Raw genomic sequence first — 70,800 nt, forward strand, 5'->3', positions numbered from 1 at the left:
GGGATGGGCATGGTGGCTCCTGCTTATAATCTCAGCACTTTGGGAGGATTGCTTGAGCCCAGGAGTTCAAGACTAGGCTAGGCAACATAGCAAAATCCTGTCTCTTGTTTTTATAAATAAATAAATAAATAAAATAAAACAGGAATGAAGATTATTCCTTCTTCACATGGTGTGAATTAGAAAATGCACAGGAGGGCACACAGCATGCAGTAAATATTTACTGAAAGAATTCACAAGTGACCTTCGGCAAGTCACTTAATGGCTCTAAGCCCCATATTCCTTTCTGCTAATCAGGCATCATAATAACATCGTTCATGCCTTGGGATCAAAGGATTTGGTAGACATGAAAATGCTTCAAAGAGTATAGTGAGTTCTGGAAACACAAGAGGCTGTGTGTCTTAGTGTCTGTTTTGTAGATCTGGAAATATGGGCGTAGAGGATGGCCCACCTGGCAGGATCAGCCGCAGGTACCCGATGTAATATGACCATGCCAGCCCATGGGCCACATTGAAGTTCCCTTTTTCACAGACTGCAGAGATCTCAGCTGGGGCCAGGCCCTGTGAACAGCAGGATGGGGCTGGGGGGCCCCCATCAAGAACACCCAGAGAACTCCTCCTCCTCCAAGGCTTCCCAAACTGCCACTGACTTGATCCCTCCTTTGCCATTGCTGAACCCACTGTTCCAGGACATGATAGCTCTACTCCACCGACTCCAACCTTTAAACCGGTCCCACTCCCAGTACTGAGCTCAGGACAGGCCACACCCCGTTTCCACAGCCTCCACTTGGCCAGAGCTTCTGCCTCCCCCTGTGTCATACCTTGAGGCCCAGGAGGATGTTCAGTGCCTGCGAGAGGCCCAGGAGGGCAAGCGTCCAAGTGAAGGGCCGGCCAAGCTCATTTGGGAGGAGGCAGTAGAAATAGCTGGACAGCAACAACTGGGCCCCGAGGCGGATGGGGCAGCCTAGGCAGGCCCGCACAGCCCTCCAGTAGCTGCCCTGGTACCTGTGGGTGACAGCCAGGCCCCAGCCCCCAGCCCGGCTCAGCCAGAGAGGTTCAAGGAGGAGCAGGGGTAGGCATCAAGGGAGTGACACATGCTGGATACCCCATCCCCAAGGGTACTGCAGTGAGTCACCTGGAGCGGACGTGGCGCAGCTCCTCGGCCAGGCTGCAGAGCCTGTTCAACAGCAGTCCCAGCTGCAGGGAGGCTAGGTGGAGGACTAGGAACCGGAGAATGTCCTCTGGTGGCTCTCCTAGCCACCAAAGAGTCACTAGGCAGATACTCAGCAGAACCAAGGCTGCCTCCTGGGCCCTGTGACCCCGGGGATGTGGGATGGATGGATGTAGGCTGGAGTGGGGCATCTGTGGGCACCAAGAAATCCATGACCATGCTCCCCTCACCCTCCTGCCCTTCTAGAACTGAGGCTCTGGCTGGGTACCTCCTGCCAGCTCCCCTTTCCCTGGTGCCCAGCCACTCTCAGAGGCTGCTCGTAGAGACACCTCTAGGAGACAGGCTGGGAATGTCACCCCAAAGCTCCTGTCCCAGCGAGGTTTGCTGAAAGCAGAGCAGGGCCTGCACACACACACACCCACAAGCCCAGGGAGACCATGGGTGTAGTGAAGAAAGAAGGCAGCAACTATCCCAGACCCAGGCTTGAAGCTGTCCTGTGCAGCCTTACCCAACCAGGAACCCTTGGGGACCTGGGTTCCCCTGTCCCCGGAATCCACCTCAGGGAGGACCTTAGTCAACAAAACGGAAAACAGGGCTGGGCGTGATGGCTCACGCCTGTGGTCCCAGCACTATGAGAGGCTGAGGTGGGCAGATCACGAGGTCAGGCATTCGGGACCAGCCTGACCAACACGGTAAAATCCCGTCTCTACTAAAAATACAAAAATTAGGCCGGGTGTGGTGGCTCAAGCCTGTAATCCTAGTACTTTGGGAGACCGAGGTGGGTGGATCACCTGAGGTCAGGAGTTGAAAACCAGCCTGGCCATCATGGTGAAAACCCACTTAAAAAAAAAAATACAAAAATCAGCCAGACATGGTGGCGGGCGCCTGTAGTCCCAGCCACTCAGGAGGCTGAGGCAGGAGGATCACTTGAACCCGGGAGGTGGAGGCTGTAGTGAGCCCAGATCACGCCACTGCACTCCAGCCTTGGGGAGAGAGTGAGACTCGGTCTCAAAAAAAGAAAAAACCAAAGTGGAAAACAGAGCTCAGGGAGTGGGGACAGGGCAGCCAGCAGGCACCCCCTGGCCTCTGGGTGCCAGGGGCCCTAGGTTTGGCATTCCACTAGGCTGCTCTTGAGCCTACCTTCTGCCTCCAGGACATTGGCTGCTCCGGATGATGGCAGGGAGAGAAGGCCCAGCGCTACCAGCAGACAAGGGCAGCTTCTCTGAGTGCAGCCTGAAAATGAAATGTTACACGATTGCTTTCTCCACAACACCCCAGCCCTGGCGTCTCTCCAAACCGCAGCTTTAGTTGTGCTGGGAGGATGGGTGTTTCCTGCTCCTCAGGAAGGGAGGTAGAACCCTTCCCTCAAAGCCCTCATGAGCTGGGCATGAGTCTTGGGGTCAGGGGTGAGGTTTAAGAAAGCCCCCATTCCATTGCTCTTTGCAACCCCCAACCTGAGGGTGTTTAGAAACACACTCACCACAGTCGCAGCTCTGAACACCAGGTTCCCCTCAAGCCACCACGATCACTGTACCCAACACCTGTACCCAACACACTGGACCTAGCACCTAAGCAGGACTTCACAGGCTCAGCCAAAGGCAGCACATACATCACACGATGCTTCTCTGTCTCACATTTTTCTTATGGTTTCCAGGATGCAGATCCTCTTTTTCTAAAAAGCATGACCTAGGAGGGAGGAGTGGAAAATAAACAGTAATTTCCTGTAACAAGAGCCTTTTTTATAAAGCACTTGGAGGGAGAGGAGGGGCACAGAGGAAGGGGGGTTTGGCTCTTTGCAGGAAATGGCCACGCCTGTGACTTCTCTGAGACAGCCCACTAGTTTCTGCCCTGAAGGCCATTGTGGGGATGATATTAAGCCAGTGCACAAGTAATTATGGGCCTGGCACAGTGGCTCACGCCTGTAATCCCAACACTTTGGAAGACTGAGACGGGTGGATCACTTGAGGTCAGGAGTTAGAGACCATCCTGGTCCACATGGTAAAACCCCATCTCTACTAAAAATATAAAAGTTGGCTAGGCGTGGTGGTGGGTGCTTGTCATCTCAGCTACTCAGGAGGCTGAGGCAGGGAAATCACTGGAACCTGGGAGGCAGAGTTTGCAGTGAGCAGAGACTGAGCCATTGCACTCCAGCCTGGATGATAGAGTGAGACTCTATCTCAAAAAAAGAAAAAAAGAAAGAAAAGAAAGAAAGGAAGAAAGGAAGGAAGAAAGAAAGAAAGAAAGATGGATGGCCGGGCGCAGTGGCTCACGCCTGTAATCCCAGCACTTTGGGATGCCGAGGAGGGTGGATCACCTGAGGTTGGCAGTTCAAGACCAGCCTTGACCAACATGGAGAAACCCCGTCTTTACTAAAAAATACAAAATCAGCTGGGCGTGGTGGCGCATGCCTGTAATCCCAGCTACTCGGGAGGTTGAGGCAGGAGAATCGCTTGAACGTGGGAGGCGGAGGTTGCAGTGAGCTGAGATCAAGCCATTGCACTCCAGCCTGGGCAACAAGAGCAAAACTCCATCTCAAAAAAAAAAAAAAGAAAGAAAATAAAAGAAAAATGATCTGACCTACATTGAATGTAGGTTATAAAATCCCCATGCATCAACCTAATAATAATAGTAAAGTGTTTACCTTTTTCCAGACATTATGCCAAGTGTTACATGTCACTTCACTTGTATATCACTTCACCAGCCACTCTGTCAGATAGGTGTAATTCTAGCCCCATTTTATAAATGGATAATCTGAGGCTCAGAAAGGTGAAATAACTGGCCCAAGTAATTTAGAGTGGGGACTTGAAGCCTGCTGGGTTGCTCCAAAGCCCAGCTTATTCTGTGCCTTGATTTCATGCCAGTAATCCCAGCACTTTGGGAAGCCAAGGCAGGAGGATCACTTGAGCCCAGGAGTTTGAGACCAGCCTAGACAACATAGGAAGATCTCATCATTACAAAAAATGAAAAAATTATCCAGGCGTGGTGGCACAAGCCTATAGTCTCAGCCACTTGGGAGGCTGAGGTGGGAGAATCACTGAGCCCTGGAGGTGGAGGTTGCAGTGAGCTGTAATGGTGCCACCCCACTCCAGCCCAAGTGACAGAGTGAGATTCTGTCTAAAAAAAAAAAGAAAGAAAAGAAGGAGGGAAGGAAGGAAGGAAGGAAAAGAAAGAAATGATCTGACCTACATTGTTTGAGTGTAGGGTATAAAATCCCCATTCCAGAGAGGCCCTGCACCCCGCCTCCCAACTCAGAAAGAAGGAACACATGCTCAGAGAGGCCAAGAAGAATCTAGGCAGATGGGCGTGGCTGGGTTTCCCCACTCATTCTATTAGTATTAGAGCATACCCTTTCCATCCAATTATATTTCTTTCTTTCCTTTTTTTTTTTTAGACAGAGTTTCACTTTTATTGCCCATGCCCAGGCTAGAGGGCAAGGGCACAATCTCGGCTCACCGTAACCTCTGCCTCCCAGGTTCAAGTGATTCTCCTGCCTCAGCCTCCCGAGTAGCTGGGATTACAAGCATGTGCCACCACTCCCAGCTAATTTTGTAGTTTTAGTAGAGATGGGGTTTCTCCATGTTGGTCAGGCTGGTCTTGAACTCTCGACCTCAGGTAATCTGCCCGCCTCAGCCTCCTAAAGTCCTGGGATTACAGGTATGAGCCACTGCGCCTGGCCGTCCAGTTATATTTCAACAAGACTGTCCATACTTTGATGAATCTAAACATAAAAATAGACATTTTGCCCTCCGTCTTTGGGTCTTCATTCTGAAGGTCTCTGTGACACATAAAACTCTGATCAACTAAATTTTTATATTTTTTCTCCTGTTAATCTGCCTCTTGTCAGTGATTTTCAGCAAGCTTTCAGAGGGTGAAGGGGGAATTTTTCCTTGGCCTTGACGCAAGCTTGTAGTTCCTTTGGGGTGAGTAGTGTCTCTGGCTGCAGTAAGCTGCCCCAAAGACAGAGCAGGCCTGGAGAGTGGGGTTAGGATGGCACCCACAGAGCAGCAATAGTTCATTCCTGTCCAGGTCAGAGGGTTCTGGCCTGGACCCTTCCCAGCATCATGACTAGACACGAGAAGACACACATTCTTAGATTCCCTGGCCTCCGAGGAGCAATGAGGCTTCCTGGAAACTCTGGTTTTTGAAAATCATGTCCTAAGAATGGAGGGAATTCCCTACACTTTCTCTCCCCTACCTTTGGCTCACGTAATGACCTAGGAGAATATATGACAGAGTGCTAACAAAGGTTACTCTGTGCAGTTGGGATATGGGTGATTTTTATTCTATTGTCCTTTTTGGCTCATTATGTTTTCTAAGATTTGTTTTTCCTACATTGAACATGTATCATTTGTTTAATGTTTTAAATATGCTGTAAAGAGAGAAAATCCATTGGGATTGCTCACGCCTGCAATCCCAATGCTTTGGGAGCTCAAGGCAGGAGGATCGCTTGAGCCCAAGGAGTTAAAGGCTGCAGTGAGCTATGATCACACCACTGCACTCCAGCCTAGGTGACAGAGCAAGACCTAGTCTCAAAAGAGAGAGAGAGAGAGAATCTCAACGTTGTCTCAGTCTTAAGACATCCCTCCACTCCCTTCTGTCCCATCTCCCTCCCCTCTGACCTACCTGCTACTCTGGGCTCATTCCCTGAGTCTGAACCTGCTTTAATGCAGGCCTTGCAGGTGCAGAAGGCATGGAGGCCAGGTCATTCAGGTAAGGTAAGCCGTGGCTTGGCCAAGAGGAGTGGGAATGATGGGGGCCAGGGAAGCAGGGAGGCCACCCTAGCCTGGCCTGACTGGGGAGAAATGTCCTGTAGGGTGGGGGCGGGAGTGCAGGCTGCGATGGGAGCAGAGGCACCACGGCCTGGACCTTCCAACGCCAGGCCAGGATTTCCACACACCCTTTATCCATGCGGTCCTTCCCGGTGTGTACTGTGCTCTGCTGGCGCAGGCCAGGACTTGTTGTCATAGCAGCTACAGCTGGACAGGGGAAATGGGCAGAATATAACCGTATGAGTAATTAACTACAGATGTGGCAGGGCTACGAGGAATGTTCAGCCTGTTGCCGTGAGCGGAAACTGGAAAACCGCGGGCCAGGTTTCCCTGAAGGCGGCCATTTACGCTGAGTTTGGAAGGAGGATGGGAGTCATGGGGGAGCGAGTGGGTGTGGAACATTCTGAAAGGAGCAGTGTACACAAAGGCCCTGGGGTGGAAAGGAGCTGGGCTAGTGGAGGAACAAAGAAATGGCTGGAGCGGCTGGGGCTTGTAAGCATGTTGAGGGGTCTATATGGGTTTCCAAGAACTGCCATAAGAAGGTATCACAGATTTGGTGGCTAAAAACAACAAATGTTTACTGTGTCATAGTTCCAGAGGCTAGAAGTCCAAAATCAAGGTGTTAGTAGGGCCGGGCCACACTTCCTCTGAAATCTCTAGAGTAGCAGTCCCCAGCATTTTTGGCACCAGGGACTGGTTTCTTGGAAGATAATTTTTCCTCAGACCGGGAAGGGGATAATTTTGGGATGGAACTGTTCACCTCACATCCGAGCATTGGTTAGATTTTCCTAAGGAGCGCGCAACCTAGATCACTCGCATGCGCAGTTCGCAATTGAGTTCTCACTCCTAGAGAATCTAATGCCGATCCTTTTATAGTTCATGAGCGTGATGATTGGGTGTTCACATGCTTGTGTGAGATGTACCACCCTTTAACCTTGTTACGACATCGGCACATTACCCATCTGACCTGAAATTAAAAAAAAAAAAAAAAAAAGAGAGAGAATCTAGTGCCGCCACTGATCTGACAGGAGGCAGAGCTACGGCGGTAATGCTTGCTCTTCCACCGCGGCCCGGTTCCTAACAGGCCACAGAACAGTACTGGTCCAAGGACCAAGGATTGGGGACCCCTGCTCTAGAGGAGGATCTCTTCTTGCCACTTAAACCTTCTGGGAGTCCCAAGTGTGCCTGGACCAAATCTCCGCCTCCTTTGTCACATGGCATTCTCCCTTCTGTGTGTCTGTCTTCACATGGTCTTTCTTCTCATGAAGACACAGGTAAGGTGCAGTGGTTCATGTCTGTAATCCCAGCGCTTTGGGAGGCCAAGGCAGGAGGATTACTTGAGCCCAGAGTTCAAGGCCAGCCTTGGCAACATAGGGAAACCCCATCTCTTAAAAAAAAAAAAATGACTAGGGGTGGTGGCTCATGCCTATAATCCCAGCACTTTGGGAGGCCAAGGCAGGCAGCTCACCTGAGGTCAGGAGTTCAAGACCAGCCTGGCCAACATGGTGAAACCCCATCTCTACTAAAAATACAAAAAATTAGCTGGGCATGGTGGCAGGCACCTGTAATCCTAGCTACTCAGGAGGCTGAAGTAGAAGAATCGCTTGAACCCTGGAGGTGGAGGTTGCACTGAGCTGAGATTGCACCACTGCACTCCAGCCTGGGAGGCAGAGCGAGACTTCATCTCAAAAGATAAAAACAATTAAAATAATTAGCTAGGCATGGTGGCTCACACCTGTAATCCCAGCTTCTTGACAGGCTGAGGCAGGAGAATCATTTGAGCCTGGGAGGTGGAGGTTGCAGTGAGCTGAGATTGCACCACTGCACTCCAGCCTGGGGGACAGAATGAGACTCTGTCTCAAAAAAAAAAAAAAAAAAAAAAAAGCACTAGTCATTGGAGTAGGACCCACCTATCTGCAAAGGCCCTATTTCCAAGTAAGGTCACATTCACACCTACCCTAGGTTAGGACTTCAGCATTATCTTTTTGGAGACACAACTTGATCCATAACAGGGTCAGTGGTGTAAGAATGGGACTGGAGGGTGGGTGTGACCCCATGGGCTGTGGCCAGGGCCTCAGCGCCTAGGAAGTGTCACAACAGCTGCATGCATGGGATTGTCCTCAGCAGTCAGACACATCGGCTGTATTGACAGGCAGGGACGTTACAGCTCTTCCAGACTGACCATCTGGTCCTCCAAAGAGGAAGCCGAGGGCCATGAAGGGAAGTTAGGCCCAAGTTCCAGGTTGTCTGGTTTACTGGCTTTGACTGTCAGGCCGGTGGTTCTGAGTTCCCACACTCCGCTGACAGCCTGCTCCTGGGCCTCCTACTCACTTCCTGCTAGTTGCTTCTTCCCTCCAAACACCCCGGAAGTACTGGTCTGGGCCGGCTGTCATTTCTATTTCTAGGTGAGTTGCAGCTCTCACAGGTTTTCTCTGAAACTCATCATCAGTGTTCCCGATGAGAAATAAGCCCCCATGCTTTCATTCAGGGGATGCTGGGCCTTGAACAGAGTGTGAATGGGGTAGGGAGGCCTCTGGCCTCTACAGAGCCACTCTTTTGCCCACACAACCTCCATGCCCATTAATCCTGCCAGAACAGGGACGTTAGGGGCTTTTAATATCAGTTGATCACAGTAGACCTGGTTTCCAATCTGGCCTCTGCTTCTCCTGGCTGTGTGACCTTGGCCCCAGATAGGCAACCTCTTTAAACCTAAATTTCCTCATACTTAAAATGAAGATAGCAATATATTTTATCTGACAGAATTGTCTTGAGAATAAAAGAAATAATGCATGTGCAGACCTGACCTGTAAATGCTCAGTAATTTCTCCTTTTTTTTTTTTTTTTTTTTTGAGACAGAGTCTCGCGTCTTGCTCTGTCACCCTGGCTGGAATGCAGTGGCAGAATCTCTCACTGCAACCTCCGCCTCCCAGGTTCAAGCGATTCTCTTGCCTCAGCGTTCTGAGTAGCTGGTACCACAGGTACATGCCACCACATCCAACTAATTTTTGGGTTTTGTTTTTGTTTTTGTTTTTTGAGATGGAGCCTTGCTCTGTCGCCAGGCTGGAGTGCTGTGGCACAATCTCGGCTCACTGCAACCTCTGCCTCCTGGGTTCAAGCGATTCTTCCGCCTCAGCTTCCCGAGTAGCTGGGACCACAGGCACGTGCCACCACACCTGGCTAATTTTTGTATTTTTAGTAGAGACGGGGTTTCACCATGTTAGCCGGGATGGTCTCCATCTCTTGACCTCGTGATCCGCCTGCCTCAGCCTCCCAAAGTGCTGGGATTACAGGCGTGAGCCACTGTGCCTGGCCTAATTTTTGTATTTTTATTAGAGACGGGTTTCACCATGTTGGCCAGGCTGGTCTCAAACTCCTGACCTCAAGTGATCCACCTGTCTTGGCCTCCCAAAGTACTGGGATTACAGCCACGAGGCACCCTGCCCGGCCGTTTTTTTGTTGTTTTTGCTTGTTGCTTGTTTTGAGACAGGGTCTGTCTCCCAGGCTGCAGTGCAGTGCAGTGACAATCACAGCTCACTGGAGTCTCAACCTCCCAGACTCAGGCAATCCTGCCACCTCAGTCTCCCAAGTAGCAGAAACTATAGACTTGTGCCACCATGCCTAGCTAATTTTTGTATTTTTTTGTAGAGATGGGTTTCACCAGATTGCTCAGGCTGGCATAGAACTCCTAAGCTCAAGCAATTCACTCACCTTGGCCTCCCAAAGTGCTGGGCTTACAGGTGTGAGCCACTGCACCCTGCCAGTAATTGCTAACTCTTATGACCATCATTATCACCACTGACAATCACACTCTTGGAGTTGCCAGCCCCTGTCACTTTGGTTTCTATCTTGGGCTCAAATCACCTCTCCTGCAGACACAGAGATTTGATGTCTAATCCGGGAGTGGCTTCTGGGTCTGACTCCAGCTGCCCCTCTGTTATAATTCTATTGTCCCAACATGGAACTAATATTGTGTCACGGTCTTCCCTAGACAGGCTGCTATCCTAGTAGTCATGATGGGGAAAGAGGGGATAGATGATGGCGCAATTGGGGGCAGGGAAGCGCAGCTGGCTGGCAGAGCTACTGTATCTTCAGGAACTAAACGATGGACCCACATTTTCCTGGAAGGAGGTATCTAGCAGGATACAGAGATTTACCATTTGTTTATTCATTTTGGTAACAACTTTATTGAGACATAAGTCACATATCATATAGCTCACCAACTTAAAGCATACAATTCATTTCAGTGGTTTTAAGTATATTCACATAGTTGTGCAGTCATCACCACAGTTAATTTTAGAACATTTTTGTCACTCCCAAAAGAAACCTGTACCTTTAGCCATTGATATCGTTTGACTGTGTCCCCACTGAAAATCTCATCTTGAATTGTAATCCTCATAATCCCTACGTGTCAAGGGTGGGACCAGCTGGAGGTAATTGCGTCATGGGGTGGTTTCCCCCATGTAATTTTCTGGGTAATGAGTGAGTCTCATGAGATCTGATGGCTTTATAAGTGTCTGGCATTTCCCCTGCTTACACTCATTCCATCTTACCGCCCTGTGAAAAAGGTGCCTGCTTCTCCTTTGCCTTCTGCCATGATTGTAAGTTTCCTGAGGCCTACCCAGCCAGGCAGAACTGTGAGCCAATTAAACCTCTTCCCTTTGGCCAGGCACTGTGGCTCATGCCTGTAATCCTAACACTTTGGGAGGCCGAGACAGGCGGATCATCTGAGGTTGGGAGTTCAAGACCAGCCTGACCAACATGGAGAAACCCCATCTCTACTAAAAATACAAAAACTTAGCCAGGCGTAGTGGCACATGCCTGTAGTCCCACCTACTCAAGAGACTGAGGCAGGAGAATTGCCTGAACCCGGGAGGCAGAGGTTACAGTGAGCCAAGATCGCACCACTGCACTCCAGCCTAGGCAACAAGAGCGAAACTCTGTCTCAAAAAACAAAAAACAGGAAAACCTCTTCCCTTTATAAATTATTCGGTCTTGGTATTTCTTGATAGCAGTGTGAGAATGGAATACAGCTATCAACCACCAACACCGATACCTCATCCCAGACAACTGCTAATCTGCTTTCTCTATCTATAGATTTGCTTATAGTGGACACAATTTAAATGGAATCATGCAATATGTCATTGTGTCTGACTTCTTAGAATCATGTTTTTTTTGTTTGTTTGTTTTTGTGTGTGTGTTTGAGACAAAGTCTCACTTTGTCACCCAGGCTGGAGTACAATGGTGTGATCTCGGCTCACTACAACCTCTACCTCCTGGGTTCAAGCAAATCTTCTGCCTCAGCCTCCTGAGTAGCTGGGATTACAAGCAGGAGTCATCATGCCTAGATAATTTTTTTTGTATTTTTAATAGAGATAGGGTTACACCATGTTGGCCAGGCTGGTCTCGAACTCCTGACCTCAAATGATCCGCCCGCCTTGGCCCCCCAAAGTGCTGGAATTACAGGCCTGAGCCACTGTGCCTGGTCCTTAGCATCGTGTTTTATAGGTTTACTCATGTCGTAGCATGTATCAGTACTTCATTCCTTTTTATCCTTTTTAATGCCAAAAATATTCCATTGTGCATAATATTCTGTTGATGAAGTGATATGTTTTTATTAAAAAAAAATTTTGGCTGGGCACAGTGGCTCATGCCTGTAATCCCAACACTTTGGGAGGCTGAAGCGGGCAGATCACGAGATCCGGAGATGGAGACTATCCTGGCTAACACAGTGAAACCCCATCTCTATGAAAAATACAAAAAATTAGCTGGGAGTGGTGGCACACATCTGTAGTCCCGGCTACTCAGGAGGCTGAAGCAGGAGAATCGCTTGAACTCAAGAGGCGGAGGTTGCAGTGAGCCGAGATCTCACCACAGTACTCCAGCCTGGTGACAGAGCAAGACTCCATCTCAAAAAAAAAAAAAAAATTGGGGGGCCAGGTGCAGTGGCTCACGCTTGTAATCCCAGCAGTTTGGGAGGCCAAGGTGGGCAGATCACCTGAGGTCAGGAGCTCAAGAACAGCCTGGCCAACAGGGTGAAACCCTGTCTCTACTAAAAATACAAAAATTAGCCAGGCCTGGTGGTGCATGTGTGTAATCCCAGCTGCTTAGGAGGCTGAGGCAGGAGAATCACTTGAACCTGGAAAGTGAAAGTTGCAGCGAGCCGAGGTCGTGCCACTGTACTCCAGCCTGGGCAAGAGAGTGAGACTCCATCTCAAAAAAAAAAAATTGGAAGGGCCTGTTATACAGGGTGAGCAGGGCCTGAATTGCCACCCTGACCCAGACCTGACCTGAATTGCAACCCCAACCTGGACTGCTACCTGACCATGACCCCAGTGGATTTTATACACAGGAAGTCAGACAGGGAGGGAGAATAGGATTTGATGTCGTCACATTGTCTGGCATCCAGGGGCCTTTATTTAGAGTTGGGTAAGAGCCTCCACCTGGAAAATGTGGACAGCAAGTTGTGCATTATGTGGTTAACCTGACTTACTTTGAGAAGTTGGTGCTCCTCATCTTGAGGAATGCAGATTCCAGCAGTGGCCCAGGGCAAAGAGTGTGCGTCATTGATGAGAGTGGGAAAATGAAACTCTTTAGTCAGCCTTTCATCCAAGCTGTTTGTCAGATGCTGGCACAATCCCAGTCCCTAAAGGAAAGCCACTGGCCCTTGTAGAAGAAATCAGAAACTGAAATGATGTGAAGGTGTTTAATGTCTCCAAGGAAGACAGAAACCACCTTCTGCCGCATACTGTGCCATGTGTGCAGGGCAGCAGGAATTGAAAACGTGTGTGTTCCTGCTTTTCTACCCATGAAGAAGTGCCCAGTTCAAGAGGAGCCCAGCGGAGCCATGCCTGTCAAGGCTGTGTGCCTTTGGGGTTGTGAAAGTTTGTGGGCTTTTCCAGTGAAAACTTAACAGTTGTTTTCCATAAAATGTTTAAAAGATCAACTTAGCCTTGATGCTGGATTGTCTGTACAAGATTAACAATCCATTGTGGCTTATGTATGCTTTAAGATTCTGTTTATGGCCGGGCGCGGTGGCTCACGCCTATAATCCCAGCACTTTGGGAGGCCGAGGCGGGTGGATCATGAGGTCAAGAGATTGAGACCATCCTGGTCAACATGGTGAAACCCCGTCTCTACTAAAAATACAAAAATTAGCTGGGCATGGTGGCGTGCGCCTGTAGTCCCAGCTACTCGGGAGGCTGAGGCAGGAGAATTGCTTGAACCCAGGAGGCGGAGGTTGCGGTGCACCGAGATCGCGCCATTGCACTCTAGCCTGGGTAACAAGAGTGAAACTCCGTCTCAAAAAAAAAAAAAATTAGCTGGGCACGGTGGTGCGTGCCTGTAATCCCAGCTATTCAGGAGGAGGCTGAGGCAGGAGAATTGCCTGAACCCAGGAGGCGGAGGTTGCAGTGAGCTGAGATCGCGCCATTGCACTCCAGCCTGGGTAACAAGAGCGAAACTCCGTCTCAAAACAAACAAACAAAAAAATTCTGTTTATTTCCTCTTGCAGTCGTGCACATGATTTGGATAAATTATGAGATGAGAAGTGGTTTTCAGAGTATTAGATGGAATTTGCCCCCATTGAAGTTTATAAATGTATTCGGGGGAGGAGGGGAAAGAGCTCATTGCCTAATCAGTTTTGTAGGTCATGAAAATGAAATTCCTCTCCAGGTGCAGTTTCAGTCTCATGCAACTCAATAACAGTTATTTGATTTAAAAAAAATTATTCCGGCTGGGCGTGGTGGCAGGCGCCTGTAATCCCAGCTACTCAGGAGGCTGAGGCAGGAATATAACTTGAACTCGGGAGGTGGAGGTTGCAGTGAGCCGAGATCACGCCACTGCACTCCACTCCAGACTGGGTGACAGAGCGAGACTCTGACTCAAAAAAATAAAAATTATTCCAAAAGAAAACCATTTTAGGTTATCTCCCCAATTCTTCCTGTTTGTTTGCTTATTCCTTAATAAATATAAAAATAGGCCGGGCACGGTGGCTCAAACCTATAATCCCAGCATTTTGGGAGGCCGAGGTGGGCAAATCACGAGGTCAAGAGTTCGAGACCAGCCTGACCAACATGGTGAAACCCCCATCTTTACTACAAATATAAAAATTAGCTGGGCATGGTGGTGCATGCCTGTAATCCCAGCTACTCAGGAGACTAAGAGGAGAATTGCTTGAACCCCAGGTGTGGAGGTTTCAGTGAGCCGAGATCGAGCCACTGCACTCCAGCCTGGGCGACAGAGCAAGACTCTGCTTCAAAAATAAATAAATAAATAATTCTAATGGTTACAGACAAAATAAATTTTTTTCTTTCTTCTTTTTTTTTCCCTTTTTTTCTACAGGCGTGCATCACCATGCCCAGGTAACTTTTGTATTATTAATAGAGACAGAGTTTCACCATATTGACCAGGCTGTTCTTGAACTTCTGACCTTGTGATCAGCCCTCCTCGGCCTCCCAAAGTGCTAGAATTACAGGAGCAAGCCACCGTGCCTGGCCAAAAAAAATTGTTTCAGGCCAGGAGAGTGGCTCACGCCTGTCCTCCCAGCACTTTCGGAGGCCGAAGCCAACAGATCACTTGAGGCCAGGAGTTCAAGACTAGCCTGGCCAACATGGCAAAACCCCATCCCTACTAAAAATACAAAAAATTGCTTTTGGTCCTAGGTTTGTGTGGGGCCGTGTCTCAAACCACCCAAGGTCCCCTCAGATCGCCCGGAGAGGCACTCGGACCTGGAGCAGTGAGTAAAATGAATACCTTCTAAGACCAGAGTGGCAGCTCCAATAATAGAGAACCTCTCTTGAGGTGTAGTGATGCATGGAGGGACTTAGAGTTTGCTATTGGTGGAGTTCTCTGGGCTGAACATAAAATTGAAGATAACCTGCAAGAGGTCAAAGCTCAGATTCACAGTTGCATAAGCTGTCACCTGAAATGTCTTAGAAGCTGTGAGGTGTGGCTATATGAACAGGTGGACTTCATCTATCAGCTTAAAGAGGAGACACTTCTCAGCAGGCTTAGCAGTTCTACTGGTTATTGGGCCAGTTCAATTGTCTTACTCATCAACTGGAGTGTACCCAAAACACAGATCTCAGATCTAGCCAATTGAGTCTCTGTGTGCCTGAAGAGACTGGGCAGTTTGACCCTTAAGCCTGAAGATTCAACTGTCCTGCTCTTTGAAGCTGACACAACTGCTCCGTGCCAGACCATCACCACATTTGGGTCTCTCAAAACCATTCAGACTGGGCACGGTGGCTCTCGCCTGTAATCCCAGCACTTTGGGAGGCCAAGGTGGGTGGATCACGAGGTCAAGAGATCGAGACTATCCTGGCCAACATTATGAAACCCTGTCTCTACTAAAAGTATAAAAAATTAGCCGGGAATGGTGGCACATGCCTGTAATCCCAGCTACTCAGGAAGCTGAGGCAGAAGAATCGCTTGAACCCAAGAGGCAGAGGTTGCGGTGAGCCAAGATTGTGCCATTGCACTCCAGCCTGGGCAACAAGAGCAAAACTCCGTCTCAAAAAACAAACAAACAAACAAAAGTCTTCATCACCCCCAAACGAAAACACTGTACCATGAGCAATAACTACCTATCCTTTCTCTCCTATTAGCACCTGGTATCCTCTAACCCACTTTCTATCTCTATACATTTGCCTATTGTAGGTATTTTACTTAAGTAGAATCATAGAATAATATTCCTTTGTATGATGCACCACAGTTTATCTACTCATCTGTTGATGAACACTTGGGTTGTTTTCACCTGATGGCTGTCATAAATCATGCTGCTATGAATATTCACATGCAAGTATCTGTTTGAGTCCCGGTTTTCAATTATTTCTATACCAGCAATAGAATTATGAGAATGTTATGTTTAATTGTTTGAGGAGCCACCAAACTTTTCTATTTCCTTTTTTTTTTTTTTTTTGAGACAGAGTTTTGCTCTTGTTGCCCAGGCTAGAGTGCAGTGGCAGAATCTTGGCTCACTGCAAGCTTTGCCTCCCAGGTTCAAGCGATTCTCCTGCTTCAGCCTCCCGAGTAGTTTGAGTAGCATGTACCACCACTCCCGGCTAATTTTGCATTTTTAGTAGAGACAGGGTTTCTCCATGTTGATCAGGCTGGTCTCAAACTCCTGACCTCAGGTGATCCACCTGCCTTGGCCTCCTAGGATTTCAGGCATTAGCCACTGCGCCCGGCCCTTCATTCCTTTTAATGTTATTTGCTCTGTTGTCTGTCGCCAGGCTGCAGTGCAGTGGCGCGATCTCAGCTCACTGCAACCTCCACCTCCTGGGTTCAAGTGATTCTCCCTCCTCAGTCTCCTGAATAGCTGGGACTATAGGCATGTGCCACCATGCCCAGCTATTGTTTGTATTTTTAGTAGAGATGGGGTTTCACCATGTTGGTCAGGCTAATTTTTGTATTTTCAGTAGAGACAGGGTGTATCACGTTGGCCAGGCTGGTCTCAAACTCCTGATCTCAGGTGATCCACCTGCCTCAGCCTCCCAAAGTGCTGGGATTACAGGAGTGAGCCACCACACCCAGCCCTGCAACTTTTAATTTTTATATTATGTACATAATTACCTATTCTAATACTAAATAAATAATAAACCATTGTATATATATTATGATCCCATTTTATTTTTTAAGGTAGATGTATATATTTGCATGAGAAAAATTCCGGTTATAAATATTCTAAAATATTTAGAATAATGCTTATATTGGAAGAAGACATGGGGAGAGTGGAGGTTTAAAAAGATGTCTAGGTCGGGGCCGGGCGCGGTGGCTCACGCCTATAATCCCAGCACTTTGGGAGGCCAAGGGGGGTGGATCACGAGGTCAAGAGATCCAGACCATCCTGGTCAACAAGGTGAAACCCCGTCTCTACTAAAAAATACAAAAATTAGCTGGGCATGGTGACGCATGCCTGTAGTCCCAGCTACTCGGGAGGCTGAGGCAGGAGAATTGCTTGAGCCCAGGAGGCGGAGGTTGCGGTGAGCCGAGATCATGCCATTGCACTCCAGCCTGGGTAACAAGAGCGAAACTCCGTCTCAAAAAAAAAAAAAAAAAAAAAAAAGATGTCTAGGTTAGCCGGGTGCAGTGGCTCACACCTGTAATTCCAGCACTTTGGGAGGCAGAGGTGGGAGGATCACGAGTTCAGGAGTTAGAGACCATCCTGACCAACATGGTGAAACTCCGTCTCTACTAAAAATACAAAAATTAGCTGGGTGTGGTGGTACACACCTGTAATCCCAGCTACCCAGGAGGCTGAGGCAGGAGAATTGCTTGAACCTGGGAGGCGGAGGTTGCAGTGAGCCAAGATGATGCCACTGCATTCCAGCCTGGGCGACAGAGCAAGACTACATCTGAAAAAAAAAAAAAAAAAAGATGTCTATGCCAGGTGCGGTGGCTCACGCCTGTAATCCCAGCACTTTGGGAGGCCAAGGTAGGTGGATCACAAGGTCAGGAAATTGAGACCATCCTGGCTAACACGGTGAAACCCCATCTCTACTAAAAATACAAAAAAAAAGTTAAGCAGGTGTGGTGGTGGGTGCCTGTAGTCCCAGCTTGGGAGGCTGAGGCAGGAGAATTGCTTGAACCAGGGAGGCAGAGGTTGCAGTGAGTTGAGATTACGCCACTGCACTCCAGCCTGGGTGACAGAGTGAGACTCCATTTAAAAAAAAAAATGGGGGCCGGGCGCGGTGGCTCACGCCTGTAATCCCAGAACTTTGGGAGGCCGAGGCGGGTGGATCACGAGGTCAAGAGATCGAGACCATCCTGGTCAACATGGTGAAACCCCGTCTCTACTAATACAAAAAAAAATTAGCTGGGCATGGTGGCGCGTGCCTGTAATCCCAGCTACTCAGGAGGCTGAGGCAGGAGAATTGCCTGAACCCAGGAGGCGGAGGTTGCGGTGAGCCGAGATCGCGCCATTGCACTCCAGCCTGGGTAACAAGAGCGAAACTCCGTCTCAAAAAAAAAAAAAGGGAAGCCTAATTCCCTTCCTATAGAACTAAGTATGTCCAAAGCAGCTGTGGACATACTTAGTTCTATAGGAAGGGAACTAGGCTTCCTCCTTGTTCTCTTTCTTGGATCACTTGCTCTGGTGAAAGTCGTCTGCCATGCCATGAAAACACTCAAGCAGCGCCATGAAGAGGTCCAAGTGGTAGAGCTACAAGGCCTCTACCAACAATCAGCAATATCTTGCCAGGTCATGAACCAGCCAGCCTGGCAGTGAGCCCCCCACCCCTAGTCAAGCCTCCAGATGATTGCATCCCTGGCTGACATCCTGATTGCAATCTCATGAGAAACCCGGAGCCAGAACTACCTGGGTAAGTCACTCCCAAATTCCTGAATCTCAGAAACTATAAGATAATAAACAAGGGCTGGGCACGGTGGCTCACGCCTGTAATCCAAGCACTTTGGAGGCCAAGGCAGGCGGATCACCTGAGGTCGGGAGTTCAAGACCAGCCTGACCAACATGGTGAAACCCCGTCTTTAAAAAAAAAAAAGGATAATAAACATTGCATTTAAAAATTTTTATTAAAATGAATGTGTATTGTTTGTACAATCAAAACAGGTAAAAGAAAATGAGTAAGAGGAAAATGGAAATAAAGCTCGGTCTTAGGTTCATTAACATAGCTGAGTGATCCCCAGATGGGGGTGTCTTGGCCTCTCAGCAGTTTGAGTGAAGAATTCTTGAGGGCTTTGAAGAGCCACAGGTGCGCTGTGAGTCATGATCAAAAGGCTGATGCTGGCCGGACACGGTAGCTCATGTCTATAATCCCAGCACTTTGGGAGGCTGAGGTGGGTGGATCTCTTGAGATCAAGAGTTCAAGATCTGCTTAGCCAACACGGTGAAACCCCGTCTCTACTAAAAATACAAAAATTAGCTGGGCATGGCGGCACACACCTGTAATCCCAGCTACTTGGGAGGCTGAGACAGGAGAATCGCTTGAACCTGGGAGGCAGACATTGCAGTGAGCCAAAATTGCACCACTGCAATCCAGCCTGGGCAACAGAGAGAGACTCTGTCTCAAAAAAAAGGAAAAGGGCCGGGCGCGGTGGCTCATGCCTGTAATCCCAACACTTTGGGAGGCTGAGGTAGGTGGATCACAAGGTCAAGAGATCGAGACCATCCTGGTCAACATGGTGAAACCCCGTCTCTACTAAAAATACAAAAAAGTAGCTGGGCACGGTGGCGCGTGCCTGTAATCCCAGCTACTCAGGAGGCTGAGGCAGGAGAATTGCCTGAACCCAGGAGGCGGAGGTTGCGGTGAGCCGAGATCGCACCATTGCACTCCAGCCTAGGTAACAAGAGTGAAACTCCGTCTCAAAAAAAAAAAAAAAAAGGAAAAAAAGGCTGATGTTTTCTTGGGCCACGTTAGTGGAAATGCAGTGCCTGCAAGAGAGGTGACCCACATCAGGCTAGATAGGGGCCTTGAACACTGTCATTCAGATGGCATTCAGGGGCCCAAAGGCGCTTCTTCCTTCATCTTGGGCCTGTTGCCCCATCATTCCTTCCTCCCTTGTGTGCTCCCACAAGACTGGGCCTTGTCTACCTCCCAGACATCCCAGACAATCTGTACTCTCTCTCACTGCTTAGGTGGCTCTTCCCATCCCCTCTTCCGTCTTCCAAACACCACATCCCTCCCCATGATGCTGCATTTTCTGGTGAGCAGACTAAGCTCAGAGCATCAGCAAAACCCTCCCTGTTTTTCTTTGAAACTTTGAACTGCATGGAAGTTGCTCACCCTTTGCCTAACCACAGGGAGATGGCCCCAGGAAGTCTTCCCAGTCCCAACGTCGGTGAGGGCCTTGCCTCCTGTTCCAAGTCCGCCCACATCTTTCCTATTTGGCAGTGTCCATGCGTTATTATTGCTGTTGGTTTGGTTGTTGTCTTCTTGGACAGACTATAAACCACAAGAGGACATACCTCAACCTTGCTTATTCTCTGCTATGGCCCCAAGGCCTAGCACACAGCAAATGCTCTGTGTAGAGTCATGAATGAGTGAACAAACAAATAAACGAACAAACTCAGGGCACCAGAACAATCTCTTCAAGTGTCTGCAGAGCCAGGTTTGGCAGGAGAGTCTTCCTCTTTGTAAACACAGATGGCAGAAGTAGGACAAGTCAAAGTAAATGTCAGATTTTGGTTCTAAATCAGGATGAATCTTCTAATAACATAGACTGCATTTTGAAGTAGTGAGCTGTGGTCACCAAAGGGGATTACAAGAAGGCTGGTTGGCTGTCTGTGAAGAATAGGCTGCAGAAAGAATTTCGGACTGGACAGAGGTTGTGAATTCCCAAGATCCCAGGCCCGCTGCGCTGTTGAGGAAGCCATGACTATCTTTATGGTGAGGGAGAATTGTAGAGGTAGATTTTTTTTTCCACTTGAGAAACTTGCTTTTTTGGTTTATTTTTGTTTTTTTCAGTTTTTTGAGACAAAGTCTCACTCTGTCACCCAGGCTGGGAGGCAGTGGCCAGATCTCGGCTCACTGCAACCTCCACCTACCAGGTTCAAGCAATTCTTGTGCCTCAGCTTCCCGAGTAGCTGGGACTACAGGCACATGCCTCCATGCCTGGCTAATTTTGTATTTTTAATAGAGACAGGGTTTCACCATGTTGACCAGGCTGGTGTCAAACTCCTGACCTCAAGTGATCCACCTGCCTTGGCCTGCCAGAGTGCTGAGATTACAGGCATGAGCCACCATGCCCAACTGGAACTTGCTTTTAAATCAGTCTGGCTGAGCAGAGCTGGCCAGGTTCACTTATCCACTCTTCCCCATCTCAGCCCATCTTTTCTCAGGCCTGCAAGAGGCCATGTGACTGGCACTGGTGACACCTGGTGGCCAGTTGGACGAGGACAGAGACAGCTGTCCATCTGGTTCATGGCTGTATCCCAGGGCCTAGAACAATGCCTGCCAAAGAGAAGGCCCTCCCCTTTGAGGGATAAATGAATGAATACAGACTAGAAAAAGGAAAAGGAGGAACAGATACTGTCTCTTTAGCCTGGAGACCCACCAGGGGAGCAAACCAAGACTGCAGGAGGAGGGCAGAAATTCATCTACTCAGGGATGTACAGACAGAAGGACCTCTGCTCTCTCTTACCTCCCTCTTTGTGCCTGTCCTGTGTTCTAGGGCACCTGTGAGCCAGGGGAGGGGTTATTTCGGGAAAAGGCTGATGTTAATTAAAGCTGCTTCTGCATCTGAGCTTAATCATGCTCTGGAGCTATGAATAGAGAGACCCATGGGCTGGATTGGAAGTGCCTGAGCAACACTCCTTTCAGAGAGAGGACACTGAGGCCAAGAGAGGGCAGGGACCTGCCTAAGGTTCCAGAGCCAGGACTTCCAGCTCCAGTTCATTAAGCCACAGCACTGGCCACCTAAGATAGAAACACAGAGGAAGCAGGTGGTGTGGAGCCTGGAGGAGCAAGCACAAACACCCCAGCCTGGCGGGCAGGGAGCCTTACCATCACTGCTAACTCCACCCAGCACGCACCTTTACCTTCCAACCAAAAAGCCAAGGCTCTGTCAGCTGCACCAAGTGTATATCCCTCCCAACTCCCCAAGCCCCCTCCTCTCAACCACTCTGCTTTACACCCATCCCTTCAAATGGCTTAACCTCTCTGGGCTTCCATTTCCTAACCTGCAGAGGGATTGTCTGAAGTGTGAAAGAGATGATGTGTCAAGTGTGTAGAACAGTGTTTGGCACATGGTAAGTATCCAGTAAGAACTACAGCTGCAGCCGGGCACTGTGGCTCATGCCTGTAATCCCAACACTTTAGGAGGCCAAGGTGGGCGGATCACCTGAGGTTGGGAGTTCCATACCAGCCTGACCAACATGGTGAAATCCCATCTCTACTAAAAATACAAAAAAACTAGCTGGGTGTGATGGCATGTGCTTGTAATCCCACTACTTGGGAGGCTGAGGCAGGAGAATCACTTGAAACCAGGAGGTGAAGGTTGCAGTGAGCCGAGATCATGCCATTGCACTCCAGCCTGGGCAACAAGAGTGAAACTCCGTCTCAAAAAAAAAAAAAAAAAAAAGGAGAAAGAACCACAGCTGTGATGACCATGGTTATTCTAATTAAGGTCCAATTTAAATCCTTCCCACAATTTCCAACTAAATGGTGAGAGATGTCCTTGAGGAGAGGGCCAGAGTTCCTCGACTCTGTATCCAGAGAAGTGCAGGACACAGGGCTCTAGGGGGCACTGGCTGGCTGGTTTCCCTACGGGCTGGGCAGGGACTGGCCCTGCTGTCTGAGCCTGGCTTTCTTGAGGCTGTAATGGCTTATTTATCTAGACTAGGCGTAGGATTTCTCTGATGGGTCAAAAATTGGAGAGACAAGGTACCACTGGAGTATAAAGATGCCATCCGCCAGCTGCCCTGGATGGTCCAAGTAGGACTCAACCTGCCAATAGAGGGGTAGAGACCACAGAGGTCCACAGAGAAGAAAGCTGACGTATCACACTGGTTCTCCTCGGCATCCTTGGGAGGAGGTATGTCCTTATACCAGACCCCTGTGGGTGACAGCTGGAGGGAGATGGGAAAGCCTGATACTCCCCAGTCACTCCCTCTCCTCCATCCCCAGGGCTGGCTTATTCTAGTCCCTTCTTTTCTCTTACCATATGCCAGGTCCTAGAATTGTCTCAATCTTGCAATATGCCCAGATATTCTTTAATTCAATACTTAACAAACATTTATTGATCCCCTTTTCTGTGCCAGGCACATTGCTCTGTGAAATAAGACAGACACAACCCTTGCCATAGGAGCTTCTGTTCTGACTGGGGGACAAAGAAGCAGACAGGCAAAACTCCACATAATCACTGTTTTAGGAGTAAGCCCAGGGCTTCAGGAGAGCAGGAGAGGGATGACCTGTAACGTCAATGTGAAGAAGGAAGCAGACGAGGTGTGCTGTCTAGGTAAGGAGAAACTACACCTCCTCTGCTGTGTACAGGCTAGGAGGAAAGAGAATCCTGTTTTTGGATTTTTGTTTTTTTTTTTTTTTTGAGATGGAGTCTCACTCACTCTGTCACCCGGGATGGAGTGCAGTGACATGATCTCAGCTCCCTGCAACCTCTGCCTCCCAGATTCAAGAGATTCTCCTGCCTCCGCCTCCTGAGTAGCTGGAATTACAGGTGTCTGCCACCACACCCGGCTAATTTTTGTATTTTTAGTAGAGACGGGGTTTGGCCATGTTGGCCAGGCTGGTCTCAAACTCCTGACTTCAAGTGATCCACCCGGCTCTGCCTCCCAAAGTGCTGGGATTACAATAACCCTGTTTTTTTTGTTTGTTTGGTTTTTTTTTTTTTTGAGATGGAGTTTCGCTCTTGTCACCCAGGCTGGAGTGCAATGGCGCGACCTCAGCTCACCGCAACCTCTGCCTCCCGGGTTCCGGCAATTCTCCTGCCTCAGCCTCCTGAGTAGCTGGGATTACAGGCACACGCCACCATGCCCAGCTAATTTTTTGTATTTTTAGTAGAGACGGGGTTTCACCATGTTGACCAGGATGGTCTCGATCTCTTGACCTCGTGATCCACCCGCCTCGGCCTCCCAAAGTGCTGGGATTACAGGAGTGAGCCACCGCACCCGGCCAAGTAACCCTGTTATTTTTGAGGAGTTGCAAGAAACGGGTCTCAACTAAGGAACAGTTGTGAAAATGTGTGGAAAATCCCAGTCCCAGGGTTTCTGATCTGATGGGTCTGGCGCAGTGACCCAGAATCTGTGTATTAAACAAGCTCCACCAGTGATGTTGACGCAGGTGACTATGGATCGACCCAGAGGAAGGCTGTGTGAAAGATGGGCTGGAGGGTGCAGGGTCCAGGCCTCAAAGGCTGGTGGGTCAGGCGAAGTTTGATTTTATTTATTTTTTTATTATTTTTTTATGAGACGGAGTTTCCCTCTTGTTGCCCAGGCTGGAGTGCAATGGCGCGATCTCGACTCACCACAACCTGTAAGTTTGATCTTTATACGAAAGGAAAGCCGCTGGAGATCATCAATCCTAGGAACGACATTATCTTTACAAATATCCTTCTTCAGAATCTCTTGAACCCAGGAGGCGAATGTTGCGGTGAGCCGAGATGGCGCCACTGCACTCCAGCCTGGTCGACAGAGCGGAGTCGACCAAAAAAAAAAAAAAAAAACAAAAAAAAAACAGAAACAAAAAACAAATGTCCTTCCGCCCGCTGCAGGGCAGAAAATGGGTTGAAGAGCCAGACTGTGGTGGCTAGCGTGGCATTCTAGCCTGGAGTGGATGTTGGCATGAAGAAACAGGGAGTTGGGACAGAGAGAAGCGGGTGGGATGTGGAGGGGACCCGGTGAAATGCTGGCACGGAGATGGGAAGCATGAGGGGAGGAGCGCTAGGGTGGCGAAGGGCCAAAAACGTGGTAAGAGAAGCCAGAGGAGGGAGAGGATGGGAGAAAGGGACCGAATGTGGAATCTGAGGGGTCTGAGACCACCGTGGCCGCGGGAAGCAGGGGAAGGTACCGCAGGGCTTTCGGTGACGTGTCGGGAGGCCCTACACTCGCGCGTGCACTAGCTGGCAATTTGGACAGAGACCATAAGGGCCAAGCCACAACTGCGCCCAGACCTACCCCCGCGGGTGGGGACGGCCGCGCTGCTCCCTTCCCAGCATGCCTCCGGGTGGTGACCTCATCCGGCCCGGGGCCAAGGCCCGGCCTCCGCTAGAGGGCGCTGCTCTCAGCAGTCGCGCTACCCGGCTGGGCTCGCACCGGGGCCGAACCCGGGAGGCCGGTGGCGGCTGCTCGCTGCGGCTCCCAGGCTTCTCCGGCGGCAGGTTCCGCCTCGGAGCTGGGGCCACTGGCTGGCGCCTGACGATCACATCTCCGCGCCTTTGCCCGCTTCTCCCAGGCGCCCGAGTCAGAAACCTGGGCTTCACCCTCGAGAGCGCTGCCATCCTCGCCCCCAGCCAGACCGGCATGGCGTCTGATTGTCCGTCCTGTCCCCAGATCATCTCAGAGCCCTTCCCTGACCCCTACCTTCTCAGACCAGCAGGAAGACGAGTGGAAGAGGATCCAGGGCCAACTCCTGGCAGTGAGCTTGAGAAAACAATCTCATACCCCAGTTTTCCCTTACAAACGCGATGGAAATAATACTAACCACCCTGGAGGAATGTTGGAAGGACTAAAGGAAATAATCTTTTTCATTACAAAGCAGATGCTCGAGGAGCATCAGCATTTTTTATTTTTATTTTTTATTTTAGTTTAAGTTCTGGGGGTACATATGCAGATCTTGCAGGATTGTTACATAGGTATACACATGCCATGGTGGTTTGCTGCCTCTATCCACCTGTCACCTACATTAGGTATTTCTCCTAATGTTAACCCTCCCCAACCTCCCTACCCACTGCTATTCCTCCCCTAGCCTCCCACCCCCCAACAGACCCCAGTGTGTGATGTTTCCCTCCCTGTGAGCATCAGCATTTTATTTATTTATTTATTTTTGAAGCAGGGTCTCACTTTGTTGCCCAGTCTGGAGTGCAGTGGCATGACCTTGGCCCACTTGAGCCTTAACTACCCATTCTCCCACCTCAGCCTCTGGAGTAGCTGGGACTATAGTTGCATACTATCAAGACCGGCTAATTTTATTTTTTGTAGAGATGGGATCTCTCTGAGTTGTCTGGCTGGTCTTTAACTCCTGGACTCAAGCAATCCTCCCACCTTGGCCTCCCAAAGCGCTGGGATTATAGGCGTGAACCACTGTGCCCAGCCACTCCCAAAGTTTTAAGACGCCCAGAACATCTTTGCTTCTTATACCAGTAACAAAATGGAAAGACTAAGGGACAATATGTCATGATTATAAATATTCTTGAGCATCTATGCTTACTCTTAAGGACAACATAGTCCTACTTCTGGGTAGGGTGCGTTGGTGGTAGATGGCTGGGGAGGTGAATGAGCTGGGATTTTGGATGGGAAGGGGATGAGGAAGGAGAAAAGGAAGGGAGCTCCCAGCAAAATGTGGTGGCTCACTCCTGTCATCTCAGCACTTCGAGCTAAGGTGGGAGGATCACTTGAGCCCAGAAGTTTGAGACCAGTCTGGACAACATAGTGAGACGCTGCCTCTACAAAAATAGTAGCGGTATGCGCCTGTAGTTTCAGCTACTTGTACTTCAGCTACGCTTGAGCCCAGGGAGGTTGAGGCTGCAGTGACATATGATCGAACCACTGCACTCCAGCTGGGTGACAGACTAAGACTCATTGTTTATTTTTAAGTAAAAATAAAAAAAGAGAACTCCCCCCAACCTCCCTAAGATGTCCAAGCCTTGAGGAGGCCACCTCCCCAGGAACCAGGTCAAGTATCCAGATAGAACTGATTTATAAGTTCTTGGCCAGGTATGGTAGCTCCCACCTGTAATCCCAGCACTTTGGGAGGCCAAGGTGGGTAGATCACAAGGTCAGGAGTTCGGGATCAACCTGGCCAACATGGCAAGACCCCATCTCTACTAGAAATACAAAAATTAGCCAGGTGTGGTGGCTCACACTTGTAATCCCAGCTACTCAGGAAGATAAGGCACGAGAATCACTTGAACCCGGGAGGCAGAGGTTGTTATGCCAATGCACTCCAACCTCAGAGACAGAGTGAGAATTTGCCAAAAAAAAAAAAAAAAAAAGAACTGGTTTATAGGTTCTTGGAGGCAAGCACTGTGCACACTCATTTGGGCAGTATTTTCAGCTGTGGGAAGGGATGCCCCTTAATCACCTGCCCTCTGGCATCGGGTACCCTGAAAACCAAAGGCAGGTATATGTGAGGAGGCCAGTCAAATAGGGGCAATGCAGGCTGCTGGAGGGTCTGAGGTGGCAGCCTCTGTGGGGACTAAATGTAGATTCCAGCAGACCCTGTATATTACCTATGCCTAAAGACCTTCAACCTCCCACTCAGGTCATCCAAAGCCTCTGTTCACCTGGGCCAACCTCAGAGAGGTGAGGGACATAGAATAGAAAACCCCTTCCCAACCATCTCAATCCAAGTGCTTAGCAACATGTGTGCCAGACCTTGGGCTAAGCAATGCCAGAAATACGGGGCAGATAGAGTAAAGCCATTCTCTTTCTCTCTCTCTTTCTCCTTTTTTTTTTTTTTTTGTGAGATGGAGTCTTACTCTGTCACCCAGGCTGGCGTGCAGTAGTGTGATCTTGGCTCATTGCAACCTCTGCCTCCCAGATTCAGGCAATTCTCCTGCCTCAGCCTCCCAAGTAGCTGAGATTACAGGCACGTGCCACCACACTCAGCTAATCTTTTTTTTTTTTGTATTTTTGTATTTTAGTAGAGATGGGGTTTTACCGTGTTAGACAGGATGGTCTCGATCTCCTGACCTCGTGATCCACCTGCCTTGGCCTCCCAAAGTGCTGAGATTACTGTGTGAGCCACCGTGCATGGCTAATTTTGGTATTTTTAGTGGAGACAAGGTTTCAGGCTGGTCTCCAACTCCTGACCTCAGGTGATCTGCCCACCTTGGCCTCCCAAAGTGCTGGGATTACAAGTGTGAGCCACCTCGCCCAGCCCGCCATCCTTTCTCTCTTGGGACTCACAGTCTAATGTGGGGAGACAAGTAAACCATGAGGTAAAGGCATGAGACATGCTGTGACAGGGTTAAGTGAACTAGCAGCAGGCAATGTAGTGCAGTGGTTGGAAGCCTGGACTGGCATCAGATGATGCTGCAAGAGTGCTTATGTGTCATGCATGACCTGTAGGGAGTGATCAATAAACATTTACCTAATGCTATTTACCCAAGATGCTATCGAAGTTGCAAAGCTCATCTTCTAAGCCATCTGCAATCTCCCCAACAAATGTGAACTATCCCTATTAAACGTCTGTTCATAGACCCCTTGAACCTAAATGAGCACCTTTCCCCTCTCATAGATAGCCAGAGTCCATCACCTGAACAGAAGACAATGGAGCGGGGAGCACAGGGGAAATGGCTGGGAGGACAATAGGAGAAAGGAAGACTGGAGGAGGAGCTGGCACCTCCAGAGGAGGTAGCTTAGGCCCCTGGGGTGCCAGAGAATACCAAGGGGGGGCCATCTGGTGGAAAAGGGTCCCTGGAGGACTTGTCTTGGAAGTGCATTTGCATAAGAATAAAAAAACATCTAGCTAGGCACGGTGGCTCGCACCTGTAATCCCAGTACTTTAGGAGGCTGAGGCGGGCAGATCACTTGAGGTTGGGAGTTCAAGACCAGCCTGGCCAACATGGTGAAACCCCATCGCTACTAAAAATACAAAAATTACTGCCGGGCGCTGTGGCTCACGCCTGTAATCTCAGCACTATGGGAGGCCAAGGCAGGTGGATCACGAGGTCAAGAGATCGAGACCATCCTGGTCAACATGGTGAAACCCCGTCTCTACTAAAAATACAAAAAATTAGCTGGGCATGGTGGCGTGTGCCTGTAATCCCAGCTACTCAGGAGGCTGAGGCAGGAGAATTGCCTGAACCCAGGAGGTGGAGGTTGCGGTGAGCCGAGATCATGCCATTGCACTCCAGCCTGGGTAACAAGAGCAAAACTCCGTCTCAAAAAAAAAAAAAAATACAAAAATTAGGCTGAGTGCAGTGGCTCATACCTGTAATCCCAGGACTTTGGGAGGCCCAGGTGGGTGGATCACCTGAGTTCAGGAGTTTGAGACTAGCGTGGTCAACATGGTGAAACCCCATCTCTACTAAAAAAGTACAAAAAATTAGCTGGGCATGGTGGCACATACCTGTAGTCCTAGTTACTTGGGAGGCTGAGGCAGGAGAATCGCTTGAACTTGGGAGGCAGAGGTTGCAGTGAGCTGAGATCATGCCATTGCACTCCAGCCTGGGCAACAAGAGTGAAACTCTATCTAAAAAAAATTAGCTGGGTGTGGTAAATGCCTGTAATCCCAGCTACTTGGGAGGGTGAGGCATGAGAATTGCTGGAAGCAGGGAGGTGGGGTTGCAGTCAGCTGAGATTGCACCACTGCACTCCAGCATGGACAAATAGAACGAGACTCAGTCTCAAAAAATAAAAAAATAAAAAATAAGAAAGCATTAATTCTGCATAGCAAAAAAAGAGAAAGGGACTCCCAGCCCCCTTGGCACTGCCAAAATCATGTCCCCAACTCTCCAGATCATCAAACTCATAACTGGGGATGCCAAAGAGTGTCGTAAAGGGACCACAGAAGTGCCCATGTCTCTTTCTTAGTGTTCTTTTGACCCTAACTTTGAGATGTGCTGGGGCTTCTTACTCTGGAGTTCGTTGGTCTACCAAGAGACAAGAATCTCTCCAGGGGCTAAATACAAAGCCAGTCAAAGACCTTCAACCCCTATCTGTACCCAATATTTGCCAAATATGGGCTTTCCTTCTTCATTACAGGAGTAATACATGCTCATTTGGAAATAAATTAGACACATTAACAACACGAAGAAATATATACGCTTGTATCATTTTCCTAAAAAATATGACAAGTTAAATAAAGTATGTTCGGAACATTTGCTCCTGTCATTGAAACCTTTTTCTGCTGTACAATTTGTAATGGCTGTAGACTGTGTTGGAGATATGTATCTCCAGTCTCCTATCATTAGACATGGAGGTTGTTTCTGTTTATAAATAACATCGATAGGACCATTCTTATAACAAAATCCTTGCTAGGCGTTTTAGTTATTTCAGGCTACATTTCTAGATGTGGACTTGCTGAGTCAAAGGGAACAGACTTTTTTTTTTTTTTTTTTTTTTTTTGAGACGGAGTTTCACTCTTGTTACCCAGGCTGGAGTGCAATGGCGCGATCTCGGCTCACCGCAACCTCCGCCTCCTGGGTTCAGGCAATTCTCCTGCCTCAGCCTCCTGAGTAGCTGGGATTACAGGCACGCGCCACCGTGCCCAGCTAATTTTTTTGTATTTTTAGTAGAGACGGGGTTTCACCATGTTGACCAGGATGGTCTTGATCTCTTGACCTCGTGATCCACCCGCCTCAGCCTCCCAAAGTGCTGGGATTACAGGCTTGAGCCACCGCGCCCGGCGGGAACAGACTTTTGACTGTATTGCCAAAATACAGATGGGCCTATTTAGAGTTAGATTTTAGGAGTCAAGTTAGGAGATAAAGTTGATGGGAGGTTGAGAGGGGTAGGCAGGAGGAAAAGAAGTCAGTCTGGGTTTGCAGCTATTCCAAGGAGCTCTGGGAGATAAAACTAGAAAATAATCACAGGGCCGGGTGAGGTGGCTCATGCCTGTAATCTGAGCACTTTGGGAGGTTGAGTCCGGTGGATCACCTGAGGCCAGGAGTTTGAAACTAGCCTAGCCAACATGGCAAAACCCCGTCTCTACTCAAAATACAAAAATTAGCCGGGCGCGGTGGCTCACGCCTGTAATCCCAGCACTTTGGGAGGCTGAGGCGGGTGGATCACGAGGTCAAGAGATCGAGACCATCCTGGTCAACATGGTGAAACTCTGTCTCTACTAATACAAAAAATTAGCTGGGCGTGGTGGCGCGTGCCTGTAATCCCAGCTACTCAGGAGGCTGAGGCAGGAGAATTGCCTGAACCCAGGAGGCGGAGGTTGCGGTGAGCCGAGATCGTGCCATTGCACTCCAGCCTGGGTAACAAGAGCGAAACTCCGTCTCAAAAAAAAAAACAAACAACAACAACAAAAAAAACAAAAATTAGCCAGGTGGCCAGGCACGGTGGCTCACTCCTGTAATCCCAGCACTCTGGGAGGCTGAGGCAGGCGGATCTCTTGAGGTCAGGAGTTCGAGACCAGCCTGGCCAACCTGGTGAAACCTCATCTCTACTAAAAATACAAAAATTAGCTGGGCATGGTGGTGGGCACCTATAATCCCAGCTACTCAAGAGGCTGAGGGAGAAGAATTGCTTGAACCTGGGAGGCGAAGATTTCAGTGAGCCAAGATCATGCCACTGCACTCCAGCCTTGGCGACAGAGCGAGACTCCATCTCAAAAAAAAAAAATTAGCCAGGTGTGGTGGCAGGCGCTTGTAATCCCAGCTACTCAGGAGGCTGAGGCAAGAGAATCGCTTGAACCCGGGAGGCAGAGGTTGCAGTGAGGTGAGATCTCACCACTGCACTCCAGCCTGGGTGACAAGAGTGAAACTCCTTCTCAAAAAAAAAAAAAGAATCATGGAATCAGATAGCCACCTCACTCTAGTTTCCCTGCATGTGGTTCCAGTCCCCTACCACTCAGGGTCCCCCCAAGGGAATATTTAGCAGAGAAGGGAAACTTTTATCCCTGGGGACTGGGGAGTAAGCTTGTCTTTACTGGGACCAGTGGTGCTAAACTAATGACCTAAACCATTCCATTCTGCTCTTCCCCAACATTTAGTTTCAGGAATTGTGTTAATGATTGATGCGTATTATCTAATTTAATTCTCACCAAAGCCTGAGAGAGAAGGTGTCATGTTCGGTCTTAATTTATGGATAAGGAAACTGAAGCGAAAGAAGATAAGTGATGCAGCTAGCCAGTGGCAGAGCCAGAGCTTTTTGTTCCACCCTCAGCCCCATTGGTTGGGTTGCCTGGGTCCACCACACCTGGCTATCCTCGGGAGAAATTGACAAAATGGGGCTGAAGCTTCAGCCTAGGCCGTTTCCCAACCCTCTCGAAGAGCCGCATTCTGGCAGAGCCAGCAGCTGACTCTGGGATGAGGAAGGTGTGGACAGAGCCCCTTCTCAGCACTAGTAACCTTTGATCTCTAGGTAGGTTGGCTAGCAGCGGCACCCGAAAGGATAGCAGGGTGGCTGGACTGGGAGGACCTGGGGATCTAGTGCCTTTATGAAATCAGGGGTGTCTTGGAGGGACAATGATTGATGGTGGTGGGTACTGAAAATCCAGTTCTGTTGGGGGAGGGTGGAGATGAGGTGAGAGGGGGTCTGGAGAAAAGTCTAGATACAGAAGAATGGGGTGGGGGGCCAAAGTGCCAGCAGGAGAGAGAGAATGGGTAGGTAGGGAGCACTGGTTTTGGAGTTCCAGCACCAGCATTTTGTTGAATTATCATTTTGAGCAATTAAGGACCTTCAGCTTTTTTTTTCCCTTGTCTGTAACAGTATCTTCCTTCCAGAATAGTTGTGAGGAGTTTGGTACCTAATAAACACTCAATAAATGAAAGCTATTATTATTACAAAGTGCTTAAGATATGGCCCTGAGAGTGGTGAGTGCTTAGTCCCAGGGGGCCATTGTTATGCACTGCTTGGCCGCCTGTGGAGGCCCAGCCTAGACCAGCGCCTCCCCTCCCACATCCCCCACATCCCCCCACCCTCCGCCTCAGGGTGGGGTGAGGGATCAAACAAGGCCTGAAGATCCTGAATGTGAAAGCCCCTCAGGAGGCTCCAAGGATCCTGGGAGCCTAGCCAGGAAGGCCTTTCTGATGATTATTAGGCCCTAGGCAGGGGTCCACTTCCAAGCTTGGCCAAATCATTCCTTCTCTAGAAAGGCTCAATGGTCCCCCTGGGTCTCTGGCTGGAGGCGTGTGAAAATCCCCAGTGGAAACAGGGAAAGCCACACACCAAAGCTGGGCCAGGTGAGCCGGTCGTCCACCCCACCCCCTGCCTGTTGCCCCTCTCCCCAACCCCCACCATGGACAGATAGCATCTGAGTCTCCAGCCATAGGTTCACAGCAAAGAAAGAGTGGAAGGTGCCCCCAAGAGCACCCTCCTCATGCTGCCCTCCCTTCCCACAGAGTTTGACAGACCATTCCTGGAACCAGGGAGAAAAGAGAAAAAGCAACAGGGAGCTTTAAAAATGACCTCCCCTCACTACAGAACTCAAGTGAATAACCTGAAATGGCAATAGGAGGGATTGCAATTAGACTGCCAGAGGGAATTTACTGATTGACAGCAATGTTAGGTGAATTACTTACAGAGAGGTTATAAAACCATGTGTTGAAGTATAATAGCTACCTGGTTAGGTACCTAGTGTTCTTCATACATTTGCTCATCAATGCCTACCTACAAGAATCCTATTGGGTAAATGCCATTATTATTTCCATTTTACAAATACAGACACTGGGCACACTGGGCTCAGAGATGGGGAAGCCACTTGCCCAAGATGTATCAGGAAAATAAGTAGCAGTGCTGGGGCCTCCACCCAGTAGGCAACCCTGCATCTTAAACATACATCTTTAGGGAGGAGGTAGATGGATCCAATTTAGAGCCTCCCACAATACCTCTCACTAGTTCTTGTTTTTATGTTTTTGTTTTTGTTTTTACTTTTTTCTGAGATGGAGTCTCACTTTGTTGCCCAGGCTGGAGTGCAGTGGTGCAATCTCGGCTCACTGCAACCTCCGCCTCCCGGGTTCAAGAGATTCTCCTACCTCAGCCTCCTGAGTAGCTGGGATTACAGGCGCTTGCCACTATGCCCAGGTAATTTTTGTATTTTTAGTAGAGACAGGGTTTCATCATGCTGACCAGGCTGATCTGGAACTCCTGACCTTGTGATCCACCCACCTCAGCCTCCCAAAGTGCTGGGATTACAGGCGTCAGCCACCACACCCGGCAATAATTCTCTTTTTTTCTGGAGACGGAGTTTCGCTCTTGTTACCCAGGCTGGAGTGCAATGGCATGATCTCGGCTCACCGCAACCTCCGCCTCCTGGGTTCAGGCAATTCTCCTGCCTCAGCCTCCTGAGTAGCTGGGATTACAGGCACGCGCCACCATGCCCAGCTAATTTTTCGTATTTTCAGTAGAGACGGAGTTTCACCATGTTGACCAGGATGGTCTCGATCTCTTGACCTCGTGATCCACCCTCCTCGGCCTCCCAAAGTGCTGGGATTACAGGTGTGAGCCACCGCGCCCGGCCTAATTCTCATTTTTAATTTGCAGAATCTCTGGCCATCCCTATAAAGCTGTGACCTACGAGTACAGGCAAATGGGTATGATGTTTATCACTGCTACCATTGGTTGGGGGCTTCCAATAAGTTTCCAAAAAGGCCCAAAGACCACTCAGAGCAGAAGCTCCTAGTATCCCCCCTCCAGAGTCAGATGCCTTCTTCAAAAAAGAATGCTTGAGGCCGGGCATGGTGGCTCACGCCTGTAATCCAAGCACTTTGGAGGCCAAGGCGGGTGGATCACCTGAGGTCGGGAGTTCAAGACCACCCTGACTAACATGGTGAAACCCCGTCTTTATTAAAAAAAAAAAAAAGGAATGCTTGAGACTATCACTCACAAGGCTAGGAGAAAAGCAGGCAGGAACTGCACAAGCTTTGAAATTAATTCTTGACCTTCTAATTCTCATGCTTAAGATTCCCAGGAGTCTACATTCCCATTTTTACAAATGAAGAAACCAAAGTTCAGATTTAGGCACGCAAGTATCTGAAAAAGAAATACAAGTGACCAATAAACCTATGAAAATTATGCCTGAGGGTGGGGCAAGGTAGCTCATACCCATAATCCCAGGATTTTGGGAAGTGGGGGTGGGTGGATCACCTGAGGTCAGGAGTTCAAGACCAGCCTGAACAACATGGAGAAACCCTGTCTATACTAAAAATACAAAATTAGCCATACATAGTTGTGCATGGGCCTATAATCCCAGCTACTTGGGAGGCTGAGGCAGAAGAATAGCTTGAACCTGGGAGGGAGAGGTTTCGGTAAGCCGAGATCATGCCAACAAAAGTGAAACTCCATCTCGAAAAAAAATAAAATTATGCCTGGGGCCTGGTATGGTGGCTCATGCCTATAATCCCAGCACTTTGGGAGGCCGAAGTGGGAGGATCTCTTGAGCCCAGGATTTTTAGAACAGCCTGGGCAACAGTGTGAGACCTTGTCTCTACAAAAAATACAAAAAAACAAAAAACAAAACAAACAAAACAACTATCTGGGTGTAATGGAATGCACCTGCAATCCCAGCTACTCAGGAGGTTGAGGTGGGAGGTTTGCTTGAGTCCAGGAGGTCGAAGCTTCAGTGAGCCATGATCATGCCACTGCACTCCAGCCTGGGCAACAGAGCAAGATCCTGTTTTTTTTTTTTTTTTTTAAATTATGACTGACTTCATTTATGATAAGGGATGTTCTGAGGATGTGGGGAAACACTGTTGGTGGGTGATGTAATCAGTACAGCTTCCTTAGCAAACAGTCTGTCAATAGCTATCAAAAATTTGTTTGCATATTCTTTTTTAAAAATGTTTACTTATTTATTTATTATAATTTTTTTTTTTTTTTTTTTTTTGAGACGGAGTTTCGCTCATTACCCAGGCTGGAGTGCAATGGTGCGATCTCGGCTCACCGTAGCCTCTGCCTCCCAGGTTCAGGCAATTCTCCTGCCTCAGCCTCCTGAGTAGCTGGGATTACAGGCACGCGCCACCACGCCCAGCTAATTTTTTTTTTGTATTAGTAGAGACGGGGTTTCACCATGTTGACCAGGATGGTCTCGATCTCTTGACCTCGTGATCCACCCTCCTCGGCCTCCCAAAGTGCTGGGATTACAGGCTTGAGCCACCGTGCCCGGCCAATTTTTTTTTTTTTTTTTTTTTTTTATAGAGATGGGGTGTCACCATGTTGGCCAGGCTGGTCTCGAACTCCTGACCTCAGGTGATCCACCCATCTCAGCCTCCCAAAGTGCTGGGATTACAGGCATAAGCCAGCGAGCCAGGCCTATTTATTTATTTTTTAAGACGGGGTTTCACCATGTTGGTCAGGCTGGTCTTGAACTCCTGACCTCAGGTGGTCTGCCCGCCTCAGCCTCCCAAAGTGCTGGGATTACAGGCATGAGCCATCACACTCGGCTCAGTTTGCATATTCTTTGACACAGCAATATTACCTCTAGGAATTTATTCTACTAGTTCTTTTTCTTTGGGGCAGAGTCTTGCTCTGTCACCCAGGCTGGAGTGCAGTGGCACGATCTTGGCTCACTGCAACCTCCACCTTCTGGGTTCAAGCGATTCTCTGCTTCAGCCTCCCAAGTAGTTGAGATTACAGGCACCAGCTGTTGAAAAAAACACACACTTTGAATGAAGAGACCTTCCAAACAGGTTTTGTGTCAGCAACATGGCTGTTTATTCACCTGCGTGCAGGTGGGCTAAGGCCAAAAAGGGGCATTAGCAAAGGGCAGTGGCATAGGAGTTGGTTTTATAGCTTTGGGTAGTTTTTTGGGGGGTGGGGGATGTTGCAGAGTAAATTCAGTTACAATGGCAGGGTTGGGTGAGAGGTATTTATATTATCATAGGAACAGTTAAGATGGCAGTTGGGTGAGGGGCTTGTCCGGGGAAGCTTCCCTGGGTGATTAGGGACAATGGCGAACACAGGCCGTGGGTGGGAGATATCAGCCGAGGCAAGCAGGACTTCAGACTTTCAGGCTCCAGGCTTGCATATGGAGATGGGACACCTGCCACAATGCCCAGCTAATTTTTGTATTTTCACTAGAGACAGGGTTTCACCATGTTGGCCAAGCTGGTCTTGAAATCCTAACTTCATGAGATCTGCCTGCCTCAGTCTCCCAGAGTGCTGGGATTACAGGCATGAACCACCACACCTGGCCCTATTCTACTACTTTTTTTCTTTTCTTTTCTTTCTTTTTTTTTTTTGATATGGAGTCTTGCTCTGTCACCCAGGCAGGAGTGCAGTGGCACAATCTTGGCTCACTACAACCTCTACCTCCCGGGTTCAAGCAATTCTTTGCCTCAGCCTCTAGAGTAGCTGGGATTACAGGTGCCTGCCACCACGCCTGGCTAATTATTTTTAGTAGAAAAGGGTTTCATTGGGCCGGTCACGGTGGCTCTTGCCTGTAATCCCAACACTTTGGGAGGCCGAGGTGGGCGGATCACAAAGTCAAGAGATCAAAATCATCCTGGCCAACATAGTGAAACCCTGTCTTTACTTAAAAAAAAAAAAAAGAAATTGGGTTTCATCATCTTGGCCAGGCTGGTCTTGAACTCCTGACCTCGAGATCCACCTGCCTGGGCCTCCCAAAGTGCTGGGATTACAGGCAAGAGCCATTGTGCCTGGCTATTCTACTTTTTTTTTTTTTTTTACAGATGCCTAAACTTTTTATTTCACACAGCTATGCAAGTTGTGAGGCCAAGGACATGACTGCAAACAAGGTTTAATTTAAATGAACAGCCAGGCATGATGGCTCATACCTGTAATCCCAGCACTTTGGGAGGCCTAAGGGGTAAATTATCTGAGGTCAGGAGTTCCAGACCAGCCTGGCCAATATAGTAAAACCCCATCTCTACTAAAAATACAAAAAATTAGCTGGGTGTGGTGGCACACGTCTCTAATCCTAGCTACTTGGAAAGCCGAGGCAGGAGAATCGCTTGAACCCAGGAGGCAGAGGTTGCAATGAGCTGAGATAGCGCCATTGCACTCCAGCCTGGGCAACAGAGCAAGAATTCATCTCCCACCCCTCCCCTCACAACAACAAAAAAATTGATTACATAAATAAGCTTTCTTCCCCATGAAAATACTACTTGTTATTTCACACTTGGTCTAAAACACACAAAATCCCCACCCTATCTGGCACAGATACACTTACTAGGCAATATCAAGTACAATTTCTATTTTATTTTTCTCCAGAGAATAGTTGTCTTCAATCTTTTACTCAGCTCCTCACATGGGTTTTGGTGGGGGTCGTGGGGCAGCACCCACAGGTCTAAATCGGGATGTGGGTGTTCGGTCCTTGCGGGCTTCACGAGATCGATTCCTGACTACTTTGCTGTGAATTGCACAACTCACACAGTAATGTAGCTTCACATACCGCTTGGGAAGTACATAGGCATCAAAGACGCTCGCTTCAGAAATATCCCTGACAGCTGCGGCCTCCATTATGTTTCGAATGACGAATTTCTTAATGGCCTCGTCCTTGGGCACGCATCAGGCACAGTTCATGCAGCGAATAGGCTGAACATGGCTGCGGCCCTTTTTGGCACGACCATTGTTCCTTCTTTTCTTTATCATCTTGGAAGCTCGCAGCGGAGAAAGAACTTTTTTTTTATTTTTTAAGATGGGGTTTTACCATGTTGGTCAGGCTGGTCTTGAACTCCCAACCTCAGGTGATCTGCCTGCCTTGGCCTCCAAAGTGCTTGGATTACAGGCGTGAGCCACCACGCCTGGCCTCTACTTCTTTTAATGTGCTAAAAAAGGAACCTCGGCCGGCGCTGTGGCTCACGCTTGTAATGCTAGCACTTTGGGAGGCCGAGGTGGGTGGATCACCTGAGGTCAGGAGTTCAAGACCATCCTGGTCAACATGGTGAAACCCCGTCTCTACTAAAAATACAAAAAATTAGCTGGGCATAGTGGCGCGTGCCTGTAATCCCAGCTACTCAGGAGGCTGAAGCAGGTGAATTGCCTGAACCCAGGAGGCGGAGGTTGCGGTGAGCCGAGATCGCGCCATTGCACTCCAGCCTGGGTAACAAGAGCGAAACTCCGTCTCAAAAAATAAATAAATAAATAAATAAATAAATAAAATAAAAATAAATAAATAAAAATAAAAAGTATGAGTCAACAGATTTTAGTATATTCACAGAGTTGTGTGTCCATCGCCACAATCACTTTTATTAATTTTGCTTTGAGACAGTCTCAATCTCTCACCCAGGCTGTAGTGCAGTGGGTCTCACTATGTCTCACCATGTTGGCCAGGCTGGTCTTGAACTCCTGACCTCAGGTGATCCACCTGCCTTGGCCTCCCAAAGTGCTGGGAATACAGGCATGAGTGGTGGAAGAATTCTATAAAGAGAAACTTTCCCTAACCTATTATTTTGTTAACCCATGGCATGATACAGTTGTTTTTTGTTTTTGATTTTGTTTATTTTTTCTGGAGACAGAGTCTTACTGTTTGACCCAGGCTGGAGTACAGTGGCACGATCTTGGCTCACTGCAATCTCGGCCTCCTGGGTTCAAGCAAGCACATCCAGTTAATTTTTGTATTTTTAGTGGCGATAGGGTTTTGTCATATTTGCTAGGCTTCTCAAACTCCTGACCTCAAGTGATCAGCCCTCCTTGGCCTCCCAAACCGCTGGGATTACAGGCGTGAGCCACCATGCCTGGCATGGCATGATATAGTTTTGACAAATAAAAGTATTGTCAACACCCAGGTTCATAGCATCATTATTCACAATAGCCAAAAGGTGGAAGTAACCCAAGTGTCCATCAGCAGATGAATGGATAGACACAATATATATCCATACAATGAAATATTATTCAGACTTAAAAAGGAAAGAAATTCTACACATGCTATAACACAGATGAACCTAGAAGACATCATGCTAAGTAAAATAAGCCAGTATTCAAAAAGACAAATACTGAGAGATTCTACCACTGTAGGTGGAATCCCTTAGTAATATAGATATATAAAACAAAAATGTAGCATTTTCATTATATTACTACAATTTTTTTTTTCAAGACAGAGTTTCACTCTTGTTGCCCAGTATGGAGTGCAATGGCACGATCTTGGCTCACTGCAACCTCTACCTCCCAGGTTCAAGCAATTCCCCTGCCTCAGTCTCCCAAGTAGCTGGGATTACAGGCATATGCCACCATGCCCAGCTAATTTTGTATTTTTAGTAGAGACAGGGTTTCTCCAGGTTGGTCAGGCTGCTCTCCAAGTCCTGACCTCAGGTGATCTGCTCGTCCTGGCCTCCCAAAGTGCTGGGATTGTAGGCATGAGCCACCTCGCCCGGCCTAAAATAATTCTTTTTTCTTTTTTTTTTGAGGTGGAGTTTCGCTCTTGTTACCCAGGCTGGAGTGCAATGGCACGATCTCGGCGCACCGCAACCTCCGCCTCCTGGGTTCAGGCAATTCTCCTGCCTCAGCCTCCTGAGTAGCTGGGATTACAGGCACGTGCCACCATGCCCAGCTAATTTTTTGTATTTTCAGTAGAGACGGGGTTTCACCATGTTGACCAGGATGGTCTCGATCTCTTGACCTCGTGATCCACCCTCCTCAGCCTCCCAAAGTGCTGGGATTACAGGCGTAAGCCACCGCACCCAGCCAATTTTTTTTTTCTTTTGAGACAGAATGTCACTCTGTTGCCCAGGCTGGAGTGCAATGGTATGATAGCTCAATGCAACCTCCGCCTCCTTGGTTCAAGCAATTCTCTGCCTCAGCTTCCCAAGTAGCTGGGATTACAGGCGCCCACCACCGCACCTGGCTAATTTTTGTATTTTTAGTAGAAACAAGGTTTCACTATCTTGGCCAGGCTGGTCTTGAACTCCTGATCTCGAGATCCACCTGCCTCGGCCTCCCAAAGTGCTGGGATTACAAGCATGAGCCACCACGCCCAGCAACAAAATTATATTTTATTTATTTTTTTTTTTCATGGAGTTTCACTCTGTTACCCAGGCTGGAGGGCTGGGTAACACTCAACAGAGTGAAACCTCCGCCTCCTGGGTTCAGGCAATTCTCCTGCCTCCGCCTCCTGAGTAGCTGGGATTACAGGCACGCGCCACCGTGCCCAGCTAATTTTTTGTATTTTTAGTAGAGACGGGGTTTCACCATGTTGACCAGGATGGTCTGGATCTCTTGACCTCGTGATCCACCCGCCTCAGCCTCCCAAAGTGCTGGGATTACAGGCGTGAGCCACCGCGCCTGGCCCCTAATTTTTTTTTTTGAGACGAAGCCTCACTCTGTCACCCAGTCTGCAATGCAGTGGTGCAATCTCAGCTCACTGCAACCTCTACCTCCCAGGTTCAAGCTATTCTTCTGCCTCAGCCTCCCAAGTACCTGGGACAACAGGTGGGCACCCCCACACTTGGCTATTTTTTTTTTTTTTTTCGTATTTTTAGTAGATAGAGGATTGGGTTTCACTGCTGGGCAGGCTGGTTTCGAACTCCTGACCTCAAGTGATCCACCTGACTCAGCTTCCCAAAGTGCTGGTATTACAGGTATGAGCCACTGTGTCTGGTCAATTTCCTGGTTTTGACATCGTACTATAATTACATAAGATGTAACCATTGGGGGAAAATGGATGAAGGGAACACTGGAACTCTCTACGATTTTTGCTACTTCCAGTGAACCTATAAGTATTTCCAAAAATAACATTTAAATAGTACATCAACATAACTTTCTGTGACATAAGCCCACCTTTGTTTAAAAAAAAAGCTAAGGCTCAGTGGCTGACGCCAGTAATCCCAGCATTTTGGGAGGCCAAGGCGGGCGGATCACGAGGTCAGGAGATCAAGACCATCCTGGCCAGCACCATGTTGGTCAGAGGCTAAGGTGGTGAAACTCCTCTACTAAAAATACAAAAAAATTAGCTGGGTGTGGTGGCACACGCCTGTAGTCCCAGTTACTTGGGAGGCTGAGGCAGGAGGATCACTTGAACCCAGAAGGTGGAGGTTGCAGTGAGCTGATATTGTGCCACTGCACTCCAGCCTGGGCGACAGAGCTCAAAAAAAAAAAAAAGAGGGCCAGGTACGGTGGCTCACACCTGTAATCCCAGCACTTTGGGAGGCCGAGGCGGGTGGATCACGAGGTCAAGAGATTGAGACCATCCTGGTCAACGTGGTGAAACCCTGTCTCTACTAAAAATACAAAAAATTAGCTGGGCATGGTGGCGCATGCCTGTAATCCCAGCTACTCAGGAGGCTGAGGTAGGAGAATTGCCTGAACCCAGGAGGCGGAGGTTGCGGTGAGCCCAGATGGCGCCATTGCACTCCAGCCTGGGTAACAAGAGCGAAACTCCGTCTCAAAAAAAAAAAAAAAAAAAAAAAGAAAAGAAAAGAAAAAAGAAAAAAGCTAACTAAAATAATAGTTATCTAGTTATCTATTACTATCCCATTATACCTTAGAGGAAACCAATGTGCAGGTTTGATTCTTAGCCTGTGCTTTTAACCACTATGACATACAGTGTGTATATTTGTATATACAATATATACATTAAAAAGTTTGGACATAACTGGGCATGGTGGCTCATGCCTGTAATCCCGACACTTTCGAGGCTGAGGCTGGGGATCACTTGAGGTCAGGAGTTCGAGAGCAGCCTGGCCAACATCGTGAATCCCTATCTCTATTAAAAATACAAAAATTGGGCCGGGCGTGGTGGCTCACACCTGTAATCCCAGAACTTTGGGAGGCCAAGGCGGCCGGATCACCTGAGGTCAGGAGTTTAAGACCAGCCTGACCAACATGGAGAAATACTGTCTCTGCTGAAAATACAAAATTAGCTAGGCATGGTGACGCATGCCTGTAATCCCAGCTATTCGGGAGGCTGAGGCAGGAGAATCGCTTGAACCTGGGAGGCAGAGGTTTCAGTGAGCCGCGATCGGGCTCTTGCATGCCAGCCTGGGCAACAAGAGTGAAACTCGGTCTCAAAAAAAAAAACTGAAAATTAGCCAGTCTTGGTAGCACGAGCCTGTAATCCCAGCTACTCAGGAGGCTGAGGCAGGAGAATCGCTTGAACCTGGGAGGCGGACTGCACTCTAGCCTCCACCACAAAGAGAGACTCCGTCTCGAAGGAAAAAAAAAAGTGTAGGTAGGGCTCAATGCTGGTACACGTAGTGCCAGCTACTCAATAGCTGAGGCGGGAGAATCATTTGACTTCAGGAGTTGGAGTCCAGCCTGAGAAACACAGCCAGACCCATACCTTAAAAAAAAAAAAAAAAAAAAAAGTGGCTGGCACAGTGGCTCACGCCTGTAATCCCAGTACTGGGAGGCTGAGGTGGTCGGATCACCTGAGGTCAGGAGTTTGAGACTTGCCTGGCCAAGATGGTGAAACCCTATCTCTACTAAAAATACAAAAATTAGCCAGGCGTAGTGGCAGGTGCCTGTAATCCCAGCTACTGGGGAGGCTGAGGCAGGTGAATTGCTTGAAGCTGGGAGGCGGAGGTTGCAGTGAACCAAGACCGAGCCACTGTACTCTAGCCTGGGCAACAGAGCAAGAATCCGTCTCAAAACAAAACAAAACAAAGCAAACAAACAAAAAACACTTTTCATGCGGGGGGAGGGGGAAGAAGGTAAACTTGGTGTGACACCTCTCCTTTATGAACTAATGGAGAATGTATACCTTCCATTAGTTATATTGTTCTTGTTCTGGAAGATGAACGCTTGGCACAGTACGCTGGCAAACTGTTAGGGTGTCCTCCTTTCCCCGCCCCACTTCATGTCCATCTCTTTGGCCATTCTGCCTTCTGTGGGCCCAGCTTCCCTTTAAATCCGCGTGGATCCTAGATTGCACATCAGTGGGGCGGACTGCAGAGGAAGGGCGCTGTTCTGGTTGGTCCCTGCCCTACCCCACTGGAGGGCGCCAGCTGCCCTGGCGGGGACACCGGGGATGGGACGGAGCAGCGGGTGGCCTAGGAGAGGCCTGGCTGCAGAGGCAGCCTTCTCGCTCGCCACTAGGGCCTCTAAAAACCAGCTTCCGCCTCTCAGGCCCCCAGCGCCTGCTTTCCATTGGCTTTTACTGGAAGAGGAGCCTTTCCAAAGGAATGCTTCTAGGGTACGTTAAAAATAGGCATTTGAAAAGCGATACCACTGATGCCACCAGAACCCAATTCTTCCCTGAGAGCAGTGCTGAAGTGACAAGATCCTAGGCCCATAGCATTAAAGTTCATCTGCTTCCTTCTTCAAACAAGACCGACTTCAACCAAAAGTTCAATTTCCATAATATAAATTAGAGGGAAATCAGCAATCACATTATCTGTAGTAGGCACTGTAAGGCCGGTTGCTGGGAGCTCGGACGCACCACCGCCCCCCCCCTCCCCCCTCCCCCCTCCCCCCCCCCCCCGCTCCTTTTTTCTGAAATCTCGGACAGGCTCGGGTTGTTCCCTTTTCCCTTTCTTGCACAGCCTGGCTTTCCCTTAAAGAACCCAGTATGCAAGTGGGGTCTTGTAATTCTAGCCAATGGCAGCCAAGTCTTTCTAGCCAATAGCAGCCAAGTCTTTCTAGCCAATAGCAGCCGAGTAATTCTAACCAATAGCAGCCAAGTCCTGTATGCAAACAAAGGCTTGTAACCTTACCCAATAGTAGTCTTGCTCTCCCACAACCAATTGAGCTCCTTCACTCCCTATAAAACCCCATGTCTGAGAGGAGTCCGTGCGACTTCTCTGGCTCCTCCTGTTGGACTGCATGAACCTCGCCCGGGAACCTAAATAATATTCCTTCATATTGGATTTCCTTGTGTTGCCCTCAGTTTCTTCTTTTTAAACTTGGCAAGAACCCGAGAACAAACCTTACAGATAGTGCTGGAATCCTGGGAGAAGTTGTAAGACCCCCTCCTGGGGGAAACTGACTCCTCCATACAAAGCCGGACGGGGGAGCTGCCGTTTCACCACAAGGTAAGACTTCTGTTGCCCACCACCCCATTAGCTGTTCTCAGGGAGTCCCTGTCTGAAACTGCTGCAGCGTCAGGGATTCCTGCTGTGAGTCCAGGACTCCGGCTTAGGACCTGAGTGTAAGAGGAGCTGTCCCTACACTCTTGTTCTCTCCCCATGAGGGGTTTTTTAGGGTCAGGAATTTGAAGGAGACATTCCCATTTTCCTAAACCCTCACCAGTGACTGAGGTGTGGGTACTCAGAAGCCCCGTTCAAGCAGCCCTGCCTTGAGGCAGTCAACCCCCCCGGCTTATACCAAAATCTTTATTTTGAACTAGCCCATTGGCATAAAAGGCTCCCGTTAAGAAAGAAACTATTTTCGGTTTCTTTCTTCTGTTTCTCTTTTTTACTCTTTTCTTCTCTCTCTCCCTCTCTTATATGTGGTACTGTCTTTATTGTAGATAATCATCGTAAAAGTGCAGGCTTTCTGGTATCTTCCTTCCTGCCCCACCCTCTGTTCCTCTTGCACCACTGCCCAGGTGCTCCTCGTCTGAGGAACTCTCCTTTCTGCTGGCCCCACCCAATAATCCTCCGCCCTATGACAGACCTTAACCCCCCTCAGCTCCTCCACCTCCTAATTACAACCTGGCCTCTCCTGTTAGTGCTCACACCTGCTCGTGCTGTGCTCCTAACAATGCCTCCTAGGAGGCAGGCAAAGCGCAGCCCCAGAAGGTAGTTAATTATGATAAGCTGAGGGAAATAACTCAAGGCCCTACTGAAAACCCCGCTGCCTTTCTCGACCGACTAACTAATGGTATGATCCTCCATACCTGGCTAGATCTGGCATCTCTAGCGGGGGCTACAGTTCTAGCCACCCACTTCATCTCCCAGTCAGCGGCTGATATAAGGAGGAAACTTAAAAAAGCTGAGGAGGGCTCCCAAACTCCCATATGGGACCTGGTAAACATAGCATTTAAAGTTTTTAAATGCTGAGAGGATAAGGCTGAGGCCACTCGACAGGCCTACTTATGGCAGAAGGTAGGCCTCCAAACCCAAGCTCTTGTAGCAGCCCTGAGGCCGGCAGCACCAAGAACATCCGGTGGGGGAGGTCCATCGAAACCCTTCCAAAAGGCTCCAAGGGCCCGGCCCAGGCCCTGTTTCAGATGTGGTCAAGAGGGACATTGGGCCCGGCAGTGCCCCGTCCTTGTCCACCTCCTGGACCCTGCCCAAACTGCAAACAGACTGGACAATGGAAGGTTGATTGACTGTTCCTGACCACAGGCCCACTCCCTGCACCTCTATGTGAGGAGCAGACCATTCCACAGGAAGCAATCCCTTTGCCTGAATTTCTTGGCCTTCTGGACGACTGATGCAGCCCGGACTCGACCCCCATCACCCTTGCCGAGCCCAGGGCAAAGCTGCAGGTAGCGGCATCCTCTCTAGCAACAGCCAGATTTGGGAGTGGTGCCCTAGGGTACAGTGTCATTTCAGCTGCCTGACTGGAAGATAAGCTCCGTGTGGCCATTGAAGTGTCAGCCGCCTCTGTGGCCTCCCTCCAGTGACAAATCACATTACTAGCCCAAGTAATTCTCCAAAATTGATGGGCCCTTGACCTATTAACGGCAGAAAAATGAGTTTCCTACAAGCTCGTATGCGAGAAATTGGATGAGTGGCTGTCAATCAAATGCTGCTTCATCCCTTCGTCCAATTCACGGTCGAGGCACCAGCCGACTGACCTGTCCCCCTTCACCCCTATTCAGTGGGAAGTAGCCAGAAAGAGCGGTGCCCTCTATCTAACATCAAAAGGTCAGAATGTAAGGCCGGTTGCCTCTCCAGGAGCTCAGATGCACAACCCCCCCCTCCTTTTTTCTGAAAGCTCGGAGATGCTCAGGTTGTTCCCTTTTCCCCTTCTTGCACAGCCTGGCTTTCCCTTTAAGAACCCAGTATGCAAGCGGGGTCTTGTGATTCTAGCCAATAGCAGCCGAGTAATTCTAACCAATAGCAGCCAAGTCCTGTATGCAAACAAAGGCTTGTAACCTTACCCAATAGTAGTCTTGCTCTCCCACAACCAATTGAGCTCCCTCACTCCCTATAAAACCCCATGTCTGAGGAGTCCGTGCGACATCTCTGGCCCCTCCTGTCGGACTGCAGAACCTCTCCCGGGAGCCTGAATAAATTCCTTCATATTGGATTTTCTTGTGTTGGCCTCAGTTTCTTTTTAAACTCGGCAAGAACAAACCTTACAGGCACAATTTGCTCGAAGCCTTTGGTAGGTGTTCACTTCATTTTCTTTTCGCATAGAGAGCCAGTGAAAGCAGCAGGAATGCCCTTGAAATCAATGGAGTGATTTAGGGAACTCCACAGAAGACAAAGGATTTTTTTTTCTATTTCTTTGTTGCTGTTGATAACAAAAGCAAAATATGCTTTTATTGTTAGGAGTCTTGCTCTGTTACCAGCCTGGAGTGCAGTGGCACGATCTCAGCTCACTGCAACCTCCGTCTTCCAGTTCAAGTGATTCCCCTACCTTAGCCTCTTCGGTAGCTGGGACTACAGGCGTGGGCCACTATGCCTGGCTAATTTGTTTTAGTAGAGATGGGGTTTTACCATGGCCAGGATGGTCTCGATGGCCTGACCTTGTGATCTACCTGCCTCGACCTCCCAAAGTGCTGGGACTACAGGCATGAACCATTGTGCCCCACCGCAAAATATGCATATTTAAACTGTAAATAATGTGACAGTGACAGAGTATAAAGCAAAAAGTGAATCTTCCTTCTCATGCATAACCTAAGTAACCACTATTAAAAATGTGTTACTCATCTGTCTAGATCTTTTTTTTTTTTTTTTAATAGAGATGGGGTCTTGTGACGTTACTTAGGCTGGTCCGGAACTCATGTTGAAGAGGGAGACCCAGGCATCTCAGATCAACTTCCCCTTTTTCCTAAGACTGTAAACTTCCCCTTTTCATTCCTAACACTGTAAACCAAAGCCTTTTTCATATGTAATTCCTGAGACACTAAACTGAGATCCTTTTCATATGTAATTCCTAAGACTGTAAACCGAAGCCCTTTTCATATGTAATTCCTGAGACTGTAAACCGAGATCCTTTTCATATGTAATTCCTAAGACTGTAAACCGAAACCCTTTTCATATGTTAAGCTATAAACCTAAGATTCTTCCACGTGTAACATCTAAAGTATAAGCCTATATAAAGATGGAACCTTCCTTTGCTAGGGGAGCTTGGCTGTTAGGCAACTATGCCACCTTGCTCCTGGCTGAATAAACTCCTTCCTCCTGTATTTGGTGTCTGAGAGAGCCGTTTCCCGTGGCCACTCCTGCTACAAAGATGCTAACACTATAATGAGAAAACCCAGGTTTCAAGAAGTCAAGTAACTTGTCCAAACTTTACAGTATGGGCTAATAAATAGCAGAGTAGGCCAGGCGCGGTGGCTCACACCTGTAATCCCAGCACTTTGGGAGGCTCAGGCGGGTGGATCACGAGGTCAAGAGATAGAGACCATCCTGGTCAACGTGGTGAAACCCCGTCTCTACTAAAAATACAAAAAATTAGCTGGGCATGGTGGCGCATGCCTGTAATCCCAGCTACTCAGGAGGCTGAGGTAGGAGAATTGCCTGAACCCAGGAGGCGGAGGTTGCGGTGAGCCCAGATGGCGCCATTGCACTCCAGCCTGGGTAACGAGCGAAACTCCGTCTCAAAAAAAAAAAAAATATATATATATATATAAAATTAGCTGGGCATGGTGGCGCGTGCCTGTAATCCCAGCTACTCAGGAGGCTGAGGCAGGAGAATTGCCTGAACCCAGGAGGCGGAGGTTGTGGTGAGCCGAGATTGTGCCACTGCACTCCAGCCTGGGTAAGAAGAGCGAAACTCCGTCTCAAAAAAAAAACAAAGCCTTGGTTCTTTTTTTTTTTTTTTTTTTTGAGATGGAGTCTGGCTCTGTGGCCCAGGCTAGAGTGCAGTGGCATGATCTCAGTTCACTGAAACCTCTGCCTCCCGGGTTCAAGCAATTCTCTGCCTCAGCCTCCAGAGTAGCTGGGATTACAGGCACCCACCAACATGCCCAGCTAGTTTTTGCGTTTTTAGTGGAGACAGGGTTTCACCATCTTAGCCAGGCTGGTCTCCAACTCCTGACCTCATGATCCACGTGCCTCAGCCTCCCAAAGTGCTGAGATTACAGGCATGAGCCACTGTGCCTGGCCAAAGCCTTGGTTCTAAACCACTATATATCATCGCACTACACTGCTCTCAGCACCACTGACCTCAGAACGGGAAATAACACAAATATGCATGCCATCTCCTTCCCGCTTTAGAGTATTTCACCAGGGGAACTCCACACTTGTATCTTTTCCAAGAACAGAAGAGGGACAATATTTCTCCTTCCTACTGGATTCTGAACCTCTTTGCACTGATTGTAGACTGTAGTTCTGCGACATACCATGGAGTGTGTGTTTTAAGGGAGCTACTGTCTTATCCAATAACCTATGAATATAAAGCGTTTCTTCCTGAATTGCTCATTATTCAGTCAGTCATTCATGAATCCATTCAACAAATGTCTCTGAGATGCAAGGCACTGGGGATTAAAAGAGGAACAATAGAGACAAGATCTCTGCCCTCCAGAAACTGACAGTCTATTGAACGAGACAGTTGTGCAACAATTACAATCAAATGTGATCAATCACTGATGACAGGACTCTAACCTAGAGGCATCTGCCCAATCTGGGGTGACTGGTTAGGGAAAACTTCCTAAAAAAGGTGACGTTTAGGCTAAAACCAGACTGTCAACAAATATAAGAAAGTGTTACAGGAAGTAAGTGGCAAAGCTAGTGTGTCATTTTTTTACTTAGCAATTTCTATGAAGTGGGGCATGGATATGGCACCAGATCCCAACAATAGAATAAATGTTGGTAAGCAGAACACAACCCAAATTTAATTACATTAATGAGAGAGAACAATAGTACAAAAGGAATGTAAAATCAAGTATAATTCATTGGATAAACCACTGTTCCCACTTTTGGCCATGAGAAAATGAGTTACTACAAACTCATAAAGCTTACCTTTCCAACTAAATAGATTAGCCTCTAATATTTATAATAAAGAACCTCTAATAGCTAATAGCTAACTTTTTTTTTTTTTTTTTTGAGACAGAGTTTCGCTCTTGTTACCCAGGCTGGAGTGCAATGCCATGATCTCGGCTCACTGCAACCTCCGCCTCCTGGGTTCAGGCAATTCTCCTGCCTCAGCCTCCTGAGTAGCTGGGATTACAGGCACACGCTGCCATGCCCAGCTAATTTTTTGTATTTTTAGTAGAGACGGGGTTTCACCATGTTGACCAGGATGGTCTCGATCTCTTGACCTCATGATCCACCCACCTCGACCTCCCAAAGTGCTGGGATTATAGGCATGAGCCACCGCACCTGGCTTTTTTTTTTTTTTTTTGAGACTAAGTCACTCTGTTGCCAGGCTGGAGTGCAGTGGTGCCATCTTGGCTCACTGTAACCTCCGCTTCCTGGGTTAAAGTGATTCTCCTGCCTCAGCCTCCCAAGTGGCTAGGATTACAGGAATGCGCCACCATGCCAAGCTAATTTTTGTATTTCTAGTAGATACAGGGTTTCACGTTTGCCAGGATGGTCTCCATCTCCTGACCTCATGATCTTCCTGCCTAGGCCTCCCAAAGTGCTGGGACTACAGGTGTGAGCCACCGTGCCCGGCATGTTTTGGGACAATTTTACATTTTAAAAGTATGCCTTAAGAAATAGCAGAAAAGGCCGGGCGCGGTGGCTCAAGCCTGTAATCCCAGCACTTTGGGAGGCCGAGGCGGGTGGATCACGAGGTCAAGAGATCGAGACCATCCTGGTCAACATGGTGAAACCCCGTCTCTACTAATACAAAAAATTAGCTGGGCACGGTGGCGCGTGCCTGTAATCCCAGCTACTCAGGAGGCTGAGGCAGGAGAATTGGTTGAACCCAGGAGGCAGAGGTTGCAGTGAGCCAAGATCGTGCCACTGAATTCCAGCCAGGGCGACAGAGCGCGATTCCATCTCAAAAAATAAAAATAAAGAAATACCAGAAAAAAGGATCACATTGATGCGGCTAGGAAATCAACAACAGGTTATTCAATACTCCTTCCTCAGCCATTCTTATAAAACACAATGAGCTCTCCTATAGGGTTGCTGAGATCAAGAAATAGGGAGTTCCCAAATTGCTTGGGCTGTACTCTTTACTCAATAGTACTTTTTACCACAGCAGTCATCTGTCTATTTATATTAATGAGACTGTCCTCCTTATCATTTAATCTTCAGATATATCACAGCTGTCAGATGTGGGGACACCCTCGCCAAGGGAAAGCTTCTAAACACTAAAATGTTTGCAGCACTGCATCAACAACTAAGAAGGGAGATCAAACTCCAGGAATATGCAGAGTGCTCACAATTTCAGGAAGATTACAGAAGGTAAACCAGGGACTATATGATCCATATGGGGTGAGTGGGAAGAAAAATGACCCCAAGGTGAAATCTATTATATAAGATCTGAAAATTCTGCACACTCTTTAAAAATTTATAATATTGTTTCTACACATATATCCAATTTACATACAATAAATCTTTAATGTTTGGTTTCAAAAAATTTAAATTTTTTGAGATGGAGTCTTTTTTTTTTGAGATGGAGGTTCGCTCTTGTTGCTCAGGCTGGAGTGCAATGGCGTGATCTCGGTTCACCGCAACCTCGGCCTCCTGGGTTCAAGCGAATCTCCTGTCTCAGCCTCCTGAGTAGCTGGGATTACAGGCATCTGCCACCATGCCTGGCTAATTTTGTATTTTTTACTAGAGACGGGGTTTCTCCATGTTGGCCAGGCTGGTCTCAAACTCCCGACCTCAGGTGATCCACCTGCCTTGTGCTGGGATTACAGGCATTGAGCCACCACGCCCGGCTGAGATGGAGTCTTACTCTGTCATACAGCCTGGAGTGCAGTGGTGCGATCTCAGCTCCCCACAACCTCTGCCTCCCGTATTCAAGCAATTCTCATGCCTCAGCCTTCTAAGTAGCTGGGACTACAGGCACCGCCCGCCACAATGCCTGGCTGATTTTTGTATTTTTAGTAGAGACCATGTTGGCCAGGCTGGTCTCAAACTTCTGACTTCAGGTGATCTGTCCACCTCAGCCTCCCAAAGTGCTGGGATTACAGGAATAAACCACCACTCCCCCAGCCAAGGTTCCATGAGTTTTGACAATTGTATGAACTTGTGTAACCTCCCACCAAAACAATATATAGAACATTTTCATTACCCCAGAACATTTCCTTGATAGCTTTTTTTTTTTTTTTTTAAATATATAAAGACAAGGTTTCACCATGTTGGTCAGGCTGGTCTTGAACTCCTGACCTCAGGTGATCTGCCCGCCTTGGCCTCCAAAGTGCTTAGATTACAGGTGTGAGCCACCACGCCTGGCCGGCTTTTTTAAAAAGACTCATGCAGGCAGAATAATACAGAATGGGGTCTCACTATGTTGCCTAGACTGGCTTCCAACTCCTGGGCTCAGGTGATCCTCCCACCTCAGTCTCCTGAGTGGCTGGGACTACAGGCACATGCCACTGTGCCTGGTCTCTGGTTGATTCCTTTTCTGATAAATCATCTCCCCAAAGTCACTTTCTGACTTTACACAACAAAAATTAGTTTTTTCTGTTTTTGAAGTTCATATAAATGGAATCGTACAGCCCATATTCTGTTTTCCTTTTGCTTATCATTCTGAGATCTACCCATGTTGTTGAGTGTATCAATAGTTTGTCCTGTTGTTGGTGTTAAGCAGTGTTCCATTGTTTGAATGTGTCATAATGTGTTATTCCATCCTCCTGTGGAAGGATATTTGGGCTGTCTCCAGTTTTGGACTATATACAAAAAGACTGCTATAAATATTTGTGTATAAGTCTTTTTGGAGATATATATTTTCATTTTTCTTGCTTACCAAAGAGTAGAATAGCGGGGTGATATGGTAGATCCATGTTTAACTTTATAAGAAATAACCAAACAATTCTCCAACTGGTTATACCATTTTACACTCCCACTTGCAATTTATGAGAGTTCCAATTGCTGTACATCCTTGTCACCACTTATGGCTATCAATGTTTATTATTTTAGCCATTCTAGTGGGTGTGAAATGGTATCGTCATTTCTTTCTTTTTTAAACATTTTTTTAGAGACGGGGTATCACTATGTTGCCCTGGTTGGAGTGTAGTGGCTATTCACAGGCGCGATCCCACGACTGATCAGCATGGGAGTTTTGACATGTTCCGTTTCTGACCTGGGCCGGTTCACCCCTCCTTAGGTAACCTGGTGGTCCCCCGCTCCCAGGAGGTCACCATATTGATGCTGAACTTAGTGCGGGCACCCAATCGGCATAGCGCACTACAGCCCAGAACTCCTGGGCTCAAGCGATCCTTCCACCTCAGCCTCCCGAGTAGCTGGGACTGCAGGCACGCGCCACCACGCCCAGCTCATCATGATTTCTTTCTTTCTTTTTTTCTTTTTTTTTGAGACGGAGTTTCGCTCTTGTTACCCAGGCTGGAGTGCAATGGCGCGATCTCGGCTCACTGCAACCTCCGCCTCCTGGGTTCAGGCAATTATCCTGCCTTAGCCTCCTGAATAGCTGGGATTACAGGCACGCGCCACCATGCCCAGCTAATTTTTTGTATTTTTAGTAGAGACGGGGTTTCACCATGTTGACCAGGATGGTCTCGATCTCTTGACCTCTTGATCCACCTGCCTCGGCCTCCCAAAGTGCTGGGATTACAGGCGTGAGCCACCGCCCCCCGCCCCATCGTGATTTCTTTTTAAAGGCTAGTCAGGTGAAATAGTGGGTTGGAGAAGGAACAAAGAAATCTGTAATTGGTTGTGATCAATTAGTTGTTAACACCACACCATTCATACTAGTCTCTCATTGTGACTTTAACTTGCATTTCCTTCTTTTTTGAGACAGAGTCTCACTCTGTCACCCAGGCTGAAATGCAGCGGCACAATCTCGGCTCACTGCAAATTCCGCCTCCCAGGTTCAAGCGATTTTCCTGCCTTCAGCCCCGAAGTACCTGGGACTACAGGGTATACCATCACACCTGGCTAATTTTTGTATTTTTTGTAGAGGCTGGGTTTCACTGCCCAGGCTGGTCTCGAGAACTCTTGAGGTCAAGTGAGCCACCCAAAATGTTGGAATTAATGGCGGCCTCCCAAAGTGTTGGGATTAAAGGTGTGAGTCACTGTACCCAGCCTTAACTTGCATTTCCTTGATGGAAAAAAACAACAACAATCCACCAATTATCACAATTGACACAAGAAGAAAAAGAAAATCTAAATAACGCCATACCTTTTTTTTTTTTTTTTTTTGAGATGGAGTCTTGCCCTGTCGCCAGGCTGGACTGCAGTGGCGCAATCTCGGCTCACTGCAGCCTCCGTCTCCTGGGTTCAAGCGATTCTTCCGCCTCAGCCTCCCGAGTAGCTGGGACCACAGGTGCGTGCCACCACGCCTGGCTAATTTTTGTATTTTTAGTAGAGACGGGGTTTCACCATGTTGGCCAGGATGGTCTCCATCTCTTGACCTCATGATCCACCTACCTCGGCCTCCCAAAGTGCTGGGCTTATAGTCGTGAGCCACCTCGCCCGGCCCATACCTTTTTTTTTGAGATGGAATTTTGCTCTTGTTGCCCAGGCTGGAGTGCAGTGGCGCATCTCAGCTCTGCCTCCTGGGTTCAAGCGATTCTCTTGCCTCAGCCTCCCGAGTAGCTGAGATTACAGGCGGCTGCCACCTCGCCCAGATAATTTTTGTATTTTTTTTTAGTAGAGACGGGGTTTCACCATCTTGGTCAGGCTGGTCTTGAACTCCTAACCTTGTGATCCACCCACCTCGGCCTCCCAAAGTGCTGGGATTACCGGTGTGAGCCACCTTGCCTGGCTTTAATTTTTGTATTTTTAGTAGAGATGGGGTTTCATCATGTTGGCCAGGTTGATCTCGAACTCCTGACCTTGAGATCCGCCTGCCTCAGCCTCCCAAAAGTGCTGGGATTACAAGTGTGAGCCACTGTGCCAGGCAAACTATTTTTTTTTGAGACTGAGTTTCGCTTTTGTTGCCCAGGCTGGAGTGCAATGGTGCAATCTCGGCTCACTGCAACCTCCATCTCCCGAGTTCAAGTGATTCTCCTGCCCCAGCCTCCCAAGTAGCTAGTATTAAAGGCATCCGCCACTACACTTGGCTAATTGTGTATTATTTTTAGTAGAGACAGGTTTCACCATGTTGGCCAGGCCGGTTTTGAACTCCTGACCTCAGGTGATCCGCCAGCCTCGGCCTCCCAAAGTGCTAGGATCATAGGTGTGAGCCACCCTACCCAGCCCCATACTTCTTTTTTTAAAAATGAATTTATTATAAAATTCTTTCCTCAAAGAAAACTCCAGGGCCAGATGGCTACACTGATGAATTCTAACTAATATTTATTTAAGAAAGAAAATAAAATAGCAATCCCATGCAAACTCTTTCAGAACACAGAAGAGGCCACACTTCCCAATTTATTTTATGAGATAAGCATAACCTTGATATAAAAATTTGGTAAAGATATTACAAAAAAAGAAAATTATGTCCCAGCCGTGAGTGGTGGCTCACACGTCTCTACTTAAAAACAAAAAAATTAGCCAGGTATGGTGGTGCACACCTGTAGTCCCAGTTACTTGGGAGGTTGAGGAAGAACTGCTTGAACCCGGAGGCAGAGATTGCAGTGAGCCGAGATCCACTGCCCTCCAGGCTGGACAACAGAGTGAGAGTCCAAACAAACCAACCAACCAATATCCCTCATGAACACAGATGCAAAAATCTGCATATCTGTTGAGGCAGCAATTTCATTCCTAGGAGTTTATCCTAAAGCACTCTGAGAGTTGCATAAAGATTAAGAGTCTGTTTATCAAGGAGAGTCCTATGGATTTAAATAAAAAAAAAGACCGTTTCTACAAAAAATAATACATACAAATTAGCCAGGCATGGTGGCTCCAGCTTGTAGTTCCAGCTACTCAGGGGGTTGACGTGGGAGGATCACTTGAGCCAGGAGTTGGGCGCTGATGTGTGCCACTGCAATACAGCCTGAGGGGGAGAAAGGGACCCCATCTCAAGGAAAAAAAAAAAAAAATGAAATTCTGAATATCTAAGATATTTACCACAGCATTATTTTAATAGTAAAAATGAGAAACAGGCCCGGTACGGTGGCTCACACCTGTAATCCCAGCACTTTCGGAGGTGGAGGCAGGCAGATCACCTGAGGTCGGGAGTTCGAGACCAGCCTGACCAACATAGTAAAACCCCATGTCTACTAAAAAATACAAAAATTAGCAGGGCATGGTGGCAAGCACCTGTAATCCCAGCTACTCAGGAGGCTGATGCAGGAAAATCGCTTGAACCCAGGGGGCAGAGGTGGCAGTAAGCCGAGATCATGCCACTGCACTCCAGCCTGCGCAACAGAGTGAGACTGTCCCAAAAAAAAAAAAAAAAAAAAAAAGCCGGGGACTGTGGCTCATGCCTGTAATCCCAGCACTTTGAGAGGCCAAGGCAGGCAGATCATGAGGTCAGGAGATCAAGACCATCCTGGCTAACGTGGTGAAACTCCATCTCTACTAAAAATAAAAAAAAAATTAGCCGGGTGTGGTGGCACAGGTCTGTAGTCCCAGCTACTCGGGAGGCTGAGGCAGGAGAATCATTTGAACCCGGGAGGCGGAGGTTGTGGTGAGCCTAGATCGTGCCACTGCACTGCACTGCACTCCAGCCTGGGTGACAGAGTCAGATTCTATCTCACAAAAAAAAAAAAAAAAAAGAAAACGAATGTTCCCCAAATGTGACAAGTTAAACAAATATGGTACATCTATATGCTAGAATATGCAGCCATTAAAATAAGGTAGAAATATTTGAAACAGAAAAATTTATGATCTATTGTTTACTTTCAAGGTAGATTACCAAACAGTATTATGCAATGACCCCACATTTTTCAAAGAAAAACATGTATTAATACTTATATGTAAGAAGAAAAAAGATTAGAAGGACATTAACCAAATATCAAAGTGGTTAATTATTGGATGATCAGAGTTTGGGTGGCTTTTATTTCCTTCCTTTTACTTGTAGGTATGTTTTGTCACAAATATATATTCCTTTTTTTTTAAAGACAGGATCTTGCTCTGTCACTCCAGCTGGGGCGCAGTGGCACCATCAGGGCTCACTGCAGTTTCGACCACCCAGGCTCAAGCTATCCTCCCACTTCAGCCTCCCAAGTGGCTGGGACCACAGGTTTGCGCTACCATGCTTGACTAATTTTTACAATCTTCTGTAGAGATGAGGTCCCACTATGTTGGCCAGGCTGGTCTGGAACTCCCGAGCTCAAGTGATCTTCCCAGCTCAGTCTCCCAAAGTACTGAGATTACAGGCGTGTCCAGCAGCTTTTCTAATACAAAAGTTATTATTGAGAATAAATAAATAAAAATCTGTGCAGTAGATACTTTTGTACCCCTCCCATCACATTTCTTAGGAAGAAAATATCTGGGGCTGTGGAATGTTCCACTTTACCCCCAACAACCTCAACCGTGCCCACCTGCACCACTGGATACAATTTTCTCTCACTGGGTGCACGGTGGTTCTGCCCTAATGGTCCAACCTTCATAGTAGATGAGGCAGTATGAGCTTTGCCACTCACCTACTGTGTGACTTTTGGCAAGATCCTTCCCTTAGTTGGGCTTCAGTTTTTTCTTCTCTATAAATTCAGGAGTAAGGTCCGTTCTGGATGTAGCAGAAAGGAGACATTTAGAATCAGAAAACGCCAGGGGTAGATTTCAGAATGTGGGCATTACCTTCCGGCAAAATATTCCTTACTATTCTCCTGTGTGAGACCTCCAGCAAGATAATACGCACTCTCCAGCCCTGTCTTGGCTCTCTATCTCACACCACTCATGGTGCAGGACTGGGCACAGAGTAGATGCTCAGTGAATTAGCTTTTTGTCTCCATCTCCTAAAAAAACAATTCTACATAGTCTAGGTTTGCTTATAGTGGACCCTCTTGATGGCTGTCTGGAGCACGAGGGTTTTTTGTTTGTTTGTTTTTTTCAAATGGAGTTTTGCTCTTGTCGCCCAGGATGGAATGCAATGGCATGATCTCGGTTCACTGCAACCTCCGCCTCCCGGGTTCAAGCGATTCTCCTGCGTCAGCCTCCCCAGTAGCTAGTTTTACAGGCGCCCGCCCCTACGCCTGGCTGATTTTTGTGTTTTTAGTATAGACAGGGTTTGACCATGTTGGCCAGGCTGGTCTCGAACTCCTGACTTTAGGTGATTCACCAGCCTCGGCCTCCAAAAGTTCTGGGATATAATCCCGGAATATAAACCCGGCGGGTTTTAACTATTGGGGCACACACTGTGATCTTTTTTTCTGACGCAGCTGGTACAGTGCTTGTTTGTAACAATTCGCAATTCACTAAGCAGAGTAGGGTCTGGGCACCTCCAAGGCAGGCATGCCAGTGGCTGAGAAGAACACAACATTCAAATCTTCTCCATTTGGGGCCTTGGTCCGGAAGGGCATTCCCACTGCAACCCGCGCGGCACGTGGTGGGTGCCCGAGCTGTAGCCACGTGGCCTCTGGAAAGAGATCTGTTAAGTCCCAGGACTTCAGAAGAGCTGTGTGACCTTGGCCAAGTCCCTTCTTCCTTCAGGAACGTTGCAGTGGGCCGAAGTGCCTCTTCCTGGGACTGGTACGGGGACGGTCGTGCGATCTGGACATTTGCCTTTTAATGTTTATTGATCTTTTGTGACACGCGCGGCAGTTCCCATAAGTAAGGAACCCAAGGGTCGCGGCGCGGGAGCCAGCAGAACCAGCGCCCTGGATCTCGCGATATCTCCTCCCAGCGCTTCGCAGCGTCATCACCTCCGCGGCCGTGGCGGCGGCGGCGGCGGCGGCGCGTAGCTTACTCACAGGGGCGGCCCGTATCCCTCCGCCGCCGGCGCGGCTCGGCCCTCCCTCCCCTGGCCCGCCAATCCCCGCGCCTCCCGACCTGCCCCTCGGCCAGGCCCACCCCGTGCTCCGGCGGCCCCACCCCGGCGGTGCCGCCCGCCCGCCCGCGCGTCCCTCGGTCCACCTGCAGCAGGCAGGAAGGCAGGCAGTCCCTCTGGCTGTCCAACTGAGAAGCGCCGGCTGAGCTCGAGGTTCGGGCTTTTGCTTCCCGGCGGAGGGATCTGCGGCGGCTGAGGAGGCGGCGCTGATACTGGGAGGAAGAAACAGCTACGGCGGCGGCGGCGGTGGCGGTGGCGGCTGGGGCGGCACCGAGTAAAGGGGCCGCCGCCGGGTGATGCAGTGACCGCTGCGGCAGGCCTAGGAGCGGAGTGGGCCCCGGCCCTCAGCCCGTCCCACCGGACCCGCTCTTCTGAACTCTTCATCTTCTCCGGCTGAGCGCGATCGCCGAGGCGGCCTCAGGCTCCCTAGCCCCTTCCCCGTCCCTTCCCCGCCCCCGTCCCCGCCCCGGGGGCCGCCGCCACCCGCCTCCCACCATGGCTCTGAAGAGAATCCACAAGGTAAGGGGCCGGAGGTCGGCTGCAGGGCTGGCGGACTGAGCAGGCTGCGGCCTGCACTTCCCGCCGTCGACTCCGCCGGGTTCGCGGCCTTCTTGGATCCCCCTGCCGGTGCTGGCCCCGCGGGGAGGCCTCCATATCCCACTCCCAGTGATGGCGCCCGTGGAGGCCACGGCGCGCAGCCCGCGCTTAGGCCGGAGGTGCTCTCGCGGCCTCAGCGTACCTCCCTGCTGCCCTTCCAGGCCCTCATGGTGTGGACTCCCAGGGCTTTTCCAGTCTGGGACTGCCGCTGCGCTTGAAGGCCATTGTCCGGCCAGGATGGCGGGGTTGGGTCCGTGGGGGGCGCTGGGGCGTTGGGCGGCCCCTTCGACAGAGGTCGAAAGGGCTTCTCGCCCCATTCCTGTTCCCTCCCACACCTGCCCTAGCTCCCTCCACAAAACCGCCTGAGCTCTGGCAGACGGAGGAAGCCGTTTTGCCTGATCCGCAAGTATCTCTTGAGTTCACTTACCTCTTGGGTGGCAGCACACATCGGTCCATCCTACTTGTCCAGAAACTGTTAAGAGTTGGAAGTTCAGAAAGAAAAAACAAACAAACAAAAACCGTGACTTAGGAGGGAGGAGGGAAGTAGAGGGAGAATCATTTTATTTCTTGAGGTTGCTATATGTAGTTAGAAACTAACACTTCCGTTTTGCCGGATTGGATCTAATAGAAAAGCTGTACATTGGCAAAGGTACAGGAAGAAACCTGAACTTTGAAAATCACCAGATAAAGTACACAAAAGTTCCTTTCACAGTCTCTTCGCAAAATGGACTTAACACTGTATTAGGTGATATGTTTAGGAAGACCCTTAATTGGAAAGGGGTTTTGCTAGATTTTGTATCAAAAAGGATTTCTCTGCTCTTTAAAACGAAGGGTTATTTAGTTATCGATAAGGAGGTTATCCTAATAATACACCTAGAGTATAAGCTTGGCTTAAAATTTAGTTTTTTTTTACCCTCTTAGTGCTAGTTTTATGGTTTTTTTCCTAGAAGTAGGGAGGCACCACTGTTCATTTCTGTTTGATGTTTCACTTGGCTACTCAGATTGGCTTTATTAAACCAATAGCTGTTTTTTTCTTTAGTACATCTTTCTCCTTTTTGTGGAGAACGGGATCTTGCTGTGTTGCCCAGGCTGGTGTCAAGCTAGCCTCTCACCTCTGCCTCCCTAAGTGTTGGGATTACAGGCATCAGCCACAGCACATGGCCTGTACCTGTAGCTATTTAGTGAGAAGTAGGTACTGGGATTATCTATTCTGAATGATGGAATGGGGATGCAAGAGGAAGAGAACCAGTTTCCACCTTGCCTTAAACTAAGTCAGAATACAGATTGATGATTTAAACACCCTAGCTTAGCAGTTGGTCCTCATTTCATTTTTGATCAAAGACTTTTAGTGTGGAATCAGTCCCATTGGTTACTATAATTAGGTTAGCTTCTTACCAACTTCTTTTGACTTTGATTCCTAACAAAAAGGGCAGATTTTAGGCAATAAATGTTGTACTAAAATGAAATGGTATTTGTTAAAAGAAACTTGAACGTTAAGCAAAGATTTTTTTTTTTTTTAAGACGAAGTCTCGCTCTTGTCTCTCAGGCTGGAGTGCAATGGTGCAGTCTCGGCTCACTGCAACCTCTCCTCCAGACTTCAAGAGATTCTCCTGCCTCAGCCTCCTGAGTAGCAGGGATTATAGGCGCCTGCCACCACGCCCGGCTAATTTTTGTATTTTTAGTAGAGATGAGGTTTCACCCTGTTGGCCAGGCTGGTCTTGAACTCCTGACCTCAGGTGATCCGCCCATGTTGGCCTCCCAGAGTGCTGAGATTACAGGCGTGAGCCACCATGCCTGGCCAAAGATTTCTTAAAGAGCCATTTAAGGGACGGGAGCACACTGAGGGACGGGAGCACACTGAGGAATAGTCATCCAAATGAAATATATACATAGGTATTTTTAAGGCTTTTAGGACTTGTTAGGTCCTTATAGAATCTAATTGGGAAGTTATTAAATACCTGTAGAAGATTGTGCTCTTATTTTAAAATCTGAGGGAGGAGTAAGTGGGGATAATGTGTGAAATTTACAGATAAAGCAATCTCCACATTGATTTATGTGTGTAACGGACTTCAGAGAGGGGATTAGCACTTCAGCACAAAACATACATTTTAGTCTAGTAATACTTGCCTTCATAATATGGTTTCTAATTAGTTGCTACATGTTTTCTAGACTAAATTTTCTCTAAAATATGCGTTCATAAGATCTTTTTAATAAAATCAAATTTAGAAATAATTTGAACTTTTTTTTCTTGGGACGGAGTTTCGTCTTATCACCCAGCCTAGAGTGCAATGGTGCCGTTTTAGCTCGCTGCAACCTCTGCCTCCTGAGTTCAAGTGATTCTCCTGCCTTAGCCTCCTGAGTAGCTGGGATTACAGGCACGCATCACCACGCCTGGCTAATTTTTGTGTTTTTAGTAGATGAAGTTTCACCATTCTGGCCAGGCTTGTCTCGAACTCCTGACCTCAGATGATCTGCCCACCACGGCCTCCCAAAGTGCTGGGATTACAAGTGTGAGCCACTGCACCCGGCCCTGCCTGAACTTCTAAAACTCAATATTAACTATTTTCCCTAGGTTTATAACCTAGATTGCAAAGTATGGCTTGACTTCTCTGAGACTGCTAGTGATAAGAAAAATGAAATGTATTTGGTATACCAGTCAAAAAGATTATGAAAACAAAATGGAGATGAATTTTTTTTCAAACTTTTTGTACCACTATTTTAAGTTGAATAGCAGACTTGCTAAATATGGATGAGATCAGTTCTATCTTTTTTTTTTTTTTTAAAGAGATAGAGTCTTGCTCTGCTGCCCAGGCTGGAGTGCAGTGCCTCGATCTTGGCTCACTGCAGCTTCCCTCTCTCAGGCTCAAGTGATTTTCCTGCCTCAGCCTCCCAAGTAGCTGGGACTACAGATGTGCACCATCACACCTGGCTAATTTTGTATTTATAGTAGAGACAGGGTTTTGCCATGTTGGCCAGGCTGCTCTTGAACTCCTGACCTCAGATAATCCGCCTGCCTTGGCCTCCCAAAGTTCTGGAGTTACAGGCATGAGCCACTGTGTCCAGGTGAAATCAGTTCTGTTTTATCTTCAGTCCGAGTAATGTAGGAATCCCCACTACTTGGCTTCTGTAATTGATCTTGGTCTTGAACCTTCCCAGTTATCATTCCCTGAAAAAATAACTCTTTGCTGTGTCTGGGTTCTAATAAAATTTTTCTAAGAAAAACTACATTTGACAGGTGACATCTTTAAGAATTCAGTATCTTGTTTTTTTGACAGAGGGGCACTATTCATGACTGTGAATTTGGCAGTCTTTAAAATGCCATGTCTTTTTGGAAAAAGCTTTTGATGGACTTTATTATTATTTATTTTTTTGAGACGGAGTCTTGTGCTTGTCGCTCAGGCTGGAGTACAGTGGCACTACGTTGGCTCACTGCAACCTCTGCCTCCTGGGTTCAAGTGATTCTACTGCCTCAGCCTCCTGAGTAGCTCGGATTATAGGTGCCCACCACCATGCCTGGCTAATTTTTATACTTTTAGTAGAGACAGCGTTTTGCCATGTTGGCCAGGCTGGTCTTGAACTCCTGACCTTAGGTGATTCAGCCGCCTTGGCCTCCCAAAGTGCTGGGATTACAGGCATGAGCTGCTGCGCCTGGCCAGAGGACTTTATTTTGATACACGTCTTTAGGTCCCCTGACCTATGCTATAAGCAGAGAGCATAGCAAAAAGAGTCATTATGAACATTCTGTGTAGTTCTGGGCAGGGATTGGGATCCTTTGGGATTGTTTGTGTCTACACCGCATGGCCCCACCCTGCTATGTTTTGAGGTTTTCTGCTGACTTTTTAGGTCTTAAGCTTTGATTTTGATGCTTTGAGTGCCTGCCTCTAGCAGCACCACCCCCAGCCCTTTTCCAGTTGGCTGCATCTCATCTGTTGTGGGCTAAGAAACCAGATCACAGAGCTTATTAAAATTGTGTCTAAAATAAGATCCAGTAGGCTCTTGACTGAAGAGGGCTTCATGTGCTCTGTGAACTGTGTGGTTTCCTTGGCTGATCGGAGACCTTTTTGACTTACTTCCTGTTTTCCTTCTTAACTTTTGCTTTACAGATGTAGAAGGCTTATTTGGTGCCCTTAGAGTGCTGTAATATTGAAGTATTTGGTTAATTTCTCTATTTTTGGGAAGGATAAAAGGCTAAATATCTTGATTCTTTGAGGAGTTGAAGACTGACTAGAGTTGGATGCTAAAAACTTTTTTCTTGGGCCAGGTGTGGTGGCTCAGGCCTGTAATCTCAGCACTTTGGGAAGCTGAGGTGGGCAGTTCACAAGGTCAGGAGTTTGAGACCAGCCTGGCCAGTATGGTGAAACCCTCTCTCTACTAAAAATACAAAAGAATTAGCTGGGCATGGTGGCGCATGCCTGTAATCCCAGCTACTTGGGAGGCTGAGGCAGGAGAATTGCTTGACCCCTAGGGGTGGAGGTTGTAGTAAGCTGAGATTGAGCCACTGCACTCCAGGCTGGGCAGTGGAGCCAGACTCTCTAAAAAAAAAAAACACACACCAAAAAAAACCAAGAGCAATTTCTTTCTTAACAGTAATAGTGCATTGTACATTTTAATGGTGTTCTACTAGTTATAGATTACATTTGGTGTATATAGCTTTCAAAGTAATGCCAGGATTATCACTTGATCTGTTCTATTTCTGTGATAGAGTTTTGTTTTGTTTTGTTTTGAGATGGAGTCTCGCTCAGGCTGGAGTGCAGTGGTGTGATCTTGGCTCATTTCAACCTCTGCCTCCGGGGTCAAGCAATTCTCCTGCCTCAGCCTCCTGAGTAGCTGGGATTACAGGTGCCTGCCACCGCGCCTGGCCAATGTTTGTATTTTTAGTAGAGATGGGATTTCACCATGTTGGCCAGGATTGTCTCGAGCCCTTGACCTCAGGTGATCTGCCCACGTAGGCCTCCCAAAGTGCTGGGATTACAGGTGGGAGCCACTGCGTGTGATAGAGATTTTTATGGCAATTTTTTTTTTTTTTTGAGATGGAGTCTTGCTCTGTTGCTCAGGCTGGAGCGCAGTTGCGTGATCTCAGCTCACTGCGACCTCCGCTTCCTGGGTTCAAGCAGTTCTGCCTCAGCCTCTCAAGTAGCTGGGATTACAGGCACCCACCACCACACCTGGCTAATTTTTATATTTTTAGTAGAGACAGGGTTTCACCATGTTGGCCAAGCTTGTCTTGAACTCCTGACCTCAGGCCATCTGCCCGCCCACCTTGGCCTCCCAAAGTTCTGGGATTACAGGCGTGAGCCACCACGCCTGGTGAAGGTCTCACTGTTTCGACCAGGCTAGCTTCTTTTAAGACCTCTCAAGACAGAGTTCTCAATGAAATAAAGGTTTCAGTTTAGGCACCGTGGGTCACGCCAGTAATCCCAGCACTTTGGGAGACCCAGGTGGGCAGATCGCTTGAGCATAGGAGTTCAAGACTGGTTTGAGCAACATGGCAAAACCTGGTCTTTAGAAAAAGAGCGGTGGGGCATGCCTATAGTCCCTGCTAGGTGGGAAGCTGAGGTGAGAGGATCTCTGAGCCTGAGAGGTAGAGGCTGCTGTGAGCTGTGAGCTGTGATCAAGCAACCACATTCCAGCCTATGCAACAGAGTGAGACCCTGTCTCAAAAAAAAGAAAAAAAAAATTCAACTCTGATGGCTATAAAAGCCAAGTGCGTACCAAAGAGAGCTAGAAAATCCATGTGCTATCAGATGAGGGCAGCTGCTTTCCAGCTCACTGCAAATGTTGCTGTTGCCAAAAATCTATGGGCCCAGTGTTGCCATGTCTTCCGTTCAAAAAAAAAAAAAAAAAACCAACAGAAGCCACAAAACCAGATTTTTTGGCAACTGATTCAAATTGAAAAAAACCCAAAATACACGTTTTTGGTTGATATCAGTTTAGTATGTGGATTAAAGCAACAAGTTCATTAAGTAATCAGCAGTGTAAAAAGATTAAGTCATTTAAGCATTTCTTTCTTTTCTTTTTTTTTTTTGAAGTGGAGACTTGCCCTGTCGCCCAGGCTGGAGTTCAGTGGTGTATCTTAGCTTACTGTGCATCTTCCACCTTCTGGGTTTGAGTGATTCTCCTGCCTCAGCCTCCCAAGTAGCTGGGATTATAGGTGCATGCCACCATGTCTGGCTAATTTTTTGTATCTTTAGTAGAGACGGGGTTTCATCATGTTGGCCAGGCTGGTCTTGACTTCCTGACCTCGTGTTCTGCCTACCTTGGCCTCCCAAAGTGCTGGGATTACAGGCATGAGCCACTGTGCCCAGCCTTAAACAATACTTTCTTTTTTTTTTTTTTGAGACAGAGTCTTTTTCTGTTGCTCAGGCTGAAGTACAATGGAGCAATCTCGGCTCACTGCAAACTTCTGTCTCCTGGGTTCAGATGATTTTCCTGCCTCAGTCTCCTGAGTAGCTGGGACAGGTGCGTTCCACCACGCCTGGCTACTTTGTGAATTTTTATTAGAGATGGTGTTTCATCATGTTGGTTAGGCTGGTCTTGAACTCCTGACCTCGTGATCCTCCCGTGTCAGCCTCCCAAAGTACTAGTATTACAGGCCTGAGCCACCACACCTGGTTATTTTCTATCTCTTTAAAAGTTTGAAAGTATTGCTTTATGTAGATGGTCAAGATTAAGTAGTTTTTTTGCTTTTTTTCCAGATGGAGTTTTGCTGTTATTGCCCAGGCTGGGGTAATGTAGTATGATCTCCACTCACTGGAACCTCTGCCTCCTGGGTTCAAGCGATTCTCCTGCCTCAGCCTCCTGAGTAGCTGGAATTACAAGCTTCTGCCACTATGCCCAGCTGATTTGTATTTTTAGTAGAGACGGGCTTTCATCATGTTGGCCAGGCTGGTCTTGAGCTCCTGACGTCAGGTGATCCACCCGCCTCAGCCTCCCAAAGTGTTGTGAGCTACTGTGCTGGCTGGTTAAGTAGTTTTTTTTTTTTTGAGACAGAGTCTTGTTCTGTTGCCAGGCACCAGGCTGGAGTGCAATCTCTGCAATCTCCGCCTCCTGGGTTCAAACAGTTCTCCCGCCTCAGCCTCCCAAGTAGCTGGGACTACAGGCGCACACCACCACGCCCAGCTAATTTTTGTATTTTTTAGTAGAGACGGGGTTTCACCATGTTGGCCAGGGTGGTCTCGATCTCTTGACCTGGTGATCCTCCCGCCTTGGCTTCCCAAAGTTCTGGGATTACAGGCGTGAGCCACCATGCCTGGCCAAGTAGTTTTTAAATATAATTCTAATTAACTTGCTAAGTTTTGTATGGTTTTTGTGTGAGGTCTTGGGAAGGCCAGTTTTGTAAATACATTGATCCTGTAGAAGTTTATATATTACTCTTCCATTAGGATCAGTTTCATGTTTTGAGTTTTTCTGTAGGCTGATAATTTGCTTTGAAAATGTCTGAAATTGGGAGGTTAACAAAGCATGATCTTAAAGTAGTTATAACGCTGAGCAGTATTGTATTTTAAAAAATCGCTTAGGCTGGGTGCAGTGGCTCACGCCTGTAATCCCAGCACTTCAGGAGGCTGAGGAGGGCTGATCTCCTGAGGTTAGGAGTTTGAGACCAGCCTGGCCAATGTGGTGAAACCCTGTCTCTACTAAAAATACAAAAATTAGCCAGGTGTCGTGGCACTCAACTGTAATCTCAGCTACTTGGCAGGCTGAGGCAGGAGAATCGCTTGAACCCAGGAGGCAGAAGTTGCAGTGAGCCAAGATCTCGCCACCGTACTCCAGCCTGGGTGACAGAACCAGACTTTTTCTCAAAAAAAAAAAAAAAATTTTTATTGCTTAAAAATACTGTACTAGAGGTATGATACCATATATTAGATTAATATTATAGGTAAGGACTGATTAAATTCCTGTTAAAATGATGAAATAAATTAGCAGGTAGTCCTGTAGAGTACTGGGCACTCTAATAAATGGTTGTCTGAATATGGCTATTTAAATTAGTTTTGTTTTTTTTTTGAGATGGAGTTTTGCTCTTGTTGCCCAGGATGGAGTATAATGGCGTGATCAGGTTCAAGTGATTCTCCTGCCTTAGTCTCTTGAGTAGCTGGAATTATAGGCATTTGCCACCTTGTCTGACCAATTTTGTATTTTTAGTAGATACGGGGTTTCTCCATGTTGATCAGGCTGGTCTTGAACTCCTGACCTCAGGTGATCTGCCCACCTAGGCCTCCCAAAGTGCTGGGATTACAGGCGTGAGGCACTGCACCCAACCTATTTAAATTAGTTCTATCTTGGATAGCAGGCATACCTTCTTTCTCCAAAAGGTGAACTTCTTTACATCATTTCTGGTAAATATTTTTTTCTCACTAGAAAAGTATTCTTTGCTTTACAAAAGATATTGAATCAAGGCACTTTCTTTGGCTCTACTAGGTTGCTATTTAAATGTAATTCAAACAGCTGTCATTGGGGATAACTGCTTTTTTTTTTTTTTTTGAGATGGAGTCTCACTCTGTTACCTAGGCTGAAGTTCAGTGGCTCAGTCTCAGCTCTCTGCAACCTCTGCCTCCCAGTTCAAGCGATTCTCCTGCTTCAGCTTCCTGAGTAGCTAGAATTACAGGCGCATGCCACCATGCCTGGCTAATTTTTATGTTTTTATTAGAGATGTGGTTTCACCACGTTGGCCAGGCTGGTCTTGAGTTCCTGACCTTGTGATCTGCACGCCTCAGCCTCCCGAAGCGCTGGGATTACAGGCGTGAGGAACTGCGCCTGGCTGAGGATAATTGTTAATACATCTTGGTTTCCTTTGAAGTCTCTCAGCGTATATTACTATACTGGTGACTGACAGGGAAGAGCTTTTGGCAAGGTCCAATTCTGTATATTTCTGCTAAAGTATCCCAGGCAGTTCCTAGGATAGGAATACCTGACTCATGCCTCATGCTACCAGGAACCTTTTTGCAGCCTCATCCAAGAAATGCAGGAACACACTTGTTTTGTCTGTAGAAATGAAGTTTTGATGGTTAGATTTCCAGGCAAACCTTTAAAATCATGTTAAATCATAACAGAGGGAAATAAAGTAGTATTTGTTCTTCTGTCTGCAGAGTCAAGTGAGATTTCAGGTAATGGAATCATAAAATGTTAGCACTGCAGCACATCTCAGGGCTGCTGTCTGGAAAGGCCAGGTGACCTACCAGATAAGACTAGGTCTGAATTGAGAACCTGGATTTCTTGACTATATCCAGTGTATTTTTTGGCAAGCCATGTGTTATTCTTACATAACTGTTAGGTATATAAATCCAGAGGATGCAGCCTTTTTTCTTTTGTTTAAACAGTTGGGTATTTAAACTATGTCCTGGAACCTGAAGATCTTTCTCAGCTTCCCTTTATATGGTTGGCAAGTTTGCTCATGAGCCCTCTTAAAACTGAAAATTTAGGCTCATGCCTGTAATCACAACACTTTGGGGAGGCCAAGGTGGGAGGATTACTTGAACCCAGTAGTTCAAGACCAGTTTGGTCCATAATGGGAGATCCTGTCTTTACAAAAGCAAAACAGAATTAGCTGGGCATGGTGATGTGTGTCTGTAGTCCTAGCTACTCAGGAGGATCACTTGAGCCTAGAAGGTCAAGGCTACAGTGAGCTGTGATGCATTCCAGCCTGGACAACAGAGCCAGATCGTGTCAAAAACAAAAAAACCCCCACACATAAAAACAACTATGCAAATTTGGTGTTCTGTTCCCTGCCCCTCCCCCCCTTTTGTTGTTGTTGAAACAGTCTCGCTCTGTCACCCAGGCTGTAGTGCAGTGGTACAATTTTGGCTCATTGCAACCTCCGTCTCCTGGGTTCAAGCAGTTCTCCTGCCTTAGCCTACCGAGTAGCTGGGACCATGTGCATGCCACCATGCCCAGCTAATTTTTGTATTTTTAGTAAAGTCGGGGTTTCACTATGTTAGCCAGGCTGATCTTGAACTCCTGACCTCTAGTGATCACTTGCCTCGGCCTCCCAAAGTGTTGGGATTACAGGGGTGAGCCACTGCCCCCAGGCTTCTGCATATATCTTTCATCAGAGTCAGATGGATTTTTTTTTTAAGTGAAAGTAAGTTTATTAGGAAAGTAAAGGAATAAAGAATGGCTACTCTATAGGCACAGCAGCTTCAAATGGGTTTTTAATCTCTAAAAAGACTAAAAACCACTGTCCTACCATATTAAACATTATTTTAATCTCAGCAGATGGCCAGAGGACCTGTCCTGCAGAGAAAATAGAAATCTTATGTGTGAGTTCTTAGGGATTTCCTTCAAGGTATTAAAACAACAGATCCCAGCTACCCTCTTCACTGTGCTTCAGGAATTACTTGATCTTTTCAACAATCTTTCAGTAATTCTGTTCTCCCCAGGTTAGTTGAGAAAACAGTTAGAGAAATAAACTTGCTTAATATTATATGGTTATGCTGGATGAACCAGGATTCAGATACAGGTGATCTTGACTGTAGAGCCATTCTCTCTCCAGATTTACCTGTTTTAAGTGCCCTTCTTCCCTCTAATTTCTAGAGAAGCTTTACTTTTCCCTTTGCCAAACGTAACTTTTGCTTTCCATTCTATTTCTTTCTTTCTCTTTCTCTCCTCCTCTCTCCTCCCCTCCCCTCTCTAGTAATTGTCCTTGTTTTCGCATTTCCAGTCTCTTCTCCACTACCTCCTCTTAGCATCCAAACTTATCAAAGGTTTTCCCTCATTTAAAAAAAGAAAAAAAGCCGGGCGCGGTGGCTCACGCCTATAATCCCAGCATTTTGGGAGGCCGAGGCAGGTGGATCACAAGGTCAAGAGATCGAGACCATCCTGGTCAACAAGGTGAAACCCCGTCTCTACTAAAAATATAAAAAAATTAGCTGGGCATGGTGGCGCGTGCTTGTAGTCCCAGCTACTCGGGAGGCTGAGGCAGGAGAATTGCTTGAACCCAGGAGGCGGAGGTTGAGGTGAGCCGAGATCGCGCCATTGCACTCCAGCCTGGGTAACAGGAGCGAAACTCCGTCTCAAAAAAAAAAAAAAAAAAGGCAGTAAAATAACATTTTTTTTTTTGAGGTGGGGGGTCTCACCCTGTTTCCCAGGCTGGAGTGCAGTGGTGCAATCTGGGCTCACTGCAACCTCCGCCTCCTGGGTTCAGACGATTCTCCTGCCTCAGCCTCCTGAATAGCTGGGATTACAGACACCCACCTAATCTTTGTATTTTTAGTAGAGATGAGGTTTCACCATGTTGAGCAGGCTGATCTTGAACTCCTGACCTCAGGTGATCCACCTGCCTCGGCCTCCCAAAGTGCTGGGAATATAGGCATGAGCCACCACACCCAGCCCTAAAATAACTTTTTAAACTTCCCTTCCCCCATAAGAGCTACTTCCTTTCTCATCTTTCTCCTTCCCATCTCTGACATTTCAGTGCCAGAATTCCTGAGAGAATAGTCTTTTCACTGTTCTGGAACTATTTAATAAGGTCACTAATGATTACTTAATTGCCACATTCAGTGGGTACCTCAGTTTTTGTTTAACTTTCCTAACAATTAACATGGTTTTCACTCATTTTCTTTGGCTTCTGATAAACTGCTTTCTTCTTCCTCATATTTGGTTTTTCCCAGCTTTATTAGAATGCTTATCAAAGTAATATTATTGATGGGGAATACAAGCAAAAGTGTATGAAATCATGCATACTTGTATTAAAACTGACAGCACTGGCCAGATATGGTGGCTCATGCCTGTAATTCCAGCACTTTGGGAGGCTGAGGCAGGAGGATTACTTGAGCTCAAGAGTTCAAGACCAGCCTGGGCAATATGTCTCTACAAAAAATTAAACAAATGAGCCAGGTGCCGTGGCATGTGCCTGTAGTCCCAGCTACTCAAGATGCCAAGGCGGGAGGATTGCTTGAGTCCAGGAGCTCAAATTGAGGCTGTAGTGAGCTGTGATCATGCCACTGCACTCCAGCCTGGGCCACAGGGCGAGAGCCTGTGTCTTAAAAAAAAAAAAGCACAAATTATCTCAGATAAATTATTATTATTATTTATTTTTTAATTTTTTTTTGAGACAAGAGTCTT

General features: G+C 47.8%; 2 protein-coding genes, 1 non-coding gene and 3 pseudogenes across 8 annotated transcripts in view; 4 read left to right on the forward strand and 2 right to left on the reverse strand.

Moving 5' to 3' along the window:
* The window catches only part of STING1 (stimulator of interferon response cGAMP interactor 1), an 8,874-nt gene extending 5,980 nt beyond the window's left edge, over window positions 1-2,894 (reverse strand). The window contains exons 1-5 of one of the 6 annotated variants that reach the window (XM_064366371.1): window positions 2,777-2,892; window positions 2,308-2,400; window positions 1,132-1,358; window positions 818-1,001; window positions 449-557 (exon numbers count right to left, since the gene is read on the reverse strand). In XM_064366371.1, coding sequence (XP_064222441.1) covers window positions 449-557; window positions 818-1,001; window positions 1,132-1,358; window positions 2,308-2,325 — 538 coding nt within the window. In that variant the 5' untranslated portion in view covers window positions 2,326-2,400; window positions 2,777-2,892. Of the gene's footprint in view, window positions 1-448; window positions 558-817; window positions 1,002-1,131; window positions 1,359-2,307; window positions 2,401-2,647 lie in introns of all 6 variants that reach the window. The other 5 variants (XM_064366370.1, XM_064366375.1, XM_064366374.1 and 2 more) reach the window with 5 other exon arrangements.
* A 3,417-nt stretch (window positions 2,895-6,311) lies between these two features.
* LOC135270615 (uncharacterized) lies at window positions 6,312-12,915 on the forward strand (annotated as a pseudogene).
* Window positions 6,801-6,904, forward strand: LOC135270674 (small nucleolar RNA U13). The gene has a single exon (XR_010338816.1). It is a non-coding gene; the product is annotated as a small nucleolar RNA U13 (small nucleolar RNA).
* Window positions 12,916-14,679: 1,764 nt separating the features above from the next.
* LOC105716114 (nuclear receptor coactivator 4-like) lies at window positions 14,680-15,195 on the forward strand (annotated as a pseudogene).
* Window positions 15,196-37,401: 22,206 nt separating this feature from the next.
* LOC135270604 (small ribosomal subunit protein eS26-like) lies at window positions 37,402-37,791 on the reverse strand (annotated as a pseudogene).
* Window positions 37,792-58,182: 20,391 nt separating this feature from the next.
* The window catches only part of UBE2D2 (ubiquitin conjugating enzyme E2 D2), a 69,903-nt gene continuing 57,285 nt past the window's right edge, over window positions 58,183-70,800 (forward strand). Inside the window, exon 1 of the mRNA XM_012472905.3 lies at window positions 58,183-58,665. Coding sequence (XP_012328328.1) covers window positions 58,642-58,665 — 24 coding nt within the window. The 5' untranslated portion in view covers window positions 58,183-58,641. The remainder of the gene's footprint in view (window positions 58,666-70,800) is intronic.

This window comes from Aotus nancymaae, unplaced genomic scaffold (assembly GCF_030222135.1).
Source record: "Aotus nancymaae isolate 86718 unplaced genomic scaffold, 86718_ANA_hifiasm-v0.15.2.pri h1tg000064l_1, whole genome shotgun sequence".
Taxonomy (NCBI): domain Eukaryota; kingdom Metazoa; phylum Chordata; class Mammalia; order Primates; family Aotidae; genus Aotus; species Aotus nancymaae.